This window comes from Salvia splendens, chromosome 21 (assembly GCF_004379255.2).
Source record: "Salvia splendens isolate huo1 chromosome 21, SspV2, whole genome shotgun sequence".
Classification (NCBI taxonomy): Eukaryota; Viridiplantae; Streptophyta; class Magnoliopsida; order Lamiales; family Lamiaceae; genus Salvia; species Salvia splendens.
In genome coordinates, this window is record NC_056052.1 from 7,515,804 (window position 1) to 7,587,127 (window position 71,324).

Here is a 71,324-nt window from a genome sequence, read left to right on the forward strand (position 1 = left end):
ATCCTGATCAGTATTGCACCCTTCTTGTGCTCTTTTCACCTGAGTTATCCGAAACCTTTCCTTCTGACTGGAACCCTTTCCCTGCAGACTTTAGCAACTGTTTTGCAGATATAATCCAAATTATGCACATATACTGACCAGTAACCAAGACCTAGAATGCGACTTATCAAGCAACAACCTTTATTATGATGTGGTATAGTTGGAAAAAGAAATTTCTTAGTCATGAATCGAAATCAATATAGGAAACTTCATATATTTGTTGGAGGGAATTCAGTCACGTAGAGAAGCAAGAAGCATAAGGTTGTTGCATTATATAGTATTGAAACTGAGTTTCGAAGTGCGTAAAGTGTGAAACTGAGTTTTAAATTGTTTTGTGATAATAAGACATCCATCAACATTTTGGAGAACCTAGTACAACATAATAGAACCAAACACATTGAGGTGGGACACTTTGTCAAAGAGAAGATCAAGACTGGTATTGTGGAATTAACTTTATTACGTTTAAAAGAGCAGTTGATCGATATTCTTACTATAGCAGTGAATACCAAAAGTTCTGAAGTTGTGTTGTACTCCCTCCATCCCATGTTAATCGCACTTTTCTGTTTCGGATCGTCCCGAACTACGTACCCTATTTCTATTTTAAATAAGAATTAAAATATTTAATTAATAGTATAATATAGTTAAGTGTTCTTTTAGAATATTATAGATGGATATAAATCATAGATATACATCTAATTAAATTGATACGAATCCTAGATATACATCTAAATTGATAGATTAGATTTCTTTCACCCAATATGCAGGGTCTTCTAATTCCTCATATGTATCAAATTTATATTATACTTCATACCATATTAGTAACACATAAAACATACTATGAAACACATATCATAAAATGTATTACAGACTAATATGCCTCTATTGACCAACAAACAAGAGTTATCAAATTATAAGTGACAACATAAAATGATTGGTAAATTATAGAAACTAATAATATAAGTTCGGATTATTAATAAAGATTGGTACTAACTAATCATGCCCGGCCGCGAGTGTTGAAACGCGTATACAAAGATATGAAATAAAGCATATTAATTATAGAAATTTCCTAGGGCTCCCTTTTGGGAAATATTACTATGAGGAATAATATCTTGCAAGAGTCCATATTCGTGAAATTGTTGCAGCTGGAGCTGATGATTATACAAATTAAAGCTAGTCCCACCATAGAGGTGAGGCATTTGGAGCAAGAGTTCTGGAGGAAGGGCAGGGCCCACCAACGTCGTATATGGCCCGAATAATCCGCGGAGGGTTGCCGGAATGTGGTGGTTGTGCTGCCCCTCATACGTGGTGATCACGATTGAAGGGTCTTGGAACGATCTCTCCACACGTTTTTTCACATTGCATTTCTGCGTCGTGCACCTATAGTAGCTTCTGCGACATATATTTTAAATATAAAATGATCAAAAGGCTCAAATTATATAAAATGGTGAAATAAAATACTAGAACTCAAGAAACATGAACTTATAATTATACTCTTGTATCCCACATTTGGTTGTTTCCCATCTTCATTTTATTTCTCGTGTTCTATCTTAATTTTGTAATAGTATAATTATTAATTAGAATTCATAATATCTTGTTAGGGCATCAAATTCTGAAGTTAATAATTACAATTCTATATTTATAAGTAATAAATGTTATACTTTATTATAGTAGTAGACATTGGTAGTACTTAGTAGAATAATTAACCAAGCATGCAAAAGATCTTCATTTAAATAAAAACGTGATTTATTATTCATTGCACCAGAATTTGATTTTTAACTAAAGTTTGGGAAAAAGATAAAGTGGTGATCGTGATAATGAAGGAATAATAAGTTTCTAGAAAAGGTTTGGACTATTACCATGACTTTGTTATAAAAAATAGTGTTCACATAAATCAGAGTTTGCCTTCACACTACACATACAAACTAATTAATTAAATACACACCAATCATAATTTAACTATTAACTAAAATAAAATAACTAGCCAACCTTCATAATTTCTTGCGTTCGCATTCAACCGTTGTGAAAAAAACTCCAAAATTAGTAGTAGAATAAACTATACTGGAGCCTTAAAAATGATACAATTAAAATTATATTAACCTTGGATAAGGGCTGTTTTTGACAGCCTTCTGCCCATATTTTCTCCATTTATATCCATCTTCTAAATGATCAACTTCACTCTTTGTCATGAAAGCAAATCTTGGCTGCCTTTCCTTTTGCTCTCCTTTTTTCTTCCCTTTGCTAACCCTTTTGTAAAATTACAAATATAAGCATTATTAGTGTGTGTGAGTTGGCTAAGCGGTAAAAGGGTTAATGTTGGAGGCCAAAGGTCACATGTTCAAATCCTCGGCAACTCAAAAACAAAAAAAATATAATCATGAAATAAGCTATACTTTGTCTGATCAATTATATCCATATTCCATAGATAGTAGAAAGAAAAATATATAAAATAAACATACTCTTTCTTGGAGTTTTCTTGATGTTTAACAATGGAGGATTCCTTCTCTTTCTTACTCTTACTAGAGTCGGAGGAGGAGGAGATGGAAGAGTTGGGTGTGGCCGGGGTTTCTCTTCCACCGGCCGCCTTCTCCTCCTCTTTGGAGGGGCCATAGGTGGCGGAGAGGGGATTGTCATTGGTGGGCCCATGCAAGATCTCGGTGAAGCTCATGTATGGCAAGGGATCGAACATTTCGAGGTGACCGTCACCACCGGAATAGGGGACGGTGGCGGCGTCCCGGTAGCATAGACCTTGAGACATTTGAGGTGTGGAGAGTGAAAATAGAGAGAGGGTTTGGTTTGTCTCTTTATTTAAAGCTTTGACAAGGAGAAGATTTTGGTTGAGCTTTAGAATTGCATGTTTGTTAATTTATATATTATCGGTAGTTTGATTTTTCTAACCTCTTATTATTTTATTCTTGTATACTGTGTAACAACATATCGTTCACATGTTGATTCAATATTTCTAACTATTTTTTATACTCCCTATATTAAGAGCTTATTTGACATAGTCGATTTCCCAATACATGGCGCACAGGATGTGATCATGTGCTAACTACTCCTCTATCCTCTACAAATATGGATTTTAAGATAATCGTAATAGAAAAATAGAAAGAAAAGTATGTTAGTGGAAAATAAGTTTAACCTCATTAAAGAGATTAAAAAAATTTCTTAAATAGGAAGTTTTCATTTTTAAGGGATGGAAAAAAAAGAAAATAATTTATAATTTTAGAGGACGGAGAGAGTATTTAATTCTAACTACTAACTACGTCAACATACAGTTTATGTTATAGATGTCAACACGAAGGTACGTATTTGTATGTCAATTAAATTTTTATTGATATACAAATGTCTTCGTATTGAAATTATTATAATATAGACTCTAGAAGTAATTAGTAGTAAGCAATTTAAAATACTAGTTAACAACTATACATAGATATATACATCAATTTAAGAAACATTGCGACTTGCGAGTCACATTATTAGAGGATTCATAGTGACAAAAAAAAAGTTCCGGGCGTCCAACATTAAAAATTATGTGAATATTATAAAATGATCAAATTAAAATTCATGTAATAATGAACTAAAATAGAATATTTAGTGTGTTTCTATGAGATGTGGGTAGATCGTAACCGGATCCACTTGCCACGTTTTCTATGACTACAATTTTTTCCATTTTAGCTGCTGCTACCAATCAATCCGACTACCCTAAAACATAAATAAATCACACTACACCTTTTGGTATCACATGTGTGTATTGTTGATATTTGGAGTACTAAGTTATACACTAATAACAAGTCAAAGATTTATCATGACGGGTGAGATAGTTGGATTTAATCCCATTTTTAGTGTTTTACTTAGTAACTACTCTCTCCGTTCATTCCGTTAATTGTTAATGGAACCGTTTCTTTTCAACATAAAGATTTAAAACTGTTGGAAGATCTTCGAAATATCCTGCACAATCAAGGAGAGGATTACACGGAATCAATCAACGGAAACCAATCACACAAAGTTAGGAAGATATTATACACCTTACCATACTTATGAATTGCCTTGTATAGTTCTTCCTAGGCTTATATTAACTGTGTACAATTCATTGTGAATAACATACAAGAAATTATCCCAATACTCTATTTCTACATGGTATCAGAGCGGGTCGCCGACTGTGGGTCAAATTTAACTGACCCAGCAGTATATCTGGGCCGAAACCGAAAAAATGACTGACCCAGCAGTATATCTGGACTTAAAAATTTGGGCCAAGTGGTCCAACCGATCAAAAAAAAAAATTGGGTCGATTGTCCAATCGATTAGAAAAAAGTCCAACCCCTCCAAGGTTCACCTTAAAGGGTTTGAGGGAGGGTGTTGGCAATTGAAACTAAAAATATAACATATAACTGTCCCACATCGGTGTCAAGATAAAACTGAAACTAGTATATAAGTCTCATGGGCCCCTCCTCCTATTACCAATTGGTTTTAGGATGGAACCCATGGATTTCTACAGAGTCTTCCTACTAGCCGTTGGTATCTTCCTCGGTCTGTTGACGGTGCTCCCTTGATTATTTGAAGGCCGTGATTCTGAACCATGGGAGTATCTGTCGGTTTGCGTTCTAGCATCCCCATTTCCGTCAAGAGATCAAGAACATACTTCCGTTGGCTAATGAAGATCCCTTTTTCCGGATCTGAGTACCTCAATCCCAAGAAAATACTTGAGATCTCCTAGATTCTTCATCTCAAATTCCGCAGCCAAATGTCCCTTGAGATCGTTTATTTCCTCTGCATCATCCCCGGTAATAATCATATCATCTACATAGATTATGAGATAGGTAATCTTTTCTCCTCTTCGTTTGATGAATAGAGTGTGATCTGAGTTACTCTGTCTGTAGCCATATCGTTTCATTACTTCCGTGAACCTCCCGAACCAGGCTCTCGGGGACTGCTTCAACCCATATAGAGTCTTCCTTAACTTGCATACCTTGCCTTGCCCAAATTCCTCTGTGAAGCCAGGTGGAGCCTCCATATAGATGGGATCCTTCAATTCCCCATGAAGGAAAGCATTGGTGACGTCATACTGATGTAGTGGCCAATCTTTGTTTTCTGCTACCGAGAGCAAAACCCGCGTACTGTGTTCATTTTCGCAACAGGAGAGAAGGTTTCGGAATAATCCACCCCCTGAGTTTGCGTATATCCTTTTGCCACTAATCGCGCCTTATATCGCTCAATGCTCCCGTCTGGTCTCCGTTTGATTGTGAAGACCCATCTGCAACCAACTGTGTGTTTTCCTTCAGGTAATGGGCTCACTTCCCAAGTACCGTTTCGTTTCAGTGCACTCATTTCAACGAGCATGGCTTCCTTCCAGTGCTTGATTTTGAAAGCTTCTTCAAAGGTTCTAGGAATCTCTTCTTCACACAGTGCTGCATGGAATGCACGTGCCATTTTGGACAAGTTGGCCTCGGCAAAGTTGGCCACAGAGTATCTCCTTCTCCTCTCTCTAGGTTCTGGGGAGTATTTCTTGGGGGGAATTCCTCTCGTACTTCTTGGAGGGAGTACATATTGCCCGGTGTCCTGATCAATAGCAGTATCTTCTTCTTCCTCTACTTCTGTACCAGGTGAGTCAGGAATAGTATCTGAACTTTCATGATTCGGACTAGATATTACCTCGGATTCCGTTACGGTTGGATCAGAGGAGCGCGGCGGAAGCGTTGTCGGGATCGTCTCTGCAGGCGAGATAGGCTCAGGAACAGTGCCAGCTTGCCCTGTTGGATCTGAATCAAAGTTACTTGGCACATACCACCGAAGGGAGTCATTTTCTCGGGTCTCCCCCTGTCTACCACTCTCCCCCTGAGTCCCGAGGTGGTATAAGAATTCGGTTTCAAGGAAATTGCAGTTCATGGTGGTAATGATTCGTTTGGTTTTGGGGTCATAACAGCGGTAGCCTTTCTGGTTAATCCCATATCCCATAAACACGCATTTAATCGCACAAGGGGAAAATTTACTTCTTTCATGCTTGGGAACATGGACATAAACGGAACAGCCAAAGATTTTTGGTGGTAAGGATAGGGCAGAGGGAATTTTGGTTAGCGTGGAAAGGTGATCTAGGGGTGTTTTCCGGTTAAGGATTTTAGTGGGGAGTCGATTGAGGAGGTAGATTGAGGTGGCTACGGCTTCAGGGCCAAAAAGTTGGTAGTACTTTTGAGTCAAATAGAAGGGCTCGGGTCATTTCAAGGATGATGCGATTTTTTCGTTCGGCTACCCCGTTTTATTCTGGTGTGTGGGAGCAGGAAGTTTGGTGTACTAACACCCATTTTCTTCAAAAATTTTTGTCATGGAACTGTTTAGAAATTCCCCCCATTATCGGAACGAAGGATTTTGACAAATGTCTGAAATTGAGTTTGAACCATTTTATAAAACAGCACAAATTTGTCATAAACTTCAGATTTGTGTTTCATAAAATAGACCCAAGTAGTTCTACTGCAATCGTCAACAAATATCACAAAGTATTTAAAACCGGAACTAGTTCCTATAGGCGCTGGGCCACACACATCAGAGTGAACCAGGGAAAAAACAGTTTCAACACGAGTATCATTAGGTTTAAATGAGTTTCGGTGGCTCTTAGCCAAAACACATGCTTCACAAGAGAAATTCTTAGGAACATAAAGTTTAGGAAATAAAGATTTTAAATAACCCGGAGAGGTATGTCCCATCCGTCGGTGCCAGAGCCAAGTATCCTGATTAGTTGACCCGTGAGCAAGCATCGTCGCACCGTCTCGTCGAGCAATCTCGTCCACAAAGTAGAGTCCACGACGTTCAGTGCCACGTCCAATAATCTTCCCCGTCCGGATATCCTGTAACATACAGAAGTTCGGGTGCATCAGTAGGGAACAATTTAAATCCCTGGTCACATGGCTTATAGACATCAATTTTTGAGACAATTTTGGGACATAGAGGCAATTTGGGATGTGAACATTAGGAAAAATTTCTATAGTTCCCGCTCCTTCCACTGGTGTTACCCCTCCATTGGCAGTTTTAATATGTGATTTTGGTGTCTTATGAATCTCCAAGAAATCATTCCTATCGTATGACATAGTGTCGGTTGCCCCACAATCGAAAATCCACCGCGTTTCATCAATTATATCCCCATCCCGGGCTTCCAAAGCATATGACAATCTTTCTAGGGGTGCAAAGGGGTTTTTACTAATGATGGGGTCATTTCTGTAATTACTAGAAACTTGGGGCAGTTTTTCGGCAAAACCAAAAATTGAGGACTTAATAGCAACTTTCGATTTAACAGGGTTAGGATGTGCAAACCCTAACCCTTTACCTCCATTTTCTCCTCCGCCGTCCAATCTGAGCGACGCTATCATCGCCTCTGCTGTTCTCGCCCCACCGCCGCCGTTCTCGCCTCGTCCGCCACCGCCGGTTGGGAGACCGCCGGTGTCCGTCCTCTTCTCCTGAACGACCGATGTCTCTTGGTTCCCCTCTGTCAAGCTTCGGTTTCCATGGTTGGTTCCAATTGCGATTTTTGCTTTTCCTGCTTTCTCCTCCTCCCACCATTCTGGGTATCCCACCAATTGGAAACATGTTTCCTTCGTGTGCTTGTGCATTCCACAATGGGAGCACCAAAGTTTGGATTTATCGGGTCTGTTGTTTCCCCGGCGGTTGGAGACGTTGCGATGCGGTGGTGGTTGCCCTCTGTTCTGGGACAGACGGTACTCGCGAGCCCCGAAACCGTATCCGACCCCCAATGATGTCTCACTTCCGACAGTGATGGCGGTTGAATCGGACGCCGGCGACATGATCTTGAGTCGAGCCGCCTCCCGTTTCACCCACCCATACGCCACGTCGGCTGAGGGGTAGGGATCCTCCTTGAGGATCTCGCGTCGGATCCAGTCGTATTTCTCGTTCAATCCGGTAAGAAATTTGAATAGTCTTAATTCGGCCTTGATATCTCGGTATTGTGCAATTCCTTTATCGCAGCAGTCAACTGTCTTGTGCGGGCATCAATCGATGTCGATCCATAGCCCATGGAGCCTGCTCCAGTAAGCTTCTAGTGTCGATTCTCCCTGTATAATCCTGCTCGCCTTGTCTCGCAGGTCGTATATGAGATACGAATCTGCCGAACTTGCAAAAGTCACGGCAAGTGTATCCCATAACGCCTTCGCCGTTTGATGATGTGCGAAGTCGGCGATGATGTTGGTTTCCATATTGTCGATAATCCAGGAGAAGACAATTAAGTCGATCTCCTCCCAATCTGTATATCCTTTCTCCCCCGGTCGTGGTGGAGGTGGGATTCCGGATATATGGCGGTAGACTCCTCGGCCACCTATGGACACTTTCATTAAACGTGCCCACAACGAGTAGTTTGAGCCATTCAGTTTGAAGGCTACGGTAACACTCTTGCTTGATCTGATTTTTTCAGCAACGGGTTAGGTAATTTCAGGTTTGACTTCTGCCATATTTTTTTTTTGGCTGGGTTCTTCTCGCCTTTTGGTCGAGGAAGGTGTTTTTCTGGGCTATGATGAAGATTTTCTGAGCCTAACCTGCTCGGATGCCATGTAGAAATTCATGGGTTCCATCCTAAAACCAATTGGTAATAGGAGGAGGGGCCCATGAGACTTATATACTAGTTTCAGTTTTATCTTGACACCGATGTGGGACAGTTATATGTTATATTTTTAGTTTCAATTGCCAACAGACTCATCTACTTGTCCCACACTCGGCCCGATATCGCATATGCAGTTGGGGTACTTAGTCAGTTTATGCATAGTCCACAGGGAGAACACTGGGAGGTGGCACTTAGAGTAGTACGCTACCTGAAGGGAACAGTCGGACATGGCGTATTGTTTCGAAGGAATGGACATCTTGACATTCATGGATACACAGATGCAGACTGGGCAGGGAACCCGGTTGACAGACGATCGACGGGAGGATACTTCACATTCGTGGGGGGAAATTTAGTTACTTGGAGAAGCAAGAAGCAGAAAGTAGTGGCGCTGTCAAGTGCAGAGGCTGAATTCCGGGGCATCAAAAGTGGACTCACAGAGATCCTGTGGCTCAGAAGGGTAATGAAGGAGCTAAATCTCGAGTCACAAAAGACGTGTAAGTTACTTTGTGACAACAAGGCAGCGATCAGTATTTCAGAGAACCCTGTGCAGCACAATAGGACCAAACACGTCGAGATTGATCGACACTTCATAAAGGAGAACCTTGAAGAGAAGATAGTGGAAATCCCCTACGTTAAGTCCGAAGATCAGTTAGCAGACATCCTGACCAAAGCAATTCCGGTCAAGAACTTTCAAGGGATTTTGAGCAAGTTAAACTTCGGGAATCCCGTCGCTTAACTTGAGGGGGAGTGTTGGAAGATCTTCGGAATATCCTGCACAATCAAGGAGAGGATTACACGGAATCAATCAACGGAAACCAATCACACAAAGTTAGGAAGATATTATACACCTTACCATACTTATGAATTGCCTTGTATAGTTCTTCCTAGGCTTATATTAACCGTGTACAATTCATTGTGAATAACATACAAGAAATTATCCCAATACTCTATTTCTACAAAAACAATATGTTAAATGTATGGTAAAAAAACAAGAGGAAATAAAATCAGAGAGGTGAAGAGAGAATAAAGGAAGAGAAATGATTATTTTTTACCAAAAATAAAAATGATTCAATGAACTTAGAACTTCTCAAAATAGTAAAATGAATGTATTAACATGGGGCAGAGAGAATATTTTTTAATATTTAATTGGATCAATATAGTACTTCCTCCATCCCAACTAAGTTGAGACAAAAACCTTTTGGGCACAGAGATTAAGAAATTGTATTGAAAAATAGGAGAGATAAATAAAGTAGGAAAGATAAAGAGAGAGTAAAGCAGATGGTGGAATAAAATAAAAATGATTGAATGTTTTGTTTTTTATTAAAAAGAAAATGATTCAACTTAGTTGAGACATCCCAAAAAGGAATAAGACTCAATTTAATTGGAACAACAAGAGCGTGAAAATATATAGGGTTTTATCCTAAAATTAAATTAATGATAGGAAGACTGGTCTAGCAATTGAAGTTTCTTTCTACTTATGTCAGATATAGTATATTATTTTTATTGCCAACGTATAGTGACTAAACATGATTGGTTGTCTTGTTTATACAAAACTTTTATACTCCTTCCATCTCATTAAATGCAAAGCATTTGCCTTTTGATACAAGATGTTTTTTTAAAAAGTTAAGTAAAGATTATAAAATAGGAGAGAATAAAATAAAAATGACGTTATTTTTATTTTATGTGTCATTTTAAGTGTGATAACTCAAAAAGTGAAAACGCTTCATATTCAGTAGCGCGGAGGAAATATTTATATGTTGTGAAATTAACTCAATATATAAGGATGATGATTATTATATAAAAAACATGAATATAACTTGAAAATGTAACAAAACATTTAGCATTATCTACTGTTGCAACAGGTTTTGAACCAAATTGGGACTTCGAAAAAAAATGTTAATCTTGCACCTTCACTCGTGGATTAGGAGTTGGTGCTGATACGAGTATATCTTCGGAAATATCTCCCATATCTTTATTATTATATTATCATATCTTTTCCATATAATTGTTATCTTATTCACCAAGTTAGGTTTTTCATAGGAGTATTATAAATAGGACCTATTGTTATTCTCATAATTCAATCAATGAAATCATAATTATTGTCTTTTATCTTTATTTATTTTTTCGTTTATAATTTCCGATTGTCTACAGAGCACGGTTTCTCTGCGACTTTCTTTATCTTTTTCACTTGATAAGGGTCTTTCCCTTATCAATTGGTGCTTTCATTCGGTTCTCATCCTCCGAATTACCTCCATCATGTCATCCACCTATGCTGCCTATTACCATCACCAATTCGACTACCGTCAGCCGCAATTCGCCCACCACCCATCGCAACCCATATATCAGCCACCACACCATCCGATTGGATCATTAGATCTGCAACAATCCTATCCACAGGATAGGCACTTCCACCCACAATATCATCCCTACCATGCCCGACAGCCCACTTGCTGGGACCCGCCATGGGTGCGCACGCAGCAGAGTTCTTCGCCCTATGATAAGTCGCCGCCTCACAACCCATACCTCGCCTATGGTGAAGCGACATACCAGGGTTCTGACCCCAATAATCCTGACCTCATGGCTCGATCGTTCTCCCCTGCCCAACTAGCCGCCGTAAACGATTACAACGAGAAGTTACGTGTGTATAGATTGGACCAAGCCTCCCTGCTCTCCCGTGTGACCGCTTGGTTTGAGGAGAACACTGATGATGAGAATATAACTGAGGAGAACATTGATAACACTTTCACGATGGTATTGAGTGCGGATGTTCCTAAAGACATTCACGATGTTCCCAACAACATCACCGATGTTGCCATCAACACTGCTATCGGGGTAGATGTGAGCGATGAAATTGAACAGAGTGAAGGATCTCTAGACGAGGCATGTGAGATGTCGCTCGCAGAGTCAAGGCCGTGGCCGCTGAACCCCGCTCTACAGACAGCTCCACCCTTCCTCAACCAGCAGCCTGTTGCTGCCTCCGACGGGCATCCACCGAGCCTCTACTCAGCACCTAGCAACCCTAAATTCAGTTATGATTCCCTAGAACTAATTGCTGATGTTACTGATGCATCAAAAAAACCTTGCCCAATAACTGCAATTGATCAACTACTTGACCGAGATCACGTTGGAGCGGAAGGGGTATTTTTAGATGATGAAAAGAAGGTTGGAATTTTGACAGTAGCGCTAGAGTGCATGCCAACTGGACTGGATTACTGTGCGACAACCTACATTTCTGATGTCAATGCACTTATGATTTATTGTTCACGACGACTGAGATGCTCAACTGTTTGGTGTGCATTTGATCCATGAGGGAATAGCCCGCCAAAGCGTATGTTCGCGATGCTTTTCATTGTGTTGTGGGTCCCACCTTGAGGACAAGGTGAATTTTAACCGTGGGGGAGTTGATACGAGTATATCTTCGGAAATATCTCCCATATCTTTATTATTATATTATCATATCTTTTCCATATAATTGTTATCTTATTCACCAAGTTAGGTTTTTCATAGGAGTATTATAAATAGGGCCTATTGTTATTCTCATAATTCAATCAATGAAATCATAATTATTGTCTTTTATCTTTATTTAGTTTTTTCGTTTATAATTTCTGATTGTCTACAGAACACGGTTTCTCTGCGACTTTCTTTATCTTTTTCACTTGATAAGGGTCTTTCCCTTATCAGGTGCCCAAGGTTTGCACTCTCACTCACTTCATCAACATAAGATTTGAGAAATATCAGAGGTTGGAACGAAGATTAAAGTATCAGGTTTGTTGCTTGGTGAAGCTCAGGGTTTGACTTTTCTATCTCTTCTTCTCTCTTTGGCTGCGTCTTTGGGGTGTTACTGCTTGGTTGCTTTGATTCTCGTTTGTTGTTTGTAGGCCTTCTTGTGTTAGTTGTTATTTTGTTGTTTTTGCATGCCTTTTGATTCTCATGTGTACGTTAGACCTTTGCTCGTCTTTTATGGTTTTGAGCCTTTTATGGTTGTGAGCCATTCTTAATGCATAAAAAAATTGCAAAGGAAATACAAATATATATTTTTAGGGGAATCAGGGGAAGGAAATCTCGAAGCTGAAAAGGTTTTGTGACTCGACTTTCTCGTGAGTCTGACTCTCTTCTTTTACTCTGTCGTGGTCGGTGATCCTTCTGCGTTGATTGGTTTTAGGAACAATTCACCAATGAAATATGGTTGCTTCACATAAGTAATAATCCGAGGTGGCCATAAATCATTAATAATTTGAAATCAGAAAATTTAGTTATATTAGCTAACTAATATACATGTGTCTATGACTAAGTTACGGTAATATATTAATGGAGTATGATCAAATACAAACCCTTTATAATACAAACTATACAAACTTTAATCCTACCCACTTAATACAATTAATCAACGATTATGATATGAGATTTTTTAAATGTCAACATTTCCTACAAATCTGTCAACAAAGGGTGTATATGGAATTCGATTTTTTCATCAGTTACAACACTCCCTAATTTCATGCCAATCTGTCATACTATTAACAAGAATATTATGTAACAGTTTAAGCCATGAAAAGTCAATTATGCGTCTCTAATTTATATTCAATCTCCCAAACTACCATTATTATCATTTGTGGAAAGAGACTACATTCAGCCAAAAAATTGTATTAATCATTCAGCCATCAAATATTAAATTTCTTCAGAGACGGAGTTCTTTAATAAATCTACAACAATATCTACATTTTTAAAGTCTACAACAATATCTACATTTTTCGTTGATGTCAACACCATGCCAACACGTCTACAACAACATCTACATTTTTTCATTGATATGAACAGCATACAAACACGTATATGGACTGTTTCTGTCCACGACAAATTTTTCAAATTTTTATCTGAAATGAATGTCAACCAATTGATGCAGTTTCAATTTTTTTTCAAGTTTTTTAAGCAGCAAAGATTGAAACCTGAATATGGACAGCAAGGAATTTTTTTCATATTATATCCCTCAACAAAGATTCGACCTGAATATCAACAATATGTCATAATGAAACCAATCAATACAATGTCAGTTCATAATGAAATACATTCAACAAATTAAAACCGAGAGAATACCAATACCATGTTTCATAACTTGAAAGAAATTCCTAATGTTGATAATTCATTAAACAAAAATGACAACTACACAAGCCAAAAAAATCTCAAGCCATCCTTTTCTATCCCAAAAAATTCTCTAGCCAAATCAACTCAATTGAGCCTGCTTTTCTTCCTCGCAGGCTCATTCTGTTGCTCGTTACTGGGAGCCATGTTCAACATGCCATTCACTTGCCTCGCATAATCGGTTCGAAATGTAGGAGTCTCGTTGATGTAATTACTCAGGTAGGTCTTTAACCTTTCTCAGACAGCGTTGAACGGTGCAAGGAGCATGGCCTTGCAATACCGCCCCCTCAAAATCTGCAGAATCCTGACACTAACTCCTTGAAGACCAATAGGCATTAAATTGGCAGGGTCACCCATGTAAGTCTCCATGTGCCTCATCAGGAACACTGCCGAGTCGTTAGTGGCCTGGGTTGTCTTCCACGACAAGTCCAGCAGGCGCGTTCTACGCTCCTTGATTATGACTACAGCATGTAACATTCCATTCATATGTCAGCATTCCATTCATATGTCAACATAGCAACATGTAACAATAACACACCGACATGTTCTTGTCACCACGAAATTGCAAAAGATCTGGGACTTAGAACAATGTCAACAACAAATTTCAACAGTGTCAACATCAAATTGCAAAAGATCAGGGACTTAGAACGATGTCAACAATGTCAAAGATCACCCACCGGCTAAATATCAGCCTCCCAACAACATACACCCCAAACCAAGCAATGTTAATACGAGCAATAAAACGCAAAATAAAACAACTCACTAACATCTTATAAGTACTTCCCAATTAAATTATCAGCACGAAATTGCAACATATCAAAGTCTTAGAACAATGTCAACAACAAATTTCAACACCCATTATCAAAGACACAGCCACGATGTCAATTTAATTCTCATATACATTTCAGAATGTCAACAACACAACATCCACAAAAATTCACAGTACTACTAAACTATGTCAATTTTGTATATTGCTTGCAGCATAAATAACCACCCAAAAACAACACCTCGGCCTCACCTTACAAATAGCCACAAAATAAAAAAACCACCAGCAATAAAACTAGGGTTTTACCTAAGTAAAACAGAAAAAAAAAAAAAAAAAGTGTACGAAAATCGTTTGAAAATGGAAAATGGCCAAAACTTTCAAGCTATAATAATTCAGAAAATAAATAATACATAATCTAGAGAATAAAATACAAATATTGCAATGAAAACGAAAATGAAGAAACAATTTCAAATCTTGATTCAATCGAAAAACGGTGTCAATCAAATTAGAAACTTATGAATTTTGTAAATCCAAAACTTATGAACGCCCATTGATTAAATGTCAACACTCATTCTGTAAATCCAAACGAACAAAAAAACTTTTATATATATATATATATATATATATATATATATATATAGGGTTTTGATCTATGCAAAACTAGATTTAAATACATAAACGCAGAACAATATCATACGTATGGCACTTTTAGGTCATAGTTAGTTAATTTTTAGGTTATGCTAACAAAGCATGACCTAAAATGATCTTAGCATGACATTAAACCCAAATATTATAATATGACCTAATATTGCTTAATTATGACCTTCCGTGTTTTTGGTTAATTATTGACCATTAGATCATCTAATCCTAGGGCCAAGATTTGGGCTGCATTTCTGGATTTAAATGCATTTTTATTTTGATCATCTCCCTATATATATATATATATATATAGGGATGTATTCATTTCCTTTTTGTATCTTTTGTTCTTTGTTCTTTTTAATCTCAGCCCCACGATTTTATCATCTGACGGTTAGATTGGTGCCACGTGTCATTTAATAATGCAGATTTTCAGTTGAATAATGCACACCGACTAATAATGCACCATTATAGTGTAATAATGCAGATATTCAATTGAATAATGCACACCGACTAATAATGCACCATTATAGTGTAATAATGCAGATCATCTGGACCGTTGATGAATGAGATCTAACGGCTCATATTAAGAAGAACAATGGATCTAAGGGATGAATAGGAGAATAACGCTCCCCTATATATATATATATATATATATATATATATATGTCAATAAAGAGTGAAAAACTTGTTAAAACTTATCAACACCCATTCGGTAAATCCAAACGAATAAAAAAACGAAATTAAATGTCAATAAAGAGTGAAAAAAAAGATTTTGGCAAGAAAATCAAACAAATACTAGGAGTACAAATGTCAATACGTTTGAAAACTAGGGTTTTTAGCCGGAAATCTCACCTTCAGACGACTCCGTCGAAGCTTGCCCACGTTGTCGGACAGAACTCATGAGGCCGCCGCAGACGATTCGCTTTAACACCGACGAGGATTCGATTATTCCGCCGCAGGCGCAAAGGAGCACCGTCGACTAATTAGAGGAACTGAGAAGGCGAGAATTTGGAATGGGGGGAAAGAAGAGAGATGAAACGTAATAGTGGAGGGAGCGATGAAACGACGCAATTATCGGGATTGCATAACCTCAACGTAATTAATGATTTTGGCTGATTAATTTATTCTCTAAATTACCCTTTGTTGACAGATTTGTAGGAAATATTGACATTAGAAATGTAAAATGTACTAATAGTTGATTAATTATATATCTATATATTCAAGAAAATGCATCACCCAACTAATGCATCAATTTTGATGTCACAACACAAACAAATTTAACTAATTGCCCTCTATAATATGCAACGAGTTGTAAGACTACACTTTACTAGACTTGACTTTATCAAATTATAAATTTGTTTTTTAATCAATATTTTCAGTGTGATATCTGGCCAAATATATATACTCACTAAGGTCAGTCGGTCATCCCAAAAAACATTTTATGTCCATTGTTGACATTTGAGCCGACTAGAAAAAGTGATAAGATGTTGAAATATTACAAAAGTAACATGATTTGACATGAACCTATATTTTGAAGCTAAATCTCTTATATGAAATTTTCGAAAACGTCAAGCAATATCACATGATTCACATCTACAAAAATAGATAGAAGTTTAGAGTTGAATTTTAGCATTCTACCCCAAACTAAATATCAAGACATATTCAAGCAAAAATATTTCACTTGCCTCATAACAAGGATTAAGTCGCATCGATTTTAAGTGGTCGATTCAAACTTCAAAGGGAATTTCTTATAAAAAATGATAAAACAAAAATAAATCATAAAAAAAACATGAAATTATTGACTTGATTTGCCACCATTCTGTGTGACAATATTGTTCCAACCAGTGGCAGGTCACAGGTGTATTTGATACAGGTGTTCATACCAAAAATATACAAGAAAAAAGAATCACTTTAGCCTCATGATACAATTTCATTCATCTTGGGAAAAAACATACCAAACTGTTACCATTATCAATATGGATAACAATAGTCATCCAAATTACATCAAATTAGGTTTCAAAATTAAATACTAATAAATCATGAAATTTTTAGTTTTATCAGTTTTCTCATACATATATATACACACAATGACGTATTTGATTATGCTTAAAACAATATTTTATATATATATATATATATATATATATATATATATATATATATATTAGAATAAATGTTTTCTCTGCTTTTCATTTGAGCATCACCAAAAATGTTGTATGGTATGCGTACCAAAAAAATTAAACTTCGTGATTAAAGCTTTCATTTTCTAACCTTATGAGATGGACTATAATTTAACCAAATTTTGTAATTTAAATACCTATTATCCCTTATTAATATTATTAGATATTTATAATATCCCCAAAACTTTATTATGTGGCAATATAATCTAATATCATGTTCTTTATATATGGAAAACTTAATATCTCAATCATTATGTGGCCATCTCTACTCCACTTATAATTGTTTGAATTGGCCAGCAGAGATACCATTTTCTTTCTAATTAATTAAAACTAAATGGAGCTCAATTTAGACTCAAATGTGAAAAGTCATCTAGTCTAATTACATCATTCTTTGACTATATATTATCTACGATGTGCTCCTTTTTCACCGAAATCTTTATGTTCTAATTTTTCGTGTTACAATTTATTTTCATGTAGAATGTGAAATCATCATGATTAATGCATGTCGTGTAAAGCAACCAAATGGTAAAACAAACAAGTTTTCGTAAGAAAATTTCACAAAGTATAGTTCACCATTTTTTTGTTGTCCGCAAGCTATTTCTCATGAATGTTGATTCACCCTACGTAAAATATTTAAAATAAAAAAATACAAAGAATTTTTAGCTATATATTTAAATTAGTGATGTATAATAAGGTGAGTCGAATAGGGTCACCCGATCCCACTGCCGGCCATAGGTGCCTTCAACAAACTCTATTAATTAGTGTCGCCGATCCACAACATCTCCGCCTCCGGCCAACCCTTCTTGCTTCTATAAAGAGAAGTTGTGGATATGAGAAAAATGTTTCAACAACAAATTCGAGCTTATTAATCCGATGATTTAGGTTTCTTTGTCCAATTTAAGAACACAAAAGGTACTATTGTTTTACGGATTTACAGAATTTAAATTTTTTTAATTTAATTGACACGTATTTCGCCGTTCAGTCAAGATTCTATTTAGTGCTTATTTTTGTTTTCATTTTCAACCTCTTATTTTTGAGGGAGAATGAATTGTTTCTTCCATGAATTATTATAGCGAAAAAAATCGTAATCATTTTTCCTATTTTGAAAATTTTTCATTTTTGCTCAAATTTGTTTTGTTTTATGTAAAGACGACGATGTTTTCCTTTGGCTCAATTCTAATTATACGGAGTAAAATTTAGATGCTAGAGGGAGTAATAGTGTAATTGCATTATAAATAGAGTTATATATTACCCCTAGTTGAAATTGTTCACCTAAGAGGATAACATTGACGTCGAATTGTCCAACTCATGAGAACTTGTGTTATTATATGTTTGTCTTATTATATGTGGTGATTGTTTAAATCAAATTTAATTAATTTATGATTGTCACACTTGCATTAAGTTGGAACTCTGAAATAGTAATATGGAAAATTGCTAATTGAATGAAAAATTGCATTAAGTTGGTTAGGTGAACAATATAAAAACTTAATTATTACTACTATTTCATTTCTCGAATTAAAGTCTGAAAAGTGGTTTCTTTTGATGGGAGTGGGAGAAGTGTCACGCCGCAATTATCTCTTCCTTTTTTTCATACTGATTTTCGTTTAAATTCATTTCTTGAATTTATTTTACTATTACTGAGCTTTTTTATTGTGAATCTGTGATGTTTGTTCATCAGTCAAGCTCATTGATTTATCTCTTCAACCTTTTGTTAATGTTAGTTTTTTTTTCCTTATAAACCTTATATTTTGTACTCTTTATTAGTGTGGTTTCAGTAGTACAACAATCGTTATAAATTTTATAACTCAAAGCAAGGAGATGTTGAATTTGCGTTCAATTGTCATGAGTTGGCATGCTACGTTATAAAGAAAGATTGGTTCCATTATACAAATTCAGTGATCTTGATTTGGTTGCATCTTAACATAAATTCAGTATAAACTTACTACGAAATCCAACTGTGTTTGGTCAATTCTAATTATTCCCAATCAAAGGGTGTGCTCGAGTGGTATGAAACTTGACCATCCTTAATCAAATAGTCATGTGGCATAAGACTCATTCGTCCTAAATTAAATACTATCAAATGTTAGAAAAGAATCCTTGGGCCAATTGTAGTACCACTCGAGGTTCCGTGTTTGTTGGTGGATATCAGTGGCGTATCCAAGATTTTTAATTCGGGGGTACGATATTTCCAATACCTTATACCTTTAAAATTTGACCGATCATTTTTATTTTATTCTGTTAAATAAAATACTAGTAAATCTTTTGAGTATAAATTATTCATATAAAGTATAAGCTATTTTTGAAATATAATAACTTCAAAATAAAAAGTAGAATAAATTAAAATTATAAGCTATTTTTGAAATATAATAACTTCAAAATAGAAAGTAGAATAAATTAAAATTACAGCAAAATACTTAAGTCTCCTAGTAAATCTTTTTATTATAAATTATTCATATAAAGTATAAACTATTTTTGAAATATAATAACTTCAAAATAGAAAGTAGAATAATTTAAATTACAGCAAAATACTTAAGTCACCTATAGAATATAACTGTAAAAGGGAGTCAAATTAAAATACAACTAAAAAAATAAAATGCAGCAAAATAAAAGGGAATATGTGGTTTAATCGAATAAGAAGACAGATAGACAATTTCCAAAATAGAATGGAGATAATAGGCATTCTTCAAAATAGAATGAAGAACAATTAAATGCAAGTAAATAAACTGTACAGCTCACAGCAACCAGGATCGACTTGGGTCTCTGCGTAGACTAAGTGGCATTCAACCGCTGGACTACAATGGCTTGATTGTAAAAACATTACAATATATGGTTAAGGCATCAAATTTTGGGGATACCCTTAGTCTAACAAAAAACAATAAATTCAAATACTAGAGAATTGAAATTAAAAATAATGGAACTAAAACACGAGTTGGGACACCAAAGAAACTATTAATACTTTGATGTTATATAATTTACAAATTTAGTAAGTATTCGTGCCAAATAAAAGCTATTAGTACAACATAAAAGAAACTAGTACTTCGTAGAGTATCTGCAAAATTGGATTTTAACAAAAAATAAAACAAAACTAATTGTTATGCTGCTCTTGCCAATACAAATCTAATTTATATCATGCTTAAGTTGGATGTCATTCAAAATCTTTAGTTGTTTTATCACCTTCAAACTTGCCCTCTCTTCTTCAGTCCATGCTTCTTCTCCACTTCACCTATAATCGTGATGAAAGTGAGCTCCTCCAGCCAGAGGCCCGGAAGTATAACGACACGTGCCAAGAGCCAAGAACGTGCATCCCTTCCAAAGAGAGTACATTTTACTGTATCTCAAACATTCATCGGTCTAAATCTTGCACTAAAGCCTCAATCTTGATGATAACGACGATAAAGAAGCTCATGTTCTTCACTCACACTCAGTGGCGGCTTTCAATAAGGTCGACTAGACTGATCTTCCCGCAGTTGCCAGCATCGAGCCTCTCGAACTGCTGGCATATCTTGGAAACGTCGTGCTCTGAGATCTTGCCCATCTCTTTGAGCTTGTAGATCGCGTACTCCGACTTACTGTTGTTGTAATCAAGGGACGAAAACAAGGAAAACAAAGTGAGTAATAGGCAGACTAGTTGGACCAGAATTAACAAATTGGGATTGGTTTTATATAAATAAGAACCAGATACATATCTATCAAGCCATGGAAAAAGGTACTATGATGATAAATGGTTCACTGCCATTATAGAAAACATAGGCAACACCTTTACCAAATTCACAAACTCTACTTTGTGATAATTCAAGTTGTGCATAAACAAATCAATCAAATGAGAACAAACAAGCATCAAGTTGTGCAAAAATAGCATCAAGAGGGACAATAGATACTAACGTGACAAATCCGTTGTTATCAATGTCAGCAGCAAGAAACTGTGCCACGGTCATATGCTGGTCGAGCACCCACTTTGCCATCCTCCTCTGCCTCCTATCCACCCTCGCCTCCGCCAGGTAAAGAAACGCCCTAGCCACAGCAAGAGTCGAGACGAGCAACCAAACCGAGGCGAAAATCCTACCCCCCAACGAGTGAAACGCCCTATCGCCATACCCAACCGTAGTCACAGACATGACAGACAGATACAATGAGTCCACCCAATCCAACCTCTCCACAAAATGCATCACAGCAACACCAACTCCAATGCACACCACGACAACGCCCAAGGCCAACGCAACCTTCATCCGAATCCTCATCCTCCCCTTCTTCACATCAACTATGTAAGACCTAGCATCACTACCCTTGTTATGAATAGTCCTCAGCAGATAATTCTCTTGCAAATCAAGCATATAACTAACCATCCCAGTCAGCAAAATGTCAATGAAACCAAACCCCACCAGCACAAACAAGACTGAAAACAGCTTAGTTGCTAAACTATCAGGGGTTATATCACCATACCCAATTGTACACATAGTCACAATACAGAAATACAGAGCATCAACAACAGGGTGAGTCTCATTCCCTTTGAAATCACCCCTAGTAAGAGAATAAATCACCACACCAAGGCTCAAATAGATAACCAAAAGCACCACACCCTGCCTCACCACAGGCTGCTTACCAAACTGCGGCTGCTCCGCCGCCTCTGGGAAATCTTGAATTTCGTTGATGTTGGTCATGGCCGGAGCGGTCTTGGACCTGTGCAGATTCTTGGCAGGTGGTGGGCAAGAAAGGGGGTCGTCAAGATTGGATTTTTGGGGATGGAAATCGAAATTGAGGGGGTTTTGTGAGGTGGGCTTTGGGGAATTGAGGGATAGAGCTAGGGCTTCGAGGAAATCGGGGGCGGTGGAGGAAGAAGGGGGGGTGGGGGGGCCGAAAATGAGGAAATCTTTGAGGTGTTTGGAGGAAGGGGAGGGTGGGATGGTGATTTCGTCGTGTTCGGGAAGAGAGTGGAGAGAGAGGGCTGGCCTCTTGAAAGGGAGGAGAGGCTCTTTCTCCATGTTGGCCGGATTTTCAAAATTTGTATTGAAAAAGGAAAATGGTTGAATATATTTGGTGAAGATGATGAAGATGGAAAGGATAAAGGGAGGCGGTGGAGTGGGAGTGGCACTTGGCAATGCATGAATAGGGAGTTGAGTAGAAGCAGGTTTTGAATTTTTATTTGAAATCCAAGTAAAAGAATCTTGATTTCAGTGAAAATGGAGAGAACGTGGCACTATTTACGTCGGAGACATCGTCACCCATTAGACTACTTCCATCGGTGACTATGTCACCAATGTCACCCATAATAAGGACACATGTCATCTTCTTGTAGGACGTGGGATATTTAATTAATTGTGATTTTCTTTTACTACTTTAATTTGTTAGTATTATTTTATTTTAATTTGTTAGTATTATTTTATTTAATTTGTTAGTATTATTTTAATTTTATCTAGTTTAAGCTAGCTTTTTTTTCACTCTTCATTTGTATTTTGGTTTGTTTATTTCTATTATAACCTTGTATGTTTTAATGTGTGTAATTTATTATTATATTGTGCTTTAATTATTTGAATATCTAATATTTTATGTTTTAAATTTGAATCATATACTTTTTATTATAATTATTAGACATTATTTAATATATCTAAATTAATTATAAATCAAAATATTAATATAAAATATTAATATAAAATATATGAAAAAAGAAAATATTTAATTGGGTTGGGTTGGGGTCACTGATGGAAGTAAAAAAGTTGATGTTGGTTGAATTGAGGGAGGGTTGTGTATGTGGAGGATAGAGAAATGAATATTTTATTAAAGGTTGATTGAGGTTGGGTTGGGTGGGTGTCACGGATGGAGATAGTCTTACAGAATTGAATGTGGGGCTATTTTCGTCCGAGAAAACGTCACCCATTGTACAAGGAAGATCAAGTAAATTGAAACACTTACTCCCTCTATCCACAAAAAAAAACCACAAATAGACCATTATCCACAAAAAATAGACCACATTGTGAATGACATATATTTTAATTAAAAAAATTTATTGATATTTAAAAATCAAAATTTAAAATTTAATTTTATAAAATTAAATCTAATATTGAAATAAAGAAACAAAGTGAAGGATTACAAAAGGGAAGAAGAATGATAATTTTGAAATAATATCAGATTTAGTACATAACTGAAATAATATTAGATTTAAAATGTTAAAAGCATAAAAAGACCAAATTGCTCAAACCCCACATAAGGGTATTTTGACCGAAAACAGTGAAAAATGAATATTTTCGAGATAAACCTTTAATCTAGGGATGTCTGGCGATATTTTTAAAGTCCAGGGACTATGGGCGAGATAAACCCATAATCCATGAACCATTTTTGTAGTTCACTCTACAAAATAAAAGCCATTCGTTTAAAAAACATGTAATAAGAAATATATAATACTCCTACTAGACTAGTATAATGTTTATTTATTGTATAGGAGAATATGGTGCATATGGTGTCATTTAACTACAATATTGTAGAAAAAATAATTAAAATGAAGTAACACGCCACAGAGAGCAATCGAACACGAGCATCCAGATACAAAAATGGGGCAATTACCACTGCACCACCAGCACTCCTTGGCGCCAAATACATCTATACATATAATTATCATAAAATATTGGGGTACAATGGTACCCCTTATTCCAATGTGGCTCGGCCACTAGTTTTCTACATGCATTTTTATCCTACTTGTAACAGACTTAAAAAGTGGTCTAAAATATCATAAATATTTCACAATTGCCCACATAAAATAAGTTTGTTCCAATGTGGCTCGGCCACTAGTTTTCTACGTGCATTTTTATCCTACTTATCACAGACTTAAAAAGTGATCTAAAATATCATAAATATTTCACAATTGCCCACATAAAATAAGTTTGTTCTAATGTGGCTCGGCCACTAGTTTTCTACGTGCATTTTTATCCTACTTGTCACAGACTTAAAAAGTGGTCTAAAATATCATAAACATTTCACAATTGCCCACATAAAATAAGTTTGTTCCAATGTGGGTCGGCCACTAGTTTTCTACGTGCATTTTTATCCTACTTGTCACAGACTTAAAAAGTGGTCTAAAATATCATAAACATTTCACAATTGCCCACATAAAATAAGTTTTTCACTAATATATCTTATTTGAGTTGAGTTGAAAAGTAGTAACAAACTAAATAGTATAAAGTATTACTCCCCATGTTCTATAAAAGATGTCTCACTTCCCTTTTTATTTTGTCTCACTAATGATGTCACATTCCATTTTTTAAAAAAGTTCTCTCTCATAATTATATAAATATTATATTTTCTCTTTCTACCTAACACATAAAACAAAACCTCCTAAAATCTCGTATCGTCCTACAAGTGTGACATCTTTTGTGAGACGGATGGAGTATAATATTTTAGACCAATTTTATATTAAGTGAAAAATACTAATTTGGGTAAAATTGATAGTTTTAGAAACCAATATCCCTAAAACTCCTTAGGGCACCTGCAATGGGGCGCCCGATGGCACGCCCTATGGCGTCCATCGTCCTCGGGCGCGGACGATGCCCCCATTGTGGGTGCCTGTCATCGTCCGTCCCCTTCGTCCGCGGCCGATCCATAGGGCGCGCCATTGTGGGATCGGCGGATGATGACGCGGAAGATAGGCCATCGTCCGCGCCATCGGGCGCCCCATTGCGGGATCGGCGGACGATGGTCGCGGACGATGGCACGCGTTTTCGATTTTTGTATAAATACCCCTACCCCACCTTCATTTCTAACGTTTCATTTCACGATTTCACTCTCGAAACTCAAATTTTTATTATTACTACGAAATGGATTCAAGTTCCAAGAGTCCGGTGTTTGGGGAGGCTCGTTGGCCGGGTACAGAACCGGATGAATATCGACCGTTCGATGACAACACGCAGTACGATCCCGAATTCAGCACGGAATCGTACGGTTTGGATGACATGGAGCCGTCTCCAAACCGACCCGTCGCCCCCTCCCGCCGCGCTGCCGCCGAGGCCGCCACCGCCGTCGCCCCTTCCGCCCCGCCAAAAAGAAGCTGGCTCGGCACCGCGCGCAGAAGTTGCCACCTCCGGGAAATTGTGAAGAGTACTCACCCGGCCGTACGAACTACCAGCCGGATGAATCCCTCATATTGGCGAGGTGTTGGGTAGACATATCGGAGGACCCGATATTCGCGAACAATCAGAGGCAGCAGGCGTACTGGGAGCACATAGCCGAGCGCTACAATGCGGCGAAGCCGCCGAGCGCGTACAAGCGGCAACGGGAGCAGCTACGCAAGCACTGGGACCAGTTGAAGAAGCAAATCAACCTGTTCTCGTCGGAGTACGAGAAGTGCGCGAGGGCCCAGGGGAGCGGCGAGAGCTTGAGCGACGTGCGCTCCAAAGCGTTGTTGTCGTACCAGTCCCTGTACGGCGAGTTCAGGCACGAGGCCATCTGGGCGCTCTTGAGGGACAAGCAGAAGTTACAAGGCGGGATTCTGCACACCGGGGCGTCAAAGAGGACGAAGAACACCGAAGCTGGTGGTTATACGAGCGGTGAAAGCGGAACTCGTCCGGTGGACCTCAACCGGCCGTACGAGGACATTGAGAGTTCCGGCACACCGATGTCCTCTCTGCGTCCCATAGGCGTCAAGGCTGCGAAGGCCAAGGGGAAGGCGGTGGCGACATCATCCTCGACCGCCGCCGACCCATCGCGGATCGAGGTCCCGCTCCCGACCCCGCACCCGTCGACCGCCACGTACGAGAAGTTGGCAACAGCCTCGATGGCGAGGACGTTGTTGTAGACGCACAAAATGCTCAAGAAGTGTACGGACCCCGCCGAAGCCGAATATCTCCGAGGGTTAATCGATGAGCTGCGCCGGAAGTTGGGAATTGAAGAGATTTTAGCCAACTCAAAACGTGTAACTTTTGTTTAATAAATGCAATCTTCACCGGTTTTTAGTTAATCGTTGTGTTTTTTAATTTAGTTCGCATTACATTTTTTAAAACATTTACATTAATTAACAAAACAATAATATAACATTTAAATTAATAATATATAGGGCGCGCCTTAGGGCGCCCCATTGCAGGTGGGGGTAGGAGGATAAAACTGATGATGTGGTGCGCCATAGGGCGCCACATCGCTAATGGCCTTAGTCTTCAAGTTTTAACCAATTAATTTGTTTTTTAATTACTCATGTAGTGAGTGTAGCTACCACATGCCATACTTTTCAAACATAAATAAACGACATGACTTTAAACCAAAACTTACCTCCTATTGCACACAAATGATACAGTGATTCAACTGAACAGCAAGAGAAGAAAAAAAAGAAACAGAAAAAGAAAAAGGAAAAAGGCATGATTAGAAAATCGAACATTAACTTAATCTCTCTCGAAATAAAAGTTTATCTAAATTATAAAGTGCAAGTGGAAGAGAAAAACACATCTCCACCAACACAAAGTCAGCAGCCATCATCTCTCTCTTCTCTAAGTTGCATAAACTGAGGAAGAGCATGCTATGCAACCTTCGAGGCACGTGCACAGACGAAGCAACTCCTCTTAACATCTTGAGATGGTCGGCTCCACACTCATCGCAAGCCCCTTGGAGAAGCACAAGAGCTGATTAATAACCATTAGGCCACATTTGGGACTGCTCCGGCTGTCCTTGTGGGGCACCAAGTGCACCATCTCTCGGGTTTTGTTGCTGGTCAAGCGAGGTCCCAGCCTGAGAATGGTAGAAGTTTGGGTACCCAGGGGTCCCATAGTTCTGTGACTGCTGCTGAGCTTGCCTGAAAACACCGGATTGCTGGCTTTGTCCCTGGTAATTGTAATACGCATTGGTTGGAACAGCTTGCACCGTTCTTGAGCCTTGCCCATGAAGCCACATCGCTTGGTTTTCATTCTGAGAGAAAGCAAGATGTTATTATTCAAGACTTCTATCAAGGCGCAAAGAAATTGGCTGGATGAATTTGAGAAGAAACAAACGAAAAAGTGTTACCTGCTGCTGTTGCTGCTGAAGCGCGAGCAGCTGACTCTCCTTGTATTGAGCCAATACTTCCTCGTAGTTTATAGTTGCACCAGATGGGGCGGCAGGAGGATTCATCTGATAATTACCGGGAACTGTTGTGGCATTCCCAAGACCAGAGTATCCAGAAGGAACAGAAGCAGATTGAGGCAAACTACTGACTGCAACGCTGCTTTTATATTGAGGGAGTAAAGCAGCCAGGGATTGATGGTACGTGCTGCTACCTGCAAATGGTTGCTGAAATGCAGAAGGCACGTATGTATAGCTCTGAGGCATGAAGGGGTAGCTTATCATGTTGGCAAACGGCCCAAGAGGTAGTGTTGGCTGAGAATATGGATGTACAGCAACGTGTTGCTGAGGGAGAGGAGGTCCAGAGGCGGCTACATTCGCTCCTGAATGAGACTGTGCAGTAGGCTGTGGTGATGAATTGGCAGTATTCAAAGCCTGAAGCACCCCCCATAAGCATAATCAGAGCTATCAGACCACAAGACATGGAAATATGGTACTATTATTCTATGACGAGAGCTAATTTTTTACAACTTGATTCAATTGGAGATTGTTTAATAAGAAAGGATTCCTATATTAATATCTCAAAGATTGATGGATAAAAATGAAAAATCATCTACATATCGTGGGCTGAAAAAATATTTATATTTAGCCAAAGCTGATGAGAACATTAGATAAAATATAAGCGAAAAAATAATTTATACAGCACCAGGTAATTGTAGTTATATGATCAGTTGAGATGGGTACCTCAGACATAGAGATTGCTGAAGCACCTACAGAAGAAATAGAGTTCCCGTATTTTGCAGCCATAGAATGCGAGATAGGAAATTGTGAGTACTGAAGATCAGATTCTCTAGCAGAGTGAACATTTCCAGTCAACAATGAGCTTTGCAGTGAATTTGGGTATGACGGCTGCTATAATAATCAGAAAGTAAGAAATAAAGTAATGTCAAAAATCTTAACAATCGACACCCCCAAATACATCAACAAATACACTAGCCAATGATATCCAAATAAGATGGGAAGTAAAGCATCTATTAATTGCACCTAATCCCCCCCCCCCCCACTTCTTCCCAACGTGGGTAACATGTATGTGTGCACGTTAGGGGAAGCGATTATGCCCACCCACGAATAATCTTCTGTAGTTTCCATTTCCAATCACATAGATTGATACCAATTTTTTGGACTAAAACAGATGAAAAGCTAATTCCGAGGTTGCTAAAATATTCCATTTCAAGAAAGAACAGATCATATATTCAACCGCTTTTTCCAGTATAATCTTCAAAATCAATAAGTTTCTTAATAGCTAATACTTAAGCAAGGGGATAAATATCTTACCATAACATTAGAAAATTGAGCAAGATTGTGCATCTGGGAACTTGTCTCATTAAAAGCAGCATTTAGTCTTCGATTGTCATCTAAGGCATAGCCAGGATTAACAGGCGGGAAAGGATATTGATTTCCATGAGCCACTTCGGTACTCTCAGGTTTCAACTCTTCTGGCTGTGAAGCAGAAGGTTCATCATATGCCCCTGCAATGACACCATCCTGACCATTGACATGGAACTTATCGGATGTATCCGTGAGAGAATCATCAATATAATATCCAGACTGTCTGCAGCAAAGAAACAAGAAATACTCAGAAGTTTGAAGAAGATAAGCAATAAAAGATCTGAAATCACTAATACCCATACCTGGTATCTGCATCTGCAGCTAATGCAGTATCAGCCTCATTATGTCCCTCATCCAAATTACTTTTTACAGGTACAGATGCCAAACCTCCAGAAGGATATGAAGCCTTCATGCTACTAAAACTACCAAAGCTCAAGTGTGAACAGTCAGCAGCTTCAACTTGCAAATGATCAGGAATTACAACCAAAGGAGCATTTTCTTCAGATGGAAACCCTGCATCATCCTTCTCTACACTTACTTGTTGGAAATTTTCGGTGACTGATGCCACTGAAGCACCAACTTCTTCACCTGCAAACCACAGGAAACATGAAACTAAGGTAACCACCAACATAAATCTAAAACTAAGATTGTTTAACTACACACATGTATTACAAGTGACTGTCATGCAGGAGCATACAGTCTCCAACCTACATTTTTCAGCCTCAGCAATTAAAGCACATAGGTATAATTTTCTTGGAAGCTACATATATGAAATGACTGGATTGACCAGGTAGAAATTACCACAACTGACGATCTAAAGTTTTTCATTTTATATGTTTGTGTCCATAACTAATATTAGTACATTGGTCCATGTCAAAATTAGTTTCACAAGATAAATAGCATCCAAAAATTTGCAAAATTTTGGGTGGTGTTGTACTTCAGTTCAGTAAAAGTGAAATCATAAGGAGATTATACCTTCATGACGCTCATAATCAGGAGCTTCGGACTGGTATGAAGCCATATTTTGATACAACTCATTCTCAAATAGTGATGAACCTCTTAAATGATTCTCAGGAGCCTTCCTATTGGGTACAGGAACAGAACTCAAATCATTTCCACCAGTTTTTCCATTATCATCATCTTCGCTTGCTTGAACCTCTTCTTCTTCATAATGCTGACTGATTCCATCAGATACACCAGATGCCTCTGGATACAATTCAGCATCAACTGTGTATTCTGGGACAGGAATCACATTTGTAGGAGCTGGTTTTTCTACAGGCCACTCTGGCTTCTCTACAGGCCACTCATACGTACTGGGAGCAAGCTGAACTGTAGAAACTTCTGATGAATGAGCTTTAGAAGCATGATCTGGAGTAGATCTTAGATGAGGAAATGGTTCGGTTGCAGGAACATCTTGAATGTGTTGATGAGATGCTTTATTATGCGGCTTGCCCATCCTCACAATATCAGCCATAGAAACTTGACCAGGAACACCCCCCCAGGCAGATTGGTATCCAGAAGCTGTCTTTGCAACAGATTGCTTACCATCAGCTGCTCCCAACAAGGATCCTTTAGTCTCGGTGGCGCTGCCATCACTGCAACACATCCATGTAGAAAAAGGAGCATCAGTAACATCACGGATTCAGTATAGTAGAAATACATTACTACATGACTGTGACTGACTGACTATTAGATTGGAAAACCCTATCACACACATGCAGTACCATTTATGACATTAAAGAATATGAGGATTAAAAGAGTCTTATATGGCAAAAAAAGGGGCCCATTATATCACACATGTATTTACAAATGCCAACCACATAGAAAGATGGATCCCATCAGAAACATTTATCATGAAACACAGAGAATGTGCAGAACTCAGGAACAAATAACAAATTCATAGGGAGTTTTTATGTAAAATGTGGCATAGAGTACATTTTTCATTGAAGCTTGAGAGCAAGCTAATATATATTGTAAGAACCACAAGCCTTAATATGGCTTTAGAAAGGTAACAAAAACCAAGGATAACACAAACAGACAGTCGACTTTTCACAACAATTCGCTGATCTAAACATGAAGTACAAATTTTTTGACAAACTGTAATGGGTCTGGCAGGGACAAACCTGAGGCCTGAAGGTAATTGGCTTCTATTGTTTACCAGCACACCAGCTGCTGAAGAAATGTTACTTTTATACGAAGCCGGCTCATTTTCTTTCTTATATGTTGGCTTTGACTCTGATAAGAACAAACTTGTTTAAAGACATCTGCAATGATCTTCCTAATTGACTAAACCCAATAAAATTGAAGCTTCCATACCTGAAGCATTGTATGTTGCGGATGCACAGTATGCTGAAGAAGCACCACGGCGATCTGCACTATTCCTGCTGCGTCGAGCTGAACTATTAGCACCATGGGGTCTAGAGTCATGGTTATCTTTACCCTGAAACATAATAGTTGAAAGAAACAAACAAATATGTTACTGACTAGTACTCCCTCCGTTCCATAGTAGTAGAGTCATTTTGCCATTTTGGTACGTTCCATAGTAATGGAGTCATTTCCCTTTTTAGTAAAAGTCAACACATTTCTTCTCACTTACTTTCTCACCCTCTCACTTTATTCTCTCTACTTTTCCCTCTCTCCTACTTTTTTATCTTTTTATTCAATACATTACACATCTTTTTCTTAATCTCCGTGCCAAAAAGAAATGTCTCCACTACTATGGAACGGAGGGGAAAATCAAAATAAACGACAGTATTATGAAAGCTTTAACACAGTTTTTCATACTAGGTCAGTGTCCTTATTAAAGCTGAACCATTCTTCATTTAATGGGAGAAGCATGAAAAAGAAACTAATCAATCCAGGTAGCAGTCCACAATACAATAAACTTGTTATAAACATTGTTCCAGCTGATACATGAGCTCATGAATCCTTATTTCAGCGTTAAAAGTATTTTTACTAGTATTAGGTAAGAATGAGTCTGCTATCACACAGAACCTATATCATAAATAACGAACCTCTTTTTTCTTTTCTCGTTTGCTCTTCACCTCACGGAAAGGATCTATACAGTTGTAAAAGACATGTCAGAGAAAATTTAAAGAAATAATTACAATGATTTCAGCTTTAACTGTTCTACTAGTATGCGCATATTGTTAGTTTAATGATGCATTTAGCCAATGAGCTAGCAAACAAGTATACACACTTAAATAATCAGACCATTACAAACATCAACAAGTGCCATCATCTTATGGCAAATAGCCAAAAGAATCCACTAAAGTTAATTCTCAGTTGAAAGCAATTAAGTCATGAAAGACAACAGGGTACACAATAAATCTACAATTAACAACGTCTGCATTCCCAAAACAAATAACTCCACTTAACTAGAATGGGTATGCATGCCAGGACAAGCAAGAAAGAATGGCGGAATGCATAGAACTAGAAGTACTAAGGAACCACAAATCAGCAGATATATAATACTGAACCAGAACGAGCCAGCAATAGAACCTCCAAAGAGATATGAGCACAACATAGCCAAAAAGTGAATAAACAGTTCCAAGGTTTCAAAAAATTTGCTCCACCAAATCATAATTGCCTTTCATACACCACCTTCAGCTAGTAAAAACACCAACTAAACCCATATTGAAGGACAACAATAACCAAAACTCCAATTTGCAGAAACTAACAGCTAACCAAGAAGTGAGAAAACTACCGTGCTTAAACTACTCTTCTGAAGTAGTAGGTTTCCGTCACAAGATAGCTCAAAACTTTTTCTTAAAACTCCAATAAAAGGTAAAAAAAAGTTTCTTTGAAAATCTTTCTTCTCTATTCTCCAGTTCCCTCTTTTCTCTTTTTTCAAAAAAAATATCAGACATAAAACAAAATGAAGATTTCTGATTTTTCTCCTTTGATAACTCGCAGAAACAAAAACACAGCAAAATGTAACATACACAGATAAATATAAACATACTCCAAGTTTGTGTCCATATGTATAGAAAAATTTAGTAAAAATACCCTGAATTATGAGACGATTGACGGCCTCGTTAGGGTCCATATTACAGTCCTTGAGAGCAGCGTAGATCTCGGCGTCGGGGCAGTTAACTACCTCCTTCAAGCTCAGCACCACCTTCCTCGCCACAGCGGGAATGAGTTGCGACCCGCCCCCATTCCCCGCAGCGCTTCCCCTGCTCGTACTCATCCTCCCAGCGACAGATCTAGTGCTACTCCTGCCCTATATCCTAGTTCAATCACTTTTCCCCCCTTTTCCCGCTCCAATTTATTCAATACACAAACAAAATCACTCTCTCTCCGCCACGCACGCACGCACGCACGCACGATTTAGTGTGAGTGTGCAGTTATTCGAATTGGATTGTAGTTGTGTGATCAATCAATCAATCCGCAGCTTGTTCGGAGATTTATCAGTGGTTTCGGAAACCCTCCTCTCTCTCTTTCTCTCTCTACTTTTTTTTTCTTTACTTTTTTTTTCCGTTTATCTTCTCTGCTTATTAGGTGAAATAAAACTGGCCATAACTTTACAATTTTATTAGGTGAAATTGGGAGTAGCATTTATTAGGTAAATTTCGGATTTGATCATTGTGATATTAAATATTAATAACAGATTTGGAACTTTACTTTTATGATTTGTTTGTGACGCTTGACGATTAGTTTTTTAGAGCGTAGGGGGATTAATATCATTTATAACATTTATTCACCAATAAGATAACAAAAAATCATAAATTAGAAAAAGTAACATACAGAAGAAGTTCTCTCTTGAACATCTAGAGAGTATGAATCTGGCTATGCTGGATATTTTCATGCTTTAAGCAGCTCAGTTCCCATCTCATCGGGCAGTCGTCTGCAGCTCTTCGAACAGGCTACACGAAGCATCCCAGACATCCTTGGCGAGCCCGGCATCATATGAAAGAGCGGAAGAGTTCAAACTCCGACCTTTCCCTCCGAAAAAATAGACCCCCGATACTTCCTAAAGGGAAAAAAAATCATTCAAACTAATGAATCTAGATGTTATTATCAACTTATTCTTGAAATTTAGCATTTTTTGGTAAAAATGTTGTGACCTTCAACATTTTTTCCAAAATGTCACCATATTTTAGCATATCCTAAAGGTCATAAATTGAAAATAACTATGTAGTCTATGGTTAGAGATGTGGGTTTATGGTCAATGCGAAGTCCGAAATGACCTTGAGTACTTACCGGAGTGGCCAGTGCCGCGTCAACAATAGCGCTCACGCCGGTTTCTGAGGACTGAAGAACACCTAAGAGTTTCATTGCTGCGAAAGCCATTGTCGACACGGATGAAGGGATTTCTCGCATGATGTTTGTTTTTACGGCACCAGGATCCGCAGCACTGCCACAAACGGAGACAAATCGGAAAAATCATAGGAACAATACTAAAAGCCGAGCAAAGCAAAACCAAATACCTACACAATGGATAGATGTTGAGATTTCTTCGTTAGGCCAACTTTCCGGTGAAGCTCATACGAGAAGAGCAATATGCATACTGTTAATGGATGACAAGAGAAATCAGTAGCTACAACACACTTTGGACTTACTATGAGGTAGCATGCTTACATTTGGAATACTCGTAAATAGAAGCATACGGGTAATCCTCTGATTTCATAAAGAATTTCCCGGATATGGTTTCTGTGTCCGCGTGCCTGCAGCGAACTGGAAAAGGATAGACTGAGAAAACATATGATTGTGTATTTGAAAGATTAGATTATCAGCGCTGCCAGGATCTTACCATTCCGATGAGTAAATGATGAGACGTTCACCACACGGGAAGGAACCAGGCTATTTTCAAGAAGGGGAAACAAAACTTTGGTGAGACAAAATGCCCCAATGTAATTCGTGGCGAGCATCCTATATATCGAAGAAAAAAAGATAGTTAATCATGAACGGGATCATTGCGCCTAAATACACGGATTTGGACCCAATTCTACATCCGTAAATAATAACTGATCATATCCTTCAGAAGTAACTCTACGCGAAGTTGCAAAGATCCCAGCATTGTTTATCAGGAGCTGAACAGACGGATGCATGTTTGAGTCATGTAGCCATTGCTCGAGCGAGTGTTTGAACTCGAGGATCGACTCGAAGGAAGACAAATTGACCTTGAAAGCTTTAAGGCAAGCATCAGGATTTCGACTTTTGATCTCGGATACAGCCTGAAAGAACATATGGGTTCGACAAATAAGAATCATTAAGAAGCCCGGGTATGATAAATTACAACAGGGTGGCTTGAATTTTCTACACCTTCGACAAGAACTCGGATGATCTTCCAACTGCAAGTGTGAGAACAAATGTGAAATCAACTCACAACAAACCACATAAAAGATCTACAAGTTCAAATATTTCTCGAGCTAAAACCTAAAAAAGCATTCTTTTTGCAAATCTCACAACATAAATCCAGACTACACAAAATTTGCAATTATAACTATGAGATAATATTATGAAAATTACTATTATCGACATGGTTTAAAATCAGCTTAAAAGCTTCAAAATCTGTCTTAATGTCGACATGGCCACCTGAAAACCAACGTGGCAAAATCAACCGGCTTTATTTGTTGAAATTGATTTGAATATGAGATGATGACAAATTTTGAGCAAAATACCGCCTTGTTAACAAAATAAAATGGAATTGAAAGTTCAGTAGTTGGACTTGAGTTGGTGTGAAACAAAAATTTGGTCCAAGTTTCATAATTTACAGGCTATTATCCCTATTGATATTTCATCAAATTAGAAAACTTATAGACAAATTACCAAGAACGACATAAAATCCCTCCTTCGCTAGAGCATGTGCAGCGGCAGCACCCAAGCCCGACGTGGCCTGCAAAGAATACAGCCCGACAATGCTCAACAAAAACCGACTATAAACCAAGATACACTCAAATTCACCAAAACTTACCCCGGTTATTATGCAGATTGGCCTATCCACCAATGGAGATGCAAAAGTCGAGTCTTTCAGGGAACAGCGAGGGTAGCATCTCGACTCTTGCGAGAATAAGGTTTGGTAGAACCGGCTCATATAGGAAGAGATGAGAGAAAGCGTCCAAAGCACTGCCATTCTCCAGAACTCGGAGTTGCACATAAAACTAATAATCTCAACCACATTTTTCACTACTTCCATTTTTCTTTTCCTTTCAATATACCTCTACACTACACATAAAAGCTGAATAGTCGATCAAATTTGCAAAAAGGACATTTCCCAACAGAAAATGTTTGATCAAGAGTGGCTCAAAATTGAACCTTTTCAGCACAGAACGAGCAGCTATGAGCTAAAAGGCGCTCGTACCTCAAAACCTACATCACGAGGAATAGAGTTGAGATTGGAGTTAGCCATTGCTAAATAAAATGATATCATAAACAAAGAAATGATATTTACTGAAAAGATTTAAGGGGTGGGAAACCAAAAAAATTAAAATTGGAATTAACAAATTATTCAGCTTCTATATGGTTTCACATTTAAAAATAAAGGATGAAAATTCAAGCATTCCATGAAGAGGAAAATTGCTACCTTAAATATCAATCTTTAGCATAATTCATCCCTCTAACAAGAGCCTATATGATGAAAAGATGCACAATCTTTGATTCGAGAGGTGGTTTCTTCTGTATATATATACTGTAAAGATTGAAAGATGCATCGAAAGAGTGTGGGAGAATACTAAGGCGGAAAACCTGTAATCCATAGTAACGGTTTAACCCAACAGTTTTTACATGAAAAAAAAACAAAACAAAACAAAACAAAACCAAAGAGAGGGTCATCAATTACTCATTTTATCGAACAAATGGAGGGCAAAAAGGTACTGGCATTGTTTGATGTTGTAAATCACAATCATTTTCTCCTAAAAATCTAACTTCACAGAACTAGGATATCACGACCAAGCTATATAATCTTCTTAAAAATTTCAGCACAAATAAGCATACTTCCAGATTTAAAATTTGAAGTCATCAAAATTAACAGCAGGAAAAAAGCTTTTCTAACCTTAAATTTGTTCCTTCAGCAGCTGAAGAATGAGAGAGGGCTCCGTTAAGGCGCGTTTGCTTAAGTGGGAAGTGTAAAACATGATTATCATGAAAGTGGCATTTTCATGCCTTTCTCTAGTTTTTCTTATTTTTGGTGTTTGATTTGGTGAAAATCTAAAAATGTTATTTCCTGTTTGGTTATAAATTGGGGTTGACAAATTTTCCTTTAGATAATAAATTTGTTTAAATTATGTGCTTTGTGATGCTCCAATTTATTAATTTAGTAATTAATGTTTTAAAAGTTAATCGTAAAAAGCACAATTGGTGCTAAGAGCATTAGAGCATCCACAACCGTGCTCTTGCCAGCGGCACGGTTGTGGGCCCGGGCGGTACTATTCATGCCTGCTCTCTGGCAAGAGCACAACACCCACAACTGTGCTCTTCCGCAAGGACGAGCACAATTAATATAAAATTCAATTACACAAAAACATTTCCATAATATTAAAATTCATTTAAAACCCACAATAAATATTACAAATGACAAATAAAATTAAACATTGCATAATTAAAATCCTAAAAATTAAAAATTACATAATTAAAATCCTAAAAATTAAAAATTACATAATTAAAATCCTAAAAATTAAAATGACACTACTCGTTGCCGAATTTCGCCCACATGTGGTTGATTAGGTCTTCTTGTAGTTGATTGTGGATTCGAGTATCGCGCATTGTGTGTCTTGTCTCGATCCTCTGGCCAACCGTCGTATGCTCGCCTCGGCGTAGGGGAGACCTCGCTGTTGAGCTTCCGGCTTCGTCCTCGTCGTAGAAGCTAGCCGCCCTCGGCCCTTCGTCGGCTATAATCATGTTGTGTAATATAATACACGTGAACATGATGTCGGCGATATTATTCACGTACCACAGCCGAGCCGGGGCCTTCACAATGTTGAATCGAGCTTGAAGGACCCCGAAGGCTCTTTCGACATCTTTCCGCGCTGACTCTTGACGCTGCGCAAAAAGAACCCGTCTCGGGTCGTGCGGGTTGTGGAGCGTCTTCACGAACGTCGACCACCTTGGGTAGATACCATCGGCGAGATAGTAACCCATGCGGTATATATTTCCGTTGATGGTGAAGTCGATCGCCGGTGCTACACCATTCATCACATCATTGAAGAGTGGTGACGAATATAGCACATTCAAGTCGTTGTTGGATCCAGCAACGCCGAAATATGCATGCCAAATCCATAGGCGGTAGTCGGCGACCGCCTCAAGGATAAGCGTTGGGCCGCCGCCTTTGTGACCGCTCAAGTGTTGCCCCCTCCAAGCAGTCGGACAATTCTTCCACCTCCAATGCATGCAGTCAATGCTGCCAAGCATTCCGGGAAAGCCATGGACTGATTCGTGAAGACGAAGCAACCGTTGGCAATCATCAGTGGTGGGTGCTCGAAGGAATTCATCCCCAAAAGCAGAACGAACGCCCTCGCAAAAATTCTTTAAACATAGGATTCCAGTGGACTCACCGATATGCAAATACTCGTCGAACATGTCGGCCGTTTGCCCAGTAGCGAGTTGTCGGATGGCACACGTATACTTCTGCAACGCCGTGATACTTTGCCGGCCGGCTGCATCTACACCTGTTTGAAAGTATTCAACACGTGCGGACAATGTGTTGACAATTCGCATGAACAAGCGCTTTGACATGCGAAAACGGCGCCTGAAGTAATCTGCCGGAAACCGCGGCTGGTCGGCAAAGTAGTCGGCAACGAGCCTTTCGTGGGCTCCCTCCCGGTCACGATGGATGTACCGTCGATTTGATCTGGTTCGTTGAGGAGGAGGAGCAGGGGTATTCGCCGCGACATATGCTTCGTAAGCGGCACGATGTTGTTCGTAGTATTCTTGTTCTTCGCGTTCCGCTTCCGCCATAATATGGGTGAAATCCATTTGAGAATTTGAGTGGGGGATGAATGTGTTGATAGTTTGTATGAGAATTATGAATGAGAGATGAATGAGAGATGATTTGATGTGATAAATGGATGATGAATGTGTGTATTTATAGATGATTTTGGGAAAAAAAAATAAAAAAAATCAAAAAAATTCAGAAAAAACGGGAAAAAAACGGCCATATTTTTGGGATTTGGAAAATATTTTTTTTTTATTTTTTAGCATTATTTATAATTAAATACCGATTTTTAAAAAATAAAAATAAAAAAAAGTTTAAACACAACGGCTATGCCGTTGACGAATGGGAGCGCGCCACGTGTGCGTCCGCTGGCACGGACGTGCTCGATACATCGAGCAGCGCCGTGCCAGCGGCGCGGCTGCAGCGGCGGCGGTCCTGCGCCTTGCCAACGGCGCGGACGGCGGTGGCGTCTTTCGCCACCGCTGCGGATGCTCTTAGCAATGAAAGGGCCGATCGAGAGTCCTTCCCATCGGACCTCATCAGCCCTCCACTACAGGAGAAAGGCCCGATCGACCGCCCCTCCCATATGGCCGATTCGGCGGCCATGGCCGATCCCACTTGGCCGATGATCGGCCACCATTGCTGGGGGTTGGGCCGATCATCGGCCATTCTTCATTTTTTATATTTTGTTGAGAAGAAGTAGACAAAGAGAGATATAGGAAGAAGAACAAGCTGGAGGAAGAAGAGGTGACTGGGTGAGGAAGAAGATTAATGTAACCCTAATTTGTATTTAAACTAATTTTATCAATTCTATTGGACTTATTAGTGGGCCAATTATTTTATTAAATAAATAATATTAAATTTTTAGTATGCCTAAATGAATGGACTATAGATTGGAGATGTCCTAATTTAGGTCTTCATCTAATTAATTAACAAGTTATCATATATTTGGGATCACTTAAAATTTATTTAATGTATTATATTATTTTTATATTTTAATTTAATTAATTTGATAACATATTAAATATAGAAATGCAAAAAAAATTAAAAAAAATAACAATGGTGTGGAAATATAATGGAAAGTGGGATAATCCCTTCCATCCAGGAAGATAAGCCCTTAAGTAAAATGTTGACATGAAAATAATACAAAAAGAAAGCCCTTTGAGAGGGGCCTGCTGTTGTTAATGCTCTAATCATTCACAAATTACTAAGTAAATAATAAATTAAATTACAAGTCCTATAGTACATCATTAGAAAGCATTTTTCGATAAGAGGTGAGACAATTCTATTCATAACAACCAAATGGAAGATGGAGGTGGCATTTTCATACATTTTAAAAGATTTTGCACACAACCAAACAAGACATTAATGTGTAAATATATGCGGATAAGTAAAGGTAGCCTGGTGGATAAAAATACCAAAAATACTCCATCCGTCCCTGAATAGAAATCTCTTTTCTATCCGGTATGAGTTTTAAGAAATTTTAAGAAAAGTAGGTGGAAGAAAGTCAGTGTAATATAGGTCCCACTTGTATATATTAGTTTTAAATAATATGTGAGTGAAGTGAGTTAGTGGAATGTGGGGCCTCTTTACCATTTATATTAATTATGAATCAGAACTCTTATTCGCCGACGGACCAAAATAGAAAAACGGGACTCCTATTCGCGGACAGAGGGAGTACCACTTTTGTTGTACCGAAAAAAGCACAAAAAATATCGAATTTTTGGTATGGTATGAAGTACGATACCTTATAGATTGTTTTTTATACGACAAAGATATAGGTTTTCACACCGTTGTATATCGTAGTATACTAAACATGCACTATCGTACCAATATCAATATATACTGAACGTCTGATATACAGTATATGGAGTGGAGATGATCAAAATAAAAATGCATTTAAATCCAGAAATGCAGCCCAAATCTTGGCCATAGGATTAGATGATCTAATGGTCAATAATTAACCAAAAACACTGAAGGTCATAATTAAGCAATTTTAGGTCATATTATAATATTTGAGTTTAATGTCATGCTAAGATCATTTTAGGTCATGTTTTGTTAACATGACCTAAAAATTAACTAACTATGACCTAAAAGTGCCCTACGTATGATATTGTTCTGCGTTTATGTATTTAAATCGAGTTTTGCATAGATCAAAACTCTATATATATATAGGGGAGCGTTATTCTCCTATTCATCCCTTAGATCCTTTATTCTTCTTAATATGGGCCGTTAGATCTCATTCATCAATGGTCCAGATGATCTGCATTATTACACTATAATGGTGCATTATTAGTTGGTGTGCATTATTCAACTGAAAATCTGCATTATTACACTATAATGGTGCATTATTAGTCGGTGTGCATTATTCAACTGAAAATCTGCATTATTAAATGACACGTGGCACCAATCTAACAGTGACAAAATCGTGGGGCTGAGATTAAAAAGAACAAAGAACAAAAAATACAAAAAGGAAATGAATACATCCCTATATAGGGGTCCCTATATATATATATATGGACTTTCAGTCCAAGTAGTATACTGAAATATGGTACGATATACCGTAATATCGTTATACTCGTGTTCATAAATATATTTAAGTTATTTATTTAATATCTATATATTATATATATTTTAAATACATAACTTAAATATATTTATGAACACGAGTATAACGATATCACGGTATATCGTACCATATTTCAGTATACTAATTGGACTGAAAGTCCATGAAAATATCATAGTATTTGGTATTTGGATGAAAATTCTAAAATTTCCCTCCATGCCTGGGGGTATTTTAGGCAGAAAAGTTGACTCAGGTAGACAAGTACCATGAATATGATTATCATGTAACAAAAAAAAGCTACTCCTCCATTACCTAAGAATATAAACTTTTGGAATGACACGAATTTTAATACAAAATTGATAAAGTAATATAAAGAAAAAGGCATGTTAGTGAAAAATGGATCCACCTCCTAGAGAGAAAGATCTTTCTTAAAATGGAGTGTTTCTATTTTTAGGAAAGTGCCCAAAAAGGAAAGAGTTTCAATTTTTAGGAAACGGATGGAGTATAAAATTTTTTCAAGAACTATCCATGTTCATGATAAAACATCAAGGACTATTTATATAATCCACTCTATTTTATTTCTTAGTACTTCCTCCGTCTCATGTTACTTGACACACTTCCTTTACGCAGTCATTTTAAAAAAATGATGATAAATAGTTTGAGTGGAGAAAACGTAGAGTAAGTGAGAGAATAAGAAGAGTCTTCTCTACATTATTCTCTCTTACTACTCCGGCAAGACCTCCGGTCGGGGAGGCGCTGCCTTCACTGCCAGTTACGCCTCCAGTCGGGGAGGCGCCGCCTTCGCTGCCAGTTACGCCTCCGGTCAGGGGAGAGGCGCCTACGCTTCCGACGGGTTCGCCTATGTGGGACCGGCAGATGTACGACCATAGATGGTGGATCCCTTCATCATCTCGGGCTGATTGTCGAGATCTACGGCGGAAATTGCTCAATATACGACCTCTACCCCGGGAACTTGTCGAAATACGACCTCTTCCCCGGGAAGCGGTCGAAATACGCCCTCTACCGCGCGTGCCTGCTGTAACACGAATGAGGCGAGGGTTAACCAACCATCGCCATCGGCGAGGGGGTTGCGTGGTTGTCTCTGGTTGTTGGCGATGTGCGAGCGGTCCATTGTTTGGGGTCGGCGAAATGAGAGAAGAGGAGAGCGGCAAATGTTGGGCGGCGGCGGATTTCACATCTAGGGTTGCAAGTTGAAGAAGTGAGAAGTGGAGGATTTTGTGTAGAGAGAGAAGAAGAATGTGGCTAATGAGAAGAAGGGTTGGAGCGATTTTTTTTCATACTTTAATTAACGTAATTAAGTGTAATAAGGGTTGTTTATAAATATGACTAAATGACCATTAAATATGCTAATTATTTCCTTATTTGGAAACAACTCAACTATAAAGAAACTTCCTGAAATGGTAAAATGACTCAATTATGAAGAAACAGATGGATTATATTTTTTCTCCATTTTAAATATTTATTATTCAATCCATCCCTTAATATGTGTCCCACTATGACCTGGCACAGACTTTAAGAAATGTAAAAAAAAGTGGATTGAAAAAGTTAGTAAAATGTGGGTCCTAGTTTCATATATTCCCTTCGTCGAAATGAAACATTTACTTTTCGGCATGAGATTTTTTGTAGTATTGTTTTGTTTATAATGATGGGAGGATAAAGTAAGAAAGATGAAAAGGTAGACATGATGTTATTTCCATTTTTGAAAATGTTTCATTTTTAATTGGACAATCTAAAAATGAAAACGTTTCATTTTTAATGGGACAACACAAAAAGAAAAATGTTTCATTTGTAATGGGACATGTGAGTATTAGTTTTCTAAAATGAGTGAGAATGAGTTAGTGGAATATGAAGTCAACTACTAAAAATAGTAAAAATGAAGCGAAACAATTAATAGGAGATGAATCAAAATGGAAAACTGAGACATATAACGGGAAACGAAAAAAGTAAGTATCATTTTTCTATGATGACTGCGAAAAAGAAGTGTGTCATGCATGGTGGGATGAAGAGATGAGATATCCTTAGAGCATCCACAATGGTTTTGGACAAGCAATAGCCCAGCCATAGCCTAGCCACAAACTCCTCCTGCCACATCAGCAGTCCTAAAAACTCCTCCTGCCACATCAGCAGGACAAGAAACTGGACAAGCAATAGCTCAGCCATAGCTTAGCCACAATAAACAAAATTATAAAAACAAATAATTAACAATCACACAAAATAAGGAATTACATTTTCGACACAGATACGGGAATACTCAATAATAATATTAAAATTTAAAAAGTTCATTAATTAAAAAAAAGTACATTGATTTTTAAAAAAATACATAAATAAAAAAATCATCCTCCACACATGAGCCCCCCGCCTCCGCCTCCGCCTCACTCCTCGCCGTTGTCGCCGCTATCCGGGACCCCCAAATCTGCTGCATCTGAGCCCGCGTCTGAGGCCCCCACCTGTGCCGCGGTGGAGGTTAAATCGGCCTGCATACTCACGAGCATCACGTGGAGAAAACTCTTCTCCTCGGGGTCGGTTGCCGCCCTCCATTCAGCTAAGACCTTCCACATCTGAGAGCGCGTTTATTGACGCGCGAAGAAGGCGAGGTCGGCTGTCGACTGGCCAACAGGGGGGGATGCCGACTGGACCTCCTGAGAGGCCTGGCGAGCCCGTTGCGCCCGCCTTTGACCAATCGAGCGAGTGCAGCGAGCAAACACGGGAGGGGTCTGGAACTCCTGTGCATCCTCGGGGAGGTCGTGGGAACCGCCGCTGCTGCTGCCGCCGCTGTAATCACTGGTATAGTTCAGGCACTGCTTCTTCGGCCAGCCAGCGTCGACACCTGCCCGAAACTTCTCGGAGTCCATCAGCACCTCATAGCATTTCCAGTAGGTGAACTCCTTGTAAAGCTCGGGCACGGGGAAGGCTTTCTCCGCTATCCTCCTGCAGTCCTCGTCAGTTTGGCCACTGGTCTGCATTCGGAGGGCGTTGGTGTACAAGCCCGAAAATCGGGAGACCCCAGCCCGGATTCGGTCCCACCCCTTCCGGCACTCCTCCCCGCTGCGTGGCCTCCCCTCCGGGCAAAATGCATTGTAGGTTGCTGCTATTTTAGCCCACAAGTTGACGATCCTCTGATTGTTCGAGGCGAGGGGATCACCGCAAACACTCACCCACGCCTTGGACAGCGCGACGTTCTCCGCGTCCGTCCACTTCCTCCGTGCTGGGCTGTCGTCACCAGCCGGCTGCGACGACTCGCCGACCACCCTCTTCCCCTTCTTCTTCTTTGGCGCGCCCCGACCCCGCCCTACTCCTCCCGTTTGAACGGGAGTGTCCGCATCCCCGAGATCTATCCCCAACTCCTCTAAGGAGAAAGTATCACACCCAGTGAACTGCGTCTCCGCCGGGGTCGATGTGTGCGAAGAAGCAGTCACAAAATCAAAACTGGGGCGATAGACGTTGTCCCCCCCCCGGCGTCCCCTACATCCCCGGGTACCCCGGCATCGTATGCATCCCCGGTGCCCACCCCGACATCAACTGCATCCCGGGTTGCATCCCCGGTACCCCCTGCCCGCCCGGCATCGTCGGCCCGCCCTGCATCGCCGCCCCCCGGCATCCCCTGCCATCCCGGCATACCACCCCCGGATGCCATCCCGAGCATCATCTGCTGCCAAGGGTACATGTTGTAGTACCCGGCCATCAGACCCCATCCACCTCCCACGGGTACCATGGGAGTTTGAGACCCGCTCGTCCCTGGAGTAGGCTCGTTGTTGTGCTCTATTTCGCGTTGTTGCTCTTGTACAGAAATTAAGATAGAGAGAATACTCGTTAAAACAAGTGGTGTAAATGAAAATGACGTGCAAATCGCTTATATATAGTGTTTCGAAAATTAAATTAAAAAAATTCAGCTTGTCGATCGCTCGCCGATCAGGAGCCTGCAATGGCGTCCAGCCAATCGGCGAACGCATCGGCGTGCGCTCGCCGTTTTTCTCGTCGATTTGGCGCTCGCCGGCTGCAATGGTTCAGCGAGCAGACCGGCGAGCGCCAGAGATCGGCTAGCAGGTGGGCTCGCCGCCATTGTGGATGCTCTAATCGAACGTATGTAGAATTTGCAGCGACCACTAATAGGATAAATTGTACTCCATAAATTATTCAAAATAAAGAATTCTCAAACATGACACTTATCATTTTCAAATCAAATAGAGACAGACACAGTATCTCGTAACCATATATGTGTTGGGGATTGAATCGGTGATCATGACTGTTTTAGGTTGTGTATATCAATAATCAATATCATGTCTCTATTGTGATTTAAAATTGATTTAATTAAAGACGAAATTATTAGATATAAAAAATGTAACTGCAATTAAATACTCGTATATCTGATTTTCTACTAAGTGGAAACGTACATAAGAGCATCCGCAACGCATCTCGCTGGCGTCTCGGTCTCATCTCGGAGAGACAAGACGGCCGCGAGACAGCGTTGCAGCCTTCTGTCTCGGTCCCGTCTCACCGAGCGTCTCGTCCCAGAGGGACGGTTTGCGCGATAGCTCGCCACACACCAACGCCACGTGGCGCGCGCTGGCGTTGCGCGTGACGCCCACTCGTCGGCCCGCGAGTGGGCGTCGTCACACTGACGCAATAAATCATTTTTTTAAAAAAAAATCGATTTTAAAAAAAAATTATTTTTTTTTAAAAAAACCGTAATATTACCGTTGAACGGCAAAAAAATTTATTTTTTTTATTTTTTTATTCTATAAATACTCCTCTTTCATTATCATTACACACACAAACACACATCTATTCTTCTCAAATCATCTGTCTTTCCTCTCCAATTTTCATGTCAAATCATCTCTTTTATTCTTCTCCCAAATTTAAATCATTTATGGATCCATTTGAGCAATTGCGTCGCATAATGAAAGAATCGCTAGCAGAAGACTTACGTCGGGCGCCTCCAAGGCGATCCCGGACTTAGATTCATCGTAACCGGGAGGAAGCCGCGGCAAGGTTGGTACGCGACTACTTTTGTGACTACCCGGTATGGGGAGAGACCTACTTCCGTCGCTGTTCCCGCATGCGGAAACAACTATTTATGCACATCGCAAATACGTTGGCAGCCCGGGAAGAGTTCTTCCAAGAATGTTCGACGCCGTTGGCCATCCCAGTTACACGACGCTACAGAAATGTACTGCAGCAATCCGTCAGCTTGCTACTGGACAAACGACGGTTGTGTTCGACGAATATCTGCACATTGGGGAAAGCACAGGGAGAATGTGTCTGATAAACTTCTGCAAAGGCGTCCGAGAAGCCTTCACCGACGAATTTCTCCGGAGACCAAGCACGGCAGATTGTCAGTTTCTGCTCCGACTTCATGAAGAAGTGCACGGATTCCCCGGGATGCTTGACAGCGTTGATTACATGCATTGGCAATGGAAGAATTGCCCTGTGGCGTGGAGGGTGTCATACACGAGCGGCGACAAAGGCACCCACCCCACTGTTATACTGGAGGTCGTTGCCGACTACCGACTATGGATTTGGCATGCGTATTTCGGGGTCCCCGGATCGAACAACGACGTCAACGTGCTCAACCAATCCGACCTCTTCACCGAAGTTTTAAATGATAAAGCGCGGCCATCAACTTCATCACTAACAACCGGCAGTATAAATTGGGGTACTATCTTGCCGACGGCATCTACCCGAAGTGGCCAACCTTCGTGAAGACGTTCAACAGGCCGGTGAACGAAAAACAGGCTCTTTTTGCGCAGAAGCAAGAGGCTGCTCACAAGGATGTGGAGAGAGCGTTCGGGGTTCTCCAAGCTCGCTTCAACATTATCAAAGCCCCGGCTCGTACGTGGTTTATGGAGAATATGGTCGACATCATGTATACGCGCATAATCTTGCACAACATGATTGTCGCCAACGAAGGACCTGAGGCGGGAAATTGGTTCGACCTTGAAACCCCGAGAAGCTCTACCGCAAGTAGTCCGCCTCGCAGTGGAGTGCATCCGTCTATGCAAGATCGGTTGTCTATTCGGGCAAGGACACGTGATTCTACCGCCCACGCCCAACTCCAAGATGATCTAATGGAGCACATTTGGGCAAACTTTGGCAACCAGTAGAGTGCGCGGAAGAAATTAAACTATGTATTTTTAATTTTTTTAGGATTTTAATTATGTGTTTTTTTTTTATTTTTTGAATTTTAAGTTGTAATTTTATTTTATTTAATGAAGCGTGTTTTTATTAATTGAATTTGTTAGAAATAAAAATAAAAAATAAAGTTGAATGAATAGTTAAGGGATGAGATGATTAAGAGATGGAGGGTTGCAGGTGTTGTCTCTTAGTTAAGAGATGGAATGAAAAGTACAAGGAGCCCATGAATAATTGAGAGATGAGACGGTTAAGAGACGGATAAGAGTCGGCGTTGCGGATGGCCTAAAAGCAAATATAGAGCACTCCCATTTGGAAATGATTACAATGCACTCGACTACTACATTATTCCTTCAATTCAAAATCTGTCGTTATTAAAATTCAAGTGTCATTGGCGGGCTATCCTAAAAAGGTCAACATTAATTGGATTTTAAAGAAGACAACAAAAGTGATAATGAAAGTTTTCTTTTGCATCAGGAAGAGGCACTGCTATCTTTATTATTCATTCTATCATATTAAAAATAAACGGTTTTTTATTGGATTAACCCATTAATAAAAAAATTTAAATATAAATAAAATTATTTTTAATTTTTTCGGTCTCTTACTTTATTCTATATTTATTACTCAAAACACAAAACTATATAAAATCTTATACCGAAAGTAAATATTTTATATTTAATGGGACGGAGAGATTATAAGAATTCAGCAGCCTTTGAGCCTTAAGCGCGACTCGAGCCTCTGATTCTCTCTTCTACAATGGTGGCGAGCCATCGACAAATAAGAGTGACTTTTTATTTGAGTCAGCGATGCTAATGCTCTAAGTCATGAATTTGAATCACTAAGTATTGCCCGTAGGGGTAGCACAGTTGGCAACGGAGGGGTAGATCTTACTGCAATGAGCATGAGTTTGATCCCACTACTGCAGTGTAGTTGCTTCCATCTCTCAGGCACAAGTGTGAGGCCTTGGGAGATGGACTTCTGGCAGCCAGTGGGTTAAGGCCTCCCCCTTAACGGGCTACTGCGTACCTTGATTGAACCCCCTCACATGATGTCGGGCCGCAGGGTGGAGGCCCCTAAGGCGATTTCTCTCAGACACAAATGTGAGGCCTTGGAAGATGGACTCCTGGCAGCCAGTGGGTTAAGACCCCCCTTAACGGACTACTGCATATCTTGATTGAACCCCCTCACATAATGTCGAACCGGAGTGTGGGGACCGGCAAGGCGATGAAATCCCCTTTTTTTGCCCGAATGAATACTAAAGTATTCAATACATGTGAATGTGAATACATGCATTGTTACTGAAAGAAAATAAAAATATTAAAAGTCAACAATTCTTTAAATGCAAAAATTTAATTAAATCTATAACTTGCGCTGCCTTTAAAAAATTAATATATTTATTTGTCAAATTAAAAAAAATTGGATAGACGATGGACTGCAATACATGAGTACATCAGTTGTAAACTTATTATACTACTGTCTACTCTAATAAATATTGCAAAATTCATTCAAACTTGCATATTGCTGCAATTTCGACTATCCACGTGCATATGTCAAAGATATACTTCACCTATATATATATACGTTAAAATTGATTCAATATTTAATTTCAATGTGATGTTTACAAAATCAAATTGAAGAATACGAACAATTCCCTCTATATTCCCTTTTCTTTTGTAGTTAGTGTCAAAACGAGGGTTAAATGAATTGACTTTTTTGTAATAGATGATGAATGCCATTGATTAAGCTAAAAAATATTATGATCTGCACATACAAAATTTGAATCATAACAATAACTTAAAGCAAGAGTTAAAACACAATTACCATAACCTATTTAAAACACCATTTTTATGATATTACCGTTACTCTACAACCTCCTCAGCTAAATGATGCAGTAGTAATATTTCAAAAACTTTTATATGAAAATTGATTGAATATTACCTTAAAACAAAAAGTTGTGATCGACCTCTTCCATCAAGCTTGATTACCTTAAATACAGTTTGATTTATTTAAGATCCACAAGATAAGATGTTCATTAATCTATAAATTTATCATTCATGACCAGAATGACTAGAAACTATTAATAATTAACACCTTTCTATCTTTTAACTATTCATAATATACAAGATAATCACTGAAATCCTTCCAATAGAAACTTAACTAATCTATGATTGATAATACTTTTAGCTCTAAGACTAATAATTTCAATCATTCAATCGCAAATGTTATGTACCAATCAGTCAAGTACAAATATTTGTATCTTAAAAAAAATCTTTTTTATAAAATTACATTAGCATACGAAGCAAAAAACGAATCTTTGGTTCAAATTTCTCCTACATAATGATTCTGTATCTTATCTATTTAAGTTAATTTTTTATATAAAAAACACTAATTAAGATTTAAATCTTCAATTAACCTAATTTTGGTGTGCAAAATTTAGCTGAAATGCGATGAAAACGCAGAGACACCACATTTCTCTCTCTCTCTCTCTCTCTCTCTTTCTGCATAACCAACCAACCCACACCACCAATCCTACTATTTTACCATTTTTTTTCCACCATTTTCAAACGCACTACACCTCTCTCTCTCTCCCCCTCTCTCTACCTCCATAGAGATTCCGATTCGGTGAGAGAGAGAATCGTTAATTCGAGCCCTCAATCAATTTTCCCAACTAAACAATCATGCCTTCAGGCGCCAAGAAGCGAAAAGCTGCTAAGAAAAAGCAGGGAGCTCAGCCCAACAGCAACAATCCCAATCCGTCCCTTGCTGCTTCCACTCAAGGTATAAAAATCCGAGCTTTATTTCGAAAAAGATTGTTTTTTTATTTGTTTATTTGAAGCCACACAGTCCCATGTGCGTTAAAGTTAGTTTGTGGGGCTTGATTTGTGTTTTTTGGATTGATTTCTCTATAAATCTGTGTCAATTCATAGTGTGGCCATTCAATTGTATGATTTGGGGATATTTGATGCAAAGGGTTTTTGTGAGCATTTTTCTTATTTTTATGCTGCAAATGCTTTTGGGGGAAAGTGATCTGGGGATTGATTCGTAGTTGTATTGGTTGTGTTGTGAGATTTCTGATTGTTTAATTGGAATGTAAGTCTTGGTTTGGATTTGTTTATCTGATTTGAATCGTTTTGGGTGATTTCGAATATGCTAGATGTGAAGCACGAAGACGATAGGCAGAGTGACGTAGGCGAGGCTAGCTCGACCACATCTAACCCGAGTCACCACGACCTTCTGACCGAGGGCGAAGAGGAGAAGGTCCAGAATAGGGAGAATGCTCCTCCGGTGGAGGGTGTGAAAATTGAGGGGAACAACGCTGTCCCAATCGAAAGAGAATTCAAGACTGGGGAAGAATTCCCTGAAAAGTTTGAGCATGAGGAAACCGAGAGGAAATCATATGATGGAGGGTCATCCGGGAGCTCAAGATGTAGCAGCCGAAGCAGCTCGGATGATGAGTCTCACGGTGTTAAGAGGAGCCATGCTGTGATTGACACTGTGCCTGCCATCTCTATTGGCGAGGCAAGTGAGGCTGTTGTGGATTGTGTGCCACCTGTTGTCTCGGATAAGGTTTTATTGTTGAGCGAAAGTATGAAAGTGAACACAAGCTCCCCATCTGGATCTAAAGAAAGTGGAGAGAAAAAGGGCTCAGTTGAAGAGCAAGTTGGAGGTTCCGAAACTTTCTATGACGCAGAAGCAACCACTCCTTTTGCTGAGTATGTTGGGGTGGCTTCTGATCTGAAGACATCAGTGGAAGAAACTCGTGAACGGTTAAGTCTGTCATACAATGCTCCTATTGCTACTCATGATAATGGAGCGGATCTTGAAAAAGATTCAGGAGTTACAGAGGTGCTGTCTCTGTTTTCATCAGTGTTTGCAAATTCAACTTTTTAATGGTAAAATTATCTTATTTTTTGCACTCGTTTGATGTCTTTTTGCAGTCGTTGCTGGTTCCCCCTCCTCGTCCCGTGCAAACGACATCATGGAAGGGTTGCTGTGGACTATTTGAACTGTTCACAGGGTCAGATAGATAATTTATGGTTCGTAAAAGGAAACCCTTTATCAATCTTTAATTGCTCTTCAAAATATGTTCCACAGCATGGATTGAATATGGAACTCTCTATATATTTTTTTCTCAGTAACACACAACTCGTTTAAAAAGTGTCATACCATATAGTGTTTACTGATTAATGGATGGTATGCATTATCTAGAAATATATTTAGATTTTATTTGTGCATCGCCTATTGAGATTTGATTTTGTTGATAAGTATCATGTGCTAGCTGGATTTGGAAGGCTTCTTGCTGTCGTTTTGTGTTGATTGTTGGCTGACTCGTGTTGCTTGCACTTCGCATTATGACAAAAAATTACCAGATTGTGAAAACTCATCGTATGATAATGATACAACAAAACAAAAACACGCTTCGTTTCAATCTCTTTTTTCACAAAATGACTCTTTGCTTTGGTTTATGTGTTCCAAATCTCTTCATCTTATGGTTGCAGAAATTAGAGCATGGAGAATACCCTTTTGCTTATGCATCGCTAGGAGAGACTTTCCTGCAGGAGCTGTTCGTGAGCACGCCTCTTAGACTCTAAGCGTTACAAAGAAGGTGATCACGAACTGAAGTCTCACTAGTGTTTTTGGCATTACTCGAAAGGAGTGCTATAAACCAGCCTGGTGTGGGTACAAGTTTTTTCCTTTGTTTTCGCAGCGGATAGATAAGTTTTTCTTGTTGACGATTTCTTGGCCCAGTTTGGTATTTGCTTGAGGAACCTTTGTAGTTGTGAAACTTGAAAAAGTGTAGCGTTTTTTCATCTTGTTCGAGTCTCTGAAGTTATCAGATTTCTGACTCTTTTGTTATGGTGAATACTAAATAATGGTGTAAACGACTTGTTATAATTATTGACAATCTATACTTGTTAGTATAATGTGGTTTTTTAACAAATTAATACTCTCTCTGTCCCATAAAAATATAGGCATGTGATATGACACGAGAATTAAGATAAAATTGATAAAGTAAGAGAAAATTGGTAAAGTAAGAGAGATGAGAGGAATGATAGTTAAAGTAGTGTTAGTGGATGATGTGACTCATTATTATTAATGATTAAATTGTGGTATAAGTTCTAAATAACTTGCTTTATGGGGATAATAAATTGGGATAACGTTCCATAAATAGAAATATTACCAACTTTGAGAAAAATTTGGTATTTCCCACAATCTTTTAACTTGGTGTATAAAATCACCAACTCTGTGGATGGTGCGAATTTCTCACAATGTTAATTTCTGGCCATCGGAATGATGACGTGTTGAGTATTAAATTGAAAAAACCATGCCACATATATTTAGAGCACCCACAACCATGCTCTTGCCTGCGAGCACGGTTGTGGGCCAGACTCAACTTTTTCTGTCTGCTCTCTGGCAAGAGCACAACACCCACAGCTGTGCTCTTCCTCAAGGACGAGCACAGTTCAATTTAAAATTCAATTAAACAAAAACATTTCCATAAAATTAAAATTCATTAAAAAACCACAATAAATATTACAAATTACAAATAAAATAAAAAAGACATAATTAAAATCCTAAAAATTAAAAATTACATAATTAAAATACAAAAAATACCTAAAATAAAAAATTACAGAATTAAACTCCTAAAAATTAAAAATTACATAATTAAAAGCTAAAAATACTCCCGTGGATGACTAATCATCCGGCGGCACTACCCCCAATTGTCTTTGGAGGCCCAATATCATGGCATCGTGCGATCGAAGTTGCGAGGGGGTCATAGTGGACCTATCGGCCATATTGAGTTGGGCCAAAAGCTGCCACAACTAGTTGGTGGGGGGTGGAGGTGGCGCATATGGAACGGGAACGGGAGCGGGAACATGAGCATCGGCGGTTGCAGCCGCGGCTCGACGGCGGTTGGCAGCCGCCTTCTTCCTTCCTTGCGGTCGGCGTTGGGAACCGCTCGGGCCGGCGTCGGGGCTACCCAAGTTAGCTCCGGCGAGTTGGTTAGCCACTTCTTCGAAGCCGGCGTCGGATAGGGATACCGACCTTGACCGTTTGGAGGAGCCGCTAGAGGAGGATGTTACGCCTCCCATATACTTCGGGTGCGTCCGCGTCTCCTGCCAAACGTTGAGGTACTTGAACGACTTGTAGTTCATGGATTGGTAGGTGCTCAATGCGGCAGTGATGATGTCGACCTCGCTCCGGCCGCTCCCCGCATTCCGCTCATCCTGGAGGAAATAGCCATTGAATTTGCCAATTTCATTGTTGGCTCGGTAGATGGCGCTGCGCACCATACTCTCGTTGCGCTCGATTGTTCCCGGCGGCCGGTTTTCATTGTACCGGCGAGCGATGCGCCACCAAAAGTGATCGCCGGATTGGTTCTTGCCAACCACCGGATCTTCGGAGATTTCCAAGTACGCCGTGAACAATTTATCCATCTCCGCCGGAGTGTACGGTGTGCGGACACCGCGCGTAGGAGTAGTCGGAGTTTGGGAGGGGGGAGTCGGGCTAGGCTCCGGTGTCCACCCGTATCGCCCTTCGGGGGCACCTTGGTCGTCAATTGGGTATGGCCGGTAGCCACCCGGAATGCCCGAACTTTGGGTTTGAGGAAGGGCCGAATATTCCATTTCCGGACTAGGAAACGGTTGTGAACCGAACCATTCGGGGTTCCAACCGTGGGAGGGCGGGGGGTCATTGCCTTGACCGGACATTGTTATGTTGTAGGAGTGGAAGAAAGATTGAGAATAGATATGAGAGAATGAAGATGAGAATGAGAATGAGAATGGGAATGGAAATTAGAGAGTGTAGATGAGAATTGTGTAGTGTGGAGTGAATTTTTGAGTGTGAAAGTGGTATTTATAGATGAAAATATGTATTTTTGGGGGAAAAAAAATAATTTTTTTTTAAAAATGATGGAAAACGGTAAAAAATGGATATATTTTTTTTGGGAAGTGAAAATTTTTTTTATTATTTTTAATCGGGTTTTTAAATTAAAAACTAATTTTTAATTAAAAATAATAATAATAATTCAAAGGCAACGGCTATGCCGTTGCCCAATCGCGTGCCGCCACGTCAGCTGCTTGCTGGCACAGACGTGCTCGATGCATCGAGCAGCGCCGTGCCAGCGGCGCGAGCGCATCGGCGGTGGAGCTCGTCCTTGCCAGCGGCACGGACGGACGTCGTCCGTACACCGTTGCAAATGCTCTTATATTTTCCATGGATGAATTATTTCAGCTCCCTCTTGGGACATGGGAATAAGACAAAAAAAGGTAAATTTTCGTTTTCTTTAAATCGAGACTGGATACGATTCTGAAATGGGATCAGATATCGGGTATGAGATTTCAGATTTTTTAGGTTTGGATACCCGAAAATTTCAGGTCAGATATCCACGGATACCTGTTTGGACAACCATAGTGCAAGTGAAACGCGATGAATGACTTTGATATAAAATTAAACAAACATAATTGATTAATACTCCATCTGTTCCATAGTAATGGAGACATTTCTTTTCGGCACGGAATTTAAGTGGAACGGAGGGAGTAGTACATAGTAGTACATGAGTACGCATAAAATTATTCTTCTAATTTTTAATAGAGTAAGGGCCAAATGTGGTCCTAAACATATGAAGATTTTACGATTTTGAATTATTGCATTATAATTATATTTTGAATTATTGCATCCCATACATTTAAACTCGAGCCGGATTCAGTCGAAAATAGACGGAGCCGCAAAAAACAAACGGTCAACGTCTTTTAAGCTGATTTTGACCAAATTAAGCATTTTGATTATATTTTTTAAATATTTCAAAAATAAAAATTACTCCCTCACAAAAAACAGTCTCATTTGTGGCAACACGAGTTTTAATGAGAATTTGATAAAGTAAGGTAGAAGGAGAAAAAGTAGGTAAATTAAGATAGAGATATGGAGAAAAAAAGGGTAAAGTATGAGAGAGTGGAGAAATAATGGGTAAAGTTGAGAGGAAAACTTTCCATTTTTAAAAATGAGACTATTTTTTGTGGACATCCCAAAATGACAAAATAAGACTATTTTTCGTAGACGGAGGGAGTATTATTCTAAAATTAATAAAGTAAATAGAAGATGCATTCATTCTCAAAACCATTTTTCACTTTTATTTGTCATTTACTTTATTCCTCATTCAGCCTCGCCGAAAAACGAAGAACCTTAGTTATTGAAGTGGCTCAAGTTCGTCTGCTATGGAGCGTTCGACCTACAACAAAGGGTCTGATAAGGCTAATTTCATGCATAGGTCTAGGGGTTGAATTAATACAATTATAGGGTCTAACACATGTTTTAAGCCAGGTGTGCAAAAGGATTCGCCAGGTCGAGGAACAAAGAAGATGAATTACAAGGACCATGCAAATATGGCGAATAAGTGAGCAAATTCGGAGGAAAATGACTAGACGGAGGGATCGTGAAACTGAAGGGCAGAATGGAGATTTCTGCGAAGGTTTCTAGAAGATCCTACCGCATCTATATAAGGAAGAGAGCATGCAATGCTCGGGGACTTTTGGCACTTAGGCCTCTGGTTCTTAGCTCACACACTTCTGCATACTTAGGGGATTTTTGGAGTTTCGAAGGGGGTTGCGTTTGTCGTCACTGTTGCTTTCAAATTCTCGACATATGTGGTGTAATACCGTCCTTGCAGAGGGCGAAGAAACAATTTCCCATTTTTATTTTAGTAATTGCTGAAGATTTCACCGAGCTTCGCCGTTCGAAGCTCGGCTCTATTTTTTCAGTTAAATTTCCGTAGTTTATGCAATTTCTATTTACTGTATTTGAGCTGCTATTGAGTTTTGGTTATGGATGTTCATTATTTTGAGTTTGTTGTGATTACTGAGTTGGATGTTTGAGTTTCGTGTAGGTTGCTGAGTTTGGGTGGAATCGTTGGAATCTGGTGTTGATCGAAGTAGATCTGGGTGAATCGGAAACTATGGAGTTGATTTTGGTTGATGTTGGGTTCGGTTTGCTTGGATCCAGAGTGGATTGAGTTTCCGACGTTGGATCTGAAGAGTGATTAAGATTTATGCCTAGCTTTCGTGTTTTCATTTCATTTCGCCTAGTAAACGTAGATCTGTTTTATTTCCGGTTGTTTGCAAGTTTCCGACGTCCAAATTTTTACATTTTGTTCAAATCCCGGTATGTGCTCTGTTTTCTTCTTCTTCTTCGTGTTTGATTCAGTTGAAGTTAAGCATATCATTGTTAGTTAGGTTCATAGTTTGTTAGTTGCAGCCTTTCTCCGTACTTGATATTTCTGGAAGTTGGTCCCCACTTCTATTTGCATTCTGTTTAGCTAAAGTTGGTAATTATTTGCTTGGTCTAGGAAGTAAGTTCAAAATTACGTAGATCTAAGGATGTTCGATGTCTGCATGCTGTTTACAGTTTACTAGGTCTAGTGTTTAATTTCGTGCTTAGGTCTAGAAGTAGTTATATCTCAACCCAAATTTGCGTGGCAGCAGCCGTTTTCTAACAAAAAATCTCTAGATGCTTTCTTACGTGTCCATCTTCGTGGGATCGACCCCTTGCTTCTCTATACTAGTCTATAGTATAACGGGTTGAGGGATCTTTGAAACGCGAGAGTTTGTGTGTCCATCGACAGAGTCTTCCGCGTCACCTTGAGTTCCTAGACCTAGTGTTTAGTGGATTCATTGGACTTGGCAGCTCGATCTAGAAGTTTATTATACACACACTCACACTAACGACAAGCGTGCTTCAAATGGCGCCGTTGCCGGGGATGGAAGGCGTAATTTGTGATTGTGTTTAGAGAATTTTGGTGTACATAGTTCTTAATTTTACTTTCTTTTCCTTTATTTTAAGTTTATGAGCAAAGACTCACGGTTTGGACACTGTGGTGACTCATCTGAGTGGAGGAACGAGCAGTTTATTTGGCAAGTCAAGAACACAGCATCTACGGTCACCACCACATCGGGTTTATCAACAGGAGATCCATTTCCGTTTGGTTCAGAAAGCGACGAGAGTTGGAGTTCGTCAGGAAGGGAGGATCCCAAATCATCTTCAGAGACAGATACAGAAGAGGCAGAAATAGGAGACATGGCACACGTGGTCGATCCAGATCCGGAGATTGGTTCGCTCACGACCCATCTCGATGGTGAGGCAGCCCAAGCTATAGTGATGAATCCGCGCCAGAGGGCCATTGAGATCAAGACGAATGTGCTCGGCATTCTGCCAACATTCTCTGGGCGTAGGAATGAGTGCCCGTACGAGTTCTTAAATGAATTCAGCAAATTGTGTAGCATTAAGAAGAGGCCAAATGATGCAACGGAGGAGGACTATCGCCTGCGCGCGGTTCCTTTTACCTTGAAGGGGGAAGTCAACATGTGGTTATTGAGGTTACCCCCAGATTCTGTTCGCACATGGAGGGACTTTAAATTGGAGTTCCTAGATTATTTCTTCCCTTCCAACAAGACAAATGCTCTGAAGAAAGAGATAGTGGAGTACAAGCAGGATTACGACGAGTAGTTGAGCCAATATTGGTTGCGATTCAAGGGTTTGCTGTACGCCTGCCCGAATCACAAAATGATCGAGGCAGATATTTATTATTTGTTCTATGAAGTAGCAAACCCCGAGTCGAAGGATTTGATGAACTGCTCGAGCGGGGAAAATTTTACGAAGAAGAGGGGTAGCGAGGCAAGAGAGATTCTGGGAAAGTTGATAGAGGCTAAAAAGGCATACGACAGCCCGAGGAATGTTATGTGGAGAGGATCAGCAAATGCCCTGAGGGAGCAGGATGACGAGAGAGTCGAGGCACGAATAGATAGGCTCGAGAAAGCATTGTTGAATGCAATAGAGAAAACCACTCCGCCAGCTGCACAAGTGAAGGATAAATCTCCAGGTCCAGGAGAAATTCCAACATAGGAGTATTATGATCCTCACGTAGGAGATTACCAGACCCAGGCTAATGCGATGGGAAGTTGGAACCCCGATGGGAGTTGGAACCCCGGAAGACAGAGGGATGCACCGTGGAGAAACCATCCCAATTTTAGATTGCCTGACAACGATCCGAACCAGCCACCTCCACAACAGAACACTCAGTTGACGCATCAACCAGAAAGACAGACTAATTGGTCTGGGAGAAATCAGGAGGAGCAAAACGGTTGGAGCAACCGAAACCAGGGAGATCACTCTAATTGGGGGAACATGAATCAGAATCAGGGGAACTCTTATGTGCCGCCACATCAAAGGAATTACACCGGGAATTATCAAAATCCTCAACCTACCTACCAGGGGAATCAAGGTCCGGGAAATCAGTATAACAACAATTTAGGAGGTCAAGGAAACTTCCGCCAGAATCAAAGAAGTGGTCCACATCTGGGTCCAGGACCAAGTGCAGGACAATCTAATCCTAAACCACCAAGGAATCTAAATGATATGGTACATGATTTAGTCAGTTCTCAACAGCATATGCAGAACAACTTGCAGTCCAACAATGACATGGTGCATAAGCTCCAGGATGCTCAATTAGAACAGAAGGCAGCAATGGATATGTTGGCAAAGCAAATGTCCCAGATCGCTACATCCTTGAGCAAGATGCGAGGAAAAGAAGGGAAGATCCCTGCCTCAGTAAGGCCGCCAGACAGAGCTAACATCAGTCAGATTACTTTACGATCTGGTCGAATATATGAAGGTCCAGCGATGAGGAAGGAGGAAGAAACGCCTTCCGTGAAGGACAATGTAAGGAAGGATCTAACTCTTGAGTCCTAGAATTTGGAAGCAGGGGGTTCTAGGAATATAGATGACCTTCAGGAAGGTAATTTGTAGAAACCTTTACCAAGTATGGCTGAGCCATTTTTTTCCTAGACCCAGAGCCGGAAGTAGAGAATGAGGTGGCGAGAAAAGGAACGGATGAGTTTTCAGCTGGAGGTTCTACGGGTGCAGAGAAACAAATGAAACCATTCCCACATCGAGGGGAAGCTAGGAAAAAGAAGGAAGAACCGGTAGACTTCATGGATATCTTTGGGAAGCTGGAGATTAATTTGCCGTTCTTACAAGCCTTGAAGTTACCAGTATTTAGCAAGTTCATTAAGGAATTTATAGCTGGGAAGACAAGACCCAGTGGGAAGATCCTGATAGGCGAGAACGTATCCGCAGTGATTCAAAAACGAAGGATGCCTTCAAAATGTACTGACCCAGGTATGTTCACCTTACCCATTTCCATTGGTGATGTACAAATTGAGCATGCAATGTGTGATTTAGGGGCATCAATAAATGTGTTACCGCTTTCCATTTACAAGAAACTGGTAGGAGTAAGTATGGTAGATACGAAAGTGGTGATCCAGCTAGCGGATAGGTCGTGTATTTGCCCCGAAGGAGTGCTTGAGAATGTGATAGTTAGAGTGCAAGATTTTTTGTATCCAGCTGATTTTCATGTGATAAAGATGAGTGACAATGAGTCTGCTGAGTCTAGTGGTGTACTCCTAGGGAGGCCTTTTCTCCGTACATCCAAGACTATAATTGATGTTTTTGATGGAACTATATGCCTCGACTACAATGGGGAAAAATATTACTTTAGCATTGATGAAGCAATGAAAAAACCTCTTGATGTAGAAAATTTGCATGCTATCGATGTTATTAACCCCCTGGTCCAGGAATATCTTGAGACAGAATTGATCCAGGAACAGATTGAAAATTCGGAGATGAGTTACTCTATCGATAGAGAAGTGGCTGGATGGTGTGAAGCAATGAACACAAGTGAATTATCAGATGAAGAGCTGGCTAGAGCAATCTTGGAATTCTGTAAAAATCCAGGAGTAGCTAAGTCAAGGAAGACACCCCATGTGGCGAGCATGGAGGCTTCTTCTAGGTCAGGGAAAGAAATGATATCCGATGGAACGGAGAAACATCCCTTGCCCCAGGAGGCAAGCACCCTAAAGAAAGAACTGAAAGTGCTCCCACCAGCCCTCAAGTATGTTTATCTAGAAGAGAATGAGACTTTTTCCGTTATCATCAACATCAACTTGACTAAAGAACAGGAGGAGGAATTGCTAAATGTGATCAGAAGAAACAAGAAGGCTATAGGATGGACTCTCTCCGACCTGGTGGGAATCAATCCTGATCTTTGCATGCACCACATTAGGCTTGAGGAAGGTGCGAAGGCATGTAGAGATCCACAACGCAAGCTAAATCCGAACATGAGAGAGGAAGTTTTGAAGGAAGTTTTGAAGCTGCTTTCGCTGGGAATCATTTACTCCATACCCGATAGCGAATGGGTTAGTCCAGTCCATATGGTACCTAAAAAGTCAGGAATAGAGGTTGTCAAGAATGACAAGAACGAGCTGGTGCCCACTCGACTAGTTACTGGGTGGAGGATGTGCATCGATTATAGAAAGTTGAATGAAGTGACAAGGAAAGATCATTTTCCCTTACCTTTTATTGATCAGATGCTGGAGCGTTTGGCAAGCAAGCGATATTTCTGTTTCCTTGACGGGTACAGTGGATACTTTCAAATCTACGTGGATCCCGAGGACCAAGAGAAGACTACATTTACTTGTCCCTTCGGAACGTATGCTTATAGAAGGATGCCGTTTGGGCTGTTTAATGCACCGGGCACTTTTCAACGGTGCATGATGAGTATCTTCTCGAATTTATTGGAGGATTGCATCGAGATTTTCATGGATGATTTCACCGCGTATGAGAATTCTTTTGACTTATGTCTAGCAAGTTTGGATGTAGTGTTGAGGAGGTGCTAGGAAAAGCATTTGGTTCTAAATTTTGAAAAATGCCACCTTATGGTCCCTGAAGGAATTGTCCTAGGGCATGTAGTTTCAGAGAGGGGTATACAAGTAGACCAGGCGAAGGTTGATGTGATCTCAAAATTACCTTACCCGACGAATCAGAAAGAAGTTAGAGGATTCCTAGGTCATGCGGGTTTCTACAGAAGATTCATTAAGGATTTTGCCAGGATTGCCCAACCTCTCACCCATTTGTTACATAATGAAGTTGACTTCGTTTTCGACAAGGGGTGCAAGGAAGCTTTTTAGCTACTGAAGGATAAACTAGTCTCTGCCCCTATTATCAGGGCACCTGACTGGAGTTTACCATTTGAAATAATGTGCGACGCGAGCGATTACACAGTGGGGGCAGTGCTGGGTCAAAGAATTGATGGGAAAAGCTATGTGATTTTTTATGCATCAAAAGCACTCAATCAGGCCCAGAAGAATTATGACACCACAGAGAAGGAAATGCTGGCGGTAGTATACTCGTTTTAGAAGTTTCGCCCGTACTTGCTGGGGTCGAGGATGATAGTCTTCACTGACCACGCAGCTATCAAGTACTTGCTGGCGAAGAAGGAATCCAAGCCAAGATTAATCCGTTGGGTGCTGCTATTGCAGGAATTTGATTGGGAAGTCAGAGACAAAAAGGGGACAGAAAACAAAGTAGCTGATCACTTGAGCAGGATTTTCCAAGGAGAGACAGATGAAGCTATACCTGATGCATTCCTAGAGGAGCATTTGTACTGTATAGGAACATTTCCTAGACCCATCTGTTGGGAAATGGTGATGGCAACAACAGGTCCAGGAGATTCTGAGAAAGGAAAATGTCATCTAAACGCTGAACCTTGGTTCGCAGACCTAGCAAACTACTTGGTCACTGAAGAGGTACCAAGCTCTCAATCAATCACCCGGGCCCAGAAGATGATACTGAAAAGCGAAGCCAAGTATTATTTTTGGGACGACTCATATTTATGGAGAATGGGAGTCGACCAAGTAATTAGGAGGTGTATTCCAGAATGGGAGCAGAAAGATGTGCTTAATCATTGCCATGCCCTAGCGTGTGGAGGTCACTTTGGACCGAGGAAAACAACAAGGAAGGTGTTAGATAGTGGCTTTTATTGGCCTACGTTACACAAGGATGCCTTCGAATTCTGCCAAAACTGTGAAAGATGCCAACAGACGGGAGGAATTTCGAAGAGAGATGAAATGCCGTAATTCCCAGTAATTGTTTGCGAGATTTTCGACGTTTGGGGAATTGATTTTATCGGTCCATTTCCATCTTCATATGAGAATACTTATATACTTGTGGCTGTAGATTATGTCTCGAAGTGGATAGAAGCAAAGGCCACCACGTCTTGTGAGGCCAAAGAAGTGGCCAAATTCCTTAGAGCCAACATCTTCAATAGATATGGAGTGCCGCATTCAATTATTTCTGACCAAGGGACGCACTTCCGTAACAGGACAATAGAGGCTCTGATAAGGAAATACGGGGTCCACCATAGGCTTTCTACCCCGTATCATCCTCAGTCTAATGGATAGGCTGAGATCTCCAACAGGGAGATAAAGGCGATATTGGAGAAGACGGTGAATCCATCAAGGAAGGACTGGAGTAAGAGGCTAGGAGATGCATTGTGGGCCTACCGGACAGCATACAAAACGCCTATCGGAATGTCACCCTACAGATTGGTTTTTGGCAAGATGTGCCATCTGCCCGTAGGAGTGGAGCATAGAGCATACTGGGCGGTCAAGGAGATTAACATGAACCCTCAGGCTTGTGAGGAAGAGAGGAAACTGCAGCTTCAGGAGCTGGAGGAACTAAGGCTTGAGTCTTATGAATCTGCGATGTGGTATAAGGAGAAGACTAAGCTTTGGCATGACAAAAATCTCCGGGTCAAGGAACTACAAGTGAGGCAGAAAGTTCTCCTGTTTCAATCCAGGCTCAAGCTGATGCCAAGGAAACTGAAGTCCAAATGGGTTGGGCCTTACACTATCGTGAGTCTTCGAGCAAACGGAGCTGTGGAGATCCAGGGAAGTGCCTTAAACTCTACTCCTTTTCTTGTTAATAGTCATCGGGTGAAAATTTTTAGGGGAAATTCTGAGTTGTGTGTAGTGGAGGAAGTGCCACTACGATCACTCCCTATCATCGCTTAATTGGTCTGGGGAGAATACTCTCGATGAATTCCTGGGTCAGGTAAATTGGAATGTTTCTTTTCTTATCTTTTCACTGAACCAGGGAATCTAGAGAGTGCTCAATTGAAAATGTAAATATTCAGCTGTTTTTTATAAAAGAAAAAATACCAAACAAAGAGAAAAAAATTAATCTTCCAAAAATATTTTCGAATCACCAGACTCCTTAGGGAAATTGTTTTGTCACGTTTTGAATCCTTGACATGGGGTCTGGCGTTTCATTTTCGTTTGTTTTTGCCTAAATGTGGTATCGCGGAGAGTAGCATTTACATGGGGCAGAGAAACTTATGTTGGGAGGGAAGTGGTACAGTTTTTGAAATTCAAGTATTACTTTATGGGAAGGCGAACGGTTGCTTACATCATGTCTGCAACCGTATGCAAAACCGTTCGCGCCCTTATCCATTTTTACTTCTTTCGTCCCATACGCTTATCTCTTCTAAAAACAAATTCTCTCTCTCACAAAACAAAAAATCCCCAATTCTTCTCTCTCGCGATACCTAACATTCACTAACCCTAACCCGTAAATTCTTTCAAAGTTTTTTAGGAATTTTCAGATTCAGGCAATTGAGAACACATCAAATGCAGGAAGCACCGCCGGATCTGCTGATCCCAACGCGGCGACTTTCATAGCAGAACTGATACAGAAATTTGGCGGTCCGGAGGAGGCAATGAAAGCTTTCGCCCTGCTCACGACAATGATGAGGAAGGCCACGCCCGCCGCACCGACATCCACTGCACCACAACCGCCGCGAGTTCCAGAGATACGATTTCTCGACCATCTACCGTACATGCAGAAGTCGACCCGTTTACTGGCGAACCGGAAAAAGAAGTCGCGGTGGGCGAAGAGCAGGAACAAGGGGCAGATCTAGTTGCGGAAATGGAACAGATGACGGTTGTTGAGGGGGAAATCCCGACTGATAATCTTGAGGGGGAGACCCATGTTATTTCTGGTGAAGTTTTGGAGGGGGAAACCCCGACTGATAATCTTGAGGGGGAGACCCCTGTTATTTATGGTGAAGTTTTTGAGGGGGAAACCCCTGTTTGTGAGTTGGAGGGGGCGACCCCTGGTATTTGTGAAGAATTTGTTGGGGGGAGAACCCCGGAAAGGATGGCGGGCTGCGGTGCCCTGATTTCTGAGAAGGAGGTTGCTGAGGGGGAAACCCCTATTTATATTGAGGGGGCAACCCTTGGGTTGTCTGGGGAGGCAGATGCCCCCATTACTGAAGAAGTACAAGAACCCGTTGAGGACGAGGTTAATCTCATTGTGGATCTGACAGATATCCCGGAGGGAACGGATTCGCCGTTGGACAGACGGGAATCCAGGAGACAAGCTCGCCGGAGCTTGTTGGATGAAATTGATAACTCCGACCAGCAAACTGCAAGGGAAGTGCTGGGTCTAGCAACCATAGCAGCTGAGACGGGAAACTCTCCCAGACCTGGCGAAGAGGAGAGTGCCGAGGAGAAACGCCGTCTGGCGGCCGAGCGGAAGAGGAAGGGAAAGCAAGCCGATGCTTCCCGGGTCAAGAAGCCTAAGCCTACCACATGAAGCAAGTATGAGGCAGCTTCGCTCCCAGCCCCAACTAAAGTTCCCTTCCCCAAAGAATCTACCGGCCCTCCTCCGTCTAGTGAATCTGAAGAGGAGCAGGAGGAATAACTAAATTTCGTCCCTGCGGAGGTATGGATTACGAAGGGTTTGCTTGACGCGATGCAGAAGTTTGATGACCCCAAACCGGCAGCGACCTACAAAGAACGGAGTGGCCCGGGTAAGCTCGCCAAGTCTGGCAAACGATATGATCCCGAGGAGTTAAAAGAGATAGGTACTGATGAAGAATTCCGGCAGTTCATTGACGCCATCGGTTTCGATTGGTTGTTGAAGCACAGTTCTGTGGAGGTCCCGACGGCGCTGGCACGAGAGTTCTTTTCTACATTCCGTTTGAAATCAACCACTGACTTGGACGCTGATTCCATCAACTTCCGTCTGTTCACCGAAGAGCACGAAATAAGTATCTGCGAATGGTCCCTCCGAATGGGGTTGTTTATGCGTACGGAGGATGATGAGGGGCTCTAGAATGATCGGGTGGTTGGAGCGCCGAAATTTACGCCTGGGTTCAAACCGCAATCAGCTTGGGTGTTCATCACCCACCCGAAGGTGGGACAGTTTAAGACAAGTATTTCAAAGGGGTTTCATATAGAGAATCACATACTTCGATTTGCTCAGACCTTCATCAGCTACAATCTCATGGGGACTGCCAACTCGGCCTTGACAACGGCAGATTTATACTTCACTTGGTGTATGGCTAAGGGAGTATGGGTGCATTTAGGCTACTGGTTAGCCCATGCATGTCATCAAATGACCGCCAACCCTTCCCGACACATGTACACGTGTCACCTTTTAGGGGCTTATCTTCAGTGAAACACGATAATGAAGATCGCCAAATCGGCCCTTGAGGTGGTTATGTGCGAGCCTCCCGAAATCTTCAACGTTGACTACTTTTTTAACAAGGGGTTATTGTACATGCACGGGAAGGAGGTGTGCTTCTACGAAGTCGGCCGAGTGGAACCCCAGGTCAAGCGGGAACCGGAAGTTGTCGAGTCTACAGCCAAGATTGAAGTTGAGGAGATGAGAAAGGAGGTGGGATGGATGAGGTCAGAAATCAGGATGGTCAGAGAAGAGATGGTGGCCCTACGGGGTCGTATGACTGAATTGGTGGGGAAGTCATCGGCTCACAGCGGTCAGATGAAGGAGGCTGTCGAGTTAATGATGATGATGTCAAAATGGATGAAGGAGACCTTCTCCGAGCCCCAGGCGAAACTGCCTACTGGACCCAGCAAGGTGTCCACCCAGCCAGGGCAAGGAAGTGCACCTCCCCAGCATCCTCCGCCTGCGTCTAAACCCCTGCTAGCCCCGTCGGCATCAAAGACCCTGATTGTGAAGAGGACATTTACCAAGCAACCGAGTGGGGACGTGACAGAGAAGTCGGATTCGCCGACAAGGAAGAAAGCAAAGGTGACCCGACCCTACGTACCGCCCCAGTCTGGCTCCCGCGGGGGCCAGACTTCGAATTGAATCCCCCATGAACAAGTAACTTTTACTTTTCTATTTTTCCTTTCTTCTTTCTTTTCGTTTATATATGTTCTTTTTCCTAGCATGCCATATTTTGTATATATTTGCCTATGATTATGTCTTCTTCCACTTAGCCCAATTTTTGGTCTAAGTGTGAGAAGTTTGTGTTTCTTTTCTGACATGTTTTGGTTGTTCTTCTGTTGTACTTTCTCCCACTTAGCCCGGTGCTCGGTCTAAGTGTGAGAAGTGAGTTTGTTTTCACGTTTGTTGTACCAGATGTTTTTTTTTATGTTTTGTTGTGTTTTGTTTGTTCTTCCCTGTTTTCCCCCTTCACTGGAATTGCTTGGGGACAAGCTTGAGTGAAGTGGGAGGGGGAGGGAGTCGTATAATTATGTTCTTATGTGTTTAGGCGTCTTTAGTTCAGGTTTAGTTTCTTTATGTGTTACGCATGAGCCAGTGAATATAATAAGGTAAGATCCCCTTAGTGAGAACAATTGAAGATATGATGCATATCAACTTTGAGGCCTTTTTCCTTAATAAGCTGAATTCGGTTTGAATGAACTAAGGACGATAGAGGATGCCTTAGATTACCTAGTTGTGAAGCCCCACCATAAATGTGAGTTATAAGCCTATAACTTGTATAAAAAGGGGCCACCACTTGATTGCTTAGGGAGAAGAGTCTGGAGGTATAAGCTGGACGAAGTCCAGGAAAAGGAGGTATAAGCTGGACGAAGTCCAGGAAAGGAGGTATAAGCTGGACGAAGTCCAGGGGAGGAAGAAAATAAAAAATTCAGAGGTATAAGCTGGACGAAGTCTAGGGGAAAAGAAATAAAAGAAAAAAAAATGGTAGCAAAAGAAAAATTCCTAAGGGCAGGAAACAATAGTAACCTGACCCAGGAAGTAAAAAGGAGGACTGTAGGAAAGAGAAACTCTCATAACCCGACGCATCAGTGGTGTACCATTGACTTAAGAGTGATTCGATCCTAACATCCCTGGTGGGAATGAGTGATCGAGTGAATCCAAAAAGTGGGAAATCAATAGGCTATCTTGACGAACTGACAGACCGATTAGATAGAAGAAGGAAAAGGGAGGATTTGGAGATTGTAGACGAAACAGATAGACCTTAAACTTGTGGGGACGACTGCTTAAAAGTTGAAGCTAGTTCATGCCTTTGTGTTTTCTCTGTGTTTTCTTTAAAAGCTTGTTTTCTCTTTGTGATTCTGTAGTATGTCTAGGTCTAGTAGTTTTTGTTTTGTTCGTGTCTTGTTTATAGAGTCGTTCATGGGAACTGTGCATTGAAATTCGCCTTATATCTTTTTTCTTGTCTTTCATGCTTGAGGACAAGCATGGTTTAAGTGTGAGCAGTTTGATAAGGCTAATTTCATGCATAGGTCTAGGGGTTGAATTAATACAATTATAGGGTCTAACACATGTTTTAAGCCAGGTGTGCAGAATAATTCGCCAGGTCGAGGAACAAAGAAGATGAATTACAAGAACCATGCAAATACGGCGAATAAGTGAGCAAATTCGGAGGAAAATGACTAGACGGAGGGATCGTGAAACTGAAGGGCAGAATGGAGATTTCTACGAAGGTTTCTAGAAGATCCTACCGCATCTATATAAGGAAGAGAACATGCAATGCTCGGGGACTCTTGGCACTTAGGCCTCTGGTTCTTAGCTCACACACTTCTGCATACTTAGGGGATTTTTGGAGTTTCGAAGGGGGTTGCGTTTGTCGTCACTGTTGCTTTCAAATTCTCGACATATGTGGTGTAATACCGTCCTTGCAGAGGGCGAAGAAACAATTTCCTGTTTTTATTTTAGTAATTGCTGAAGATTTCACCGAGCTTCGCCGTTCGAAGCTCGACTCTATTTTTTTCGGTTAAATTTCCGTAGTTTATGCAATTTCTATTTTCCGTATTTGAGCTGCTGTTGAGTTTTGGTTATGGATGTTCATTATTTTGAGTTTGTTGTGATTACTGAGTTGGATGTTTGAGTTTCGTGTTCGTTGCTGAGTTTGGGTGGAATCGTTAGAATCTGGTGTTGATCGAAGTAGATCTGGGTGAATCGGGAACTATGGAGTTGATTTTGGTTGCTGTTGGGTTCGGTTTGCTTGGATCCGGAGTGGATTGAGTTTCCGACGTTGGATCTGAAGATTGATTGAGATTTATGCCTAGCTTTCGTGTTTTCATTTCATTTCGCCTAGTAAACGTAGATCTGTTTTATTTCCGGTTGTTTGCAAGTTTCCGACGTCCAAATTTTTACATTTTGTTCGAATCCCGGTATGTGCTCTGTTTTCTTCTTCTTCGTGTTTGATTCAGTTGAAGTTAAGCATATCATTGTTAGTTAGGTTCATAGTTTGTTAGTTGCAGCCTTTCTCCGTACTTGATATTTCTGGAAGTTGGTCCCCACTTCTATTTGCGTTCTGTTTAGCTAAAGTTGGTAATTGTTTGCTTGGTCTAGGAAGTAAGTTCAAAATTACGTAGATCTAAGGATGTTTGATGTCTGCATGCTGTTTACAGTTTACTAGGTCTAGTGTTTAATTTCGTGCTTAGGTCTAGAAGTAGTTATATCTCAACCCAAGTTTGCGTGGCAGCAGCCGTTTTCTAACAAAAAATCTCTAGATGCTTTCTTACGTGTCCATATTTGTGGGATCAACCCCTTGCTTCTCTATACTAGTCTATAGTATAACGGGCTGAGGGATCTTTGAAACGCGAGAGTTTGTGTGTCCATCTACAGAGTCTTCCGCGTCACCTTGAGTTCCTAGACCTAGTGTTTAGTGGATTCATTGGACTTGACAGCTAGATCTAGAAGTTTATTATACACACACTCACACTAACGACAAGCGTGCTTCAGGGTCCAACGAGAATGGCGGCTGAAGGGACCTCCGATTCCAATACGAACCAATGGAAAATCTGCTTCACTCTAAAATGGAAAGTGTTCGTCTGCAATTGCAAGAAACTTGCTTCACTCCGAATCGTGAAAAGTCATGGCAAACCTACAAGGGAAAATCTTTACTTTGTTTGTGAGTGAAAATATTGCACTTTTTTCAGGTGGTGCGAACCAATAAACCCAATCGACGATGACGACGTTGGGACTTCTTCACCGTCGTTGGGCGAGACAGAAAGTGACGGTTTAGGCTTGATTTTGGCATCAATCGATGAGAATAATCAAGCCATACAGAAATTAGGTAGTGTTGTGACGTTTGGATTTTGTTTCTTTGTTGTTGTACTTTTTGTTTGTATATTTAACTTCAAGTAATCTGAAATGATGATTAACAATCTGGAATTTCTTTGTTGTAATCTGGATTCGTTCAAGTAATGTTTTGTTTGCAATAAAAAATGTTTCTTTCATTTGTTGTATATACATAAATGCTAAATATGAAATGCATACTACAAACCCCTACCTCTGGTCGAGATTCGATCGGAAACCCTAATTGGCTTCCACCTCTGCCCCGTTCGAATCCGACGCCGGAGTGGACCTTCGACACCTTGGAGGAGTCGATACTGACTAGTATTGCAACCCATCCATCTCCAATCCCCACATACTCGTGGGAGACGTGTGATTCAATGTCCACCGTGGTTCTTGAAACTGCTAAGGTGTAAGGCCCTTCGTGGATGGATTCCCAACCCTCTGTGTTCCCTGAAACCCCAGATCTGGAAGGTATTTCATGGATGGTGACTGATTCCATAATTGTTCCTGACACGCTGGGTTCCTAGCTCAATAATGATCTCATTGTTTCTGACATGCCGGGTTATGAAGGCCTTCGTCGATGGAGACTGATTATTTGTCCACCGTGGTCCCTGAAACTCCGATGGTCAAACGTCGGTTTAAGCGTCTTGTCGAGGAGGAGGAGTAGTTCAAGAAATTCCTCGTGATGCTCTTGCCCGGTGAAAGGGGTGTGAGTCTTATGAGTTATGCGCTTGCAAAATTCGATCTAAGCAATTGCTAGGTCGAGACACCACGCTTCTCCGAATTAACTGAATCACAGGGTCTAGTAACTCGAGGGATCGAATGGCGCTCCGGTCGTTGGGCACTCACGACTCTCCTTCAACAATTAAATTTCCTCAACCCGAATACTATGGATTAGTATAGGGAAGTGGAGTCGATCCCACAGAGATGGATTCGTAGGCTAGTATTGAGAGAATTTGGACAAAATGGCTGCTGCCACGCAAAAGGGGTTGAGATTTTAACTACTACTAGACCTAGGCACAAAACGTAAATACTAGACCGAAGAACAAAGGACTCTTAAACCAAGTAACAGGCAGAAAAGTTTAAACAATTCCTAGACCGAGTACATAACTACCGATAACCACTAGACAAAGGAAATAAAAAGTGGGGACCATGAAATCCAAGCCTGACAACGTACGGTAAAGCTGCAGCTAACAATCTTCATGCACTTTTCTAACTAATTCAGATTTGCAAATGGAGAAAACAGAGGAAATGCCCAGATTCAAACATAATAAACAGATTTGGTCGACGGAAACTTACAATAACTCGAAGATACGACAGATCTACGTAAACTAGGCGAAATGAAATGTAAATACGTAAACTAGGCATGGAAATCAAGTACTCCTTCTCAGATTACGTCGGACGCTTAATCCACTCCGGATCCAAGCCATCCGAACCCAACAAACAGCAAAACCAACGCCATAACTCCGATTTTCACAGATCTACTCCAATCTCAATCAGTCATGAACAATCTGCAAACAAATCACAAACTCCAGCAAAACCCAACCTCCGATTCATCCAAAAAGCAGAACCATTCTTCAGATCCAAACAACAAGTATCGGCAATAAATCAGAACCAACTGCAAAAATAACTAACTCCGACAATCCTAACTCGAAATCAATCGAACTCAACCAGCAAACCAGAAATGAACACAATAGACATAAGCGAAAGTAAAATCTGGAATAAAACCGGAAATATTGGTTGTCAAAAGAAAACCGAGCTTCGAACAGCGAAGCTCGGCGGAATCA

General features: G+C 40.1%; 5 protein-coding genes and 1 long non-coding RNA gene across 9 annotated transcripts; 2 read left to right on the forward strand and 4 right to left on the reverse strand.

The window, feature by feature from the left end:
• Positions 1-1,017: 1,017 nt before the first annotated feature.
• On the reverse strand, positions 1,018-2,854 carry LOC121783942 (WRKY transcription factor 71-like). The gene is made up of 3 exons (XM_042182128.1): positions 2,496-2,854; positions 2,137-2,283; positions 1,018-1,428 (listed from the first exon to the last, which is right to left on the reverse strand). The coding sequence occupies exons 1-3, from the start codon at positions 2,792-2,794 to the stop codon at positions 1,089-1,091; spliced, it is 786 nt and encodes a 261-aa protein (XP_042038062.1). The 5' UTR covers positions 2,795-2,854; the 3' UTR covers positions 1,018-1,088.
• Positions 2,855-20,291: 17,437 nt separating this feature from the next.
• LOC121785540 (two-pore potassium channel 3-like) lies at positions 20,292-22,546 on the reverse strand. Its single transcript, XM_042183994.1, has 2 exons — positions 21,239-22,546; positions 20,292-20,925 (listed from the first exon to the last, which is right to left on the reverse strand). The coding sequence occupies exons 1-2, from the start codon at positions 22,333-22,335 to the stop codon at positions 20,778-20,780; spliced, it is 1,245 nt and encodes a 414-aa protein (XP_042039928.1). The 5' UTR covers positions 22,336-22,546; the 3' UTR covers positions 20,292-20,777.
• Positions 22,547-26,585: 4,039 nt separating this feature from the next.
• LOC121783546 lies at positions 26,586-33,257 on the reverse strand. Of its 2 annotated transcripts, none has more exons than XM_042181647.1 (10): positions 32,762-33,257; positions 31,768-31,811; positions 31,070-31,193; positions 30,877-30,988; positions 29,729-30,348; positions 29,056-29,341; positions 28,700-28,976; positions 28,109-28,273; positions 27,329-27,799; positions 26,586-27,232 (listed from the first exon to the last, which is right to left on the reverse strand). In XM_042181647.1, the coding sequence occupies exons 1-10, from the start codon at positions 32,943-32,945 to the stop codon at positions 26,954-26,956; spliced, it is 2,562 nt and encodes an 853-aa protein (XP_042037581.1). In that variant the 5' UTR covers positions 32,946-33,257; the 3' UTR covers positions 26,586-26,953. The 2 variants fall into 2 exon arrangements, with proteins under 2 accessions (XP_042037581.1, XP_042037580.1); XM_042181646.1 differs by having other exon boundaries at positions 28,109-28,276.
• On the forward strand, positions 29,238-29,757 carry LOC121783548. Its single transcript, XR_006046590.1, has 3 exons — positions 29,238-29,370; positions 29,443-29,543; positions 29,637-29,757. It is a non-coding gene; the product is annotated as an uncharacterized LOC121783548 (long non-coding RNA).
• Positions 33,258-33,467: 210 nt separating the features above from the next.
• On the reverse strand, positions 33,468-36,901 carry LOC121783547 (dehydrogenase/reductase SDR family member on chromosome X-like). Of its 3 annotated transcripts, none has more exons than XM_042181648.1 (11): positions 36,750-36,895; positions 36,282-36,442; positions 35,673-36,067; positions 35,528-35,594; positions 35,021-35,049; positions 34,724-34,932; positions 34,509-34,627; positions 34,337-34,432; positions 34,190-34,265; positions 33,959-34,112; positions 33,468-33,728 (listed from the first exon to the last, which is right to left on the reverse strand). In XM_042181648.1, exons 3-11 carry the CDS (start codon positions 35,892-35,894, stop codon positions 33,588-33,590), a joined length of 1,113 nt encoding a protein of 370 aa, XP_042037582.1. In that variant the 5' UTR covers positions 35,895-36,067; positions 36,282-36,442; positions 36,750-36,895; the 3' UTR covers positions 33,468-33,587. The 3 variants fall into 3 exon arrangements, with proteins under 3 accessions (XP_042037582.1, XP_042037585.1, XP_042037583.1); XM_042181651.1 differs by lacking the exon at positions 36,750-36,895 and adding an exon at positions 36,537-36,685; XM_042181649.1 differs by lacking the exon at positions 36,282-36,442 and having other exon boundaries at positions 36,750-36,901.
• A 12,885-nt stretch (positions 36,902-49,786) lies between these two features.
• Positions 49,787-52,268, forward strand: LOC121785241. The gene is made up of 4 exons (XM_042183624.1): positions 49,787-50,121; positions 50,498-51,189; positions 51,282-51,380; positions 51,843-52,268. Exons 1-3 carry the CDS (start codon positions 50,022-50,024, stop codon positions 51,372-51,374), a joined length of 885 nt encoding a protein of 294 aa, XP_042039558.1. The 5' UTR covers positions 49,787-50,021; the 3' UTR covers positions 51,375-51,380; positions 51,843-52,268.
• Positions 52,269-71,324: the final 19,056 nt, after the last annotated feature.

Coding starts and splice junctions, on each gene's coding strand:
- LOC121783942 (XM_042182128.1), bottom strand. CDS start 2,794: ATGTCTCAAGGTCTATGCTACCGGGACGCCGCCACCGTCCCCTATTCC. Junction 2,284..2,495: donor CAAGAAAACTCCAAGAAAGA/GTATGTTTATTT, acceptor ATTTTACAAAAG/GGTTAGCAAAGGGAAGAAAA. Junction 1,429..2,136: donor AAAAACAGCCCTTATCCAAG/GTTAATATAATT, acceptor TATATGTCGCAG/AAGCTACTATAGGTGCACGA.
- LOC121785540 (XM_042183994.1), bottom strand. CDS start 22,335: ATGGAGAAAGAGCCTCTCCTCCCTTTCAAGAGGCCAGCCCTCTCTCTC. Junction 20,926..21,238: donor GATAACAACGGATTTGTCAC/GTTAGTATCTAT, acceptor TTACAACAACAG/TAAGTCGGAGTACGCGATCT.
- LOC121783546 (XM_042181646.1), bottom strand. CDS start 32,945: ATGAGTACGAGCAGGGGAAGCGCTGCGGGGAATGGGGGCGGGTCGCAA. Junction 31,194..31,767: donor AACGAGAAAAGAAAAAAGAG/GTTCGTTATTTA, acceptor ATTATGTTTCAG/GGTAAAGATAACCATGACTC. Junction 28,277..28,699: donor CTCAATTTTCTAATGTTATG/GTAAGATATTTA, acceptor TGATTATTATAG/CAGCCGTCATACCCAAATTC.
- LOC121783547 (XM_042181649.1), bottom strand. CDS start 35,894: ATGGAAGTAGTGAAAAATGTGGTTGAGATTATTAGTTTTATGTGCAAC. Junction 34,433..34,508: donor ATCATTTACTCATCGGAATG/GTAAGATCCTGG, acceptor ATCCTTTTCCAG/TTCGCTGCAGGCACGCGGAC. Junction 34,113..34,189: donor TCTCAACATCTATCCATTGT/GTAGGTATTTGG, acceptor CGTTTGTGGCAG/TGCTGCGGATCCTGGTGCCG.
- LOC121785241 (XM_042183624.1), top strand. CDS start 50,022: ATGCCTTCAGGCGCCAAGAAGCGAAAAGCTGCTAAGAAAAAGCAGGGA. Junction 50,122..50,497: donor CCTTGCTGCTTCCACTCAAG/GTATAAAAATCC, acceptor CGAATATGCTAG/ATGTGAAGCACGAAGACGAT. Junction 51,190..51,281: donor AAGATTCAGGAGTTACAGAG/GTGCTGTCTCTG, acceptor GTCTTTTTGCAG/TCGTTGCTGGTTCCCCCTCC.